The 67,488-nt window shown below is 36.0% G+C and overlaps 14 protein-coding genes across 17 annotated transcripts in view; 9 read left to right on the forward strand and 5 right to left on the reverse strand.

Moving 5' to 3' along the window:
- On the forward strand, positions 1,301–2,034 carry LOC18768278. Its single transcript, XM_007200571.2, has one exon. It carries the CDS (start codon positions 1,415–1,417, stop codon positions 1,760–1,762), a length of 348 nt encoding a protein of 115 aa, XP_007200633.1. The 5' UTR covers positions 1,301–1,414; the 3' UTR covers positions 1,763–2,034.
- Positions 4,925–7,756, forward strand: LOC18767608 (dual-specificity RNA methyltransferase RlmN). The gene is made up of 7 exons (XM_007201079.2): positions 4,925–5,303; positions 5,394–5,504; positions 5,575–5,709; positions 5,818–5,922; positions 6,727–6,896; positions 7,012–7,111; positions 7,236–7,756. The coding sequence occupies exons 1-7, from the start codon at positions 5,028–5,030 to the stop codon at positions 7,470–7,472; spliced, it is 1,134 nt and encodes a 377-aa protein (XP_007201141.2). The 5' UTR covers positions 4,925–5,027; the 3' UTR covers positions 7,473–7,756.
- Positions 9,178–12,990, reverse strand: LOC18767809. The gene is made up of 13 exons (XM_020570504.1): positions 12,232–12,990; positions 12,037–12,117; positions 11,861–11,943; positions 11,666–11,772; positions 11,465–11,575; positions 11,193–11,302; positions 10,607–10,880; positions 10,444–10,521; positions 10,276–10,326; positions 10,111–10,200; positions 9,710–9,790; positions 9,506–9,568; positions 9,178–9,357 (listed from the first exon to the last, which is right to left on the reverse strand). Exons 1-13 carry the CDS (start codon positions 12,423–12,425, stop codon positions 9,331–9,333), a joined length of 1,350 nt encoding a protein of 449 aa, XP_020426093.1. The 5' UTR covers positions 12,426–12,990; the 3' UTR covers positions 9,178–9,330.
- Positions 16,183–16,854, reverse strand: LOC18768099 (protein ELC). The gene has a single exon (XM_007200819.1). The coding sequence runs from the start codon at positions 16,852–16,854 to the stop codon at positions 16,183–16,185; it is 672 nt and encodes a 223-aa protein (XP_007200881.1).
- On the reverse strand, positions 17,539–20,743 carry LOC18766951 (rRNA biogenesis protein RRP36). 2 transcript variants are annotated; one of them, XM_020570613.1, is made up of 4 exons: positions 20,257–20,743; positions 19,455–19,725; positions 18,583–18,646; positions 17,539–18,353 (listed from the first exon to the last, which is right to left on the reverse strand). In XM_020570613.1, the coding sequence occupies exons 1-4, from the start codon at positions 20,322–20,324 to the stop codon at positions 17,773–17,775; spliced, it is 984 nt and encodes a 327-aa protein (XP_020426202.1). In that variant the 5' UTR covers positions 20,325–20,743; the 3' UTR covers positions 17,539–17,772. The 2 variants fall into 2 exon arrangements, with proteins under 2 accessions (XP_020426202.1, XP_007200402.1); XM_007200340.2 differs by having other exon boundaries at positions 18,583–18,643; positions 20,257–20,741.
- Positions 22,032–24,330, forward strand: LOC18766632 (mitochondrial outer membrane protein porin 2). Its single transcript, XM_007201081.2, has 6 exons — positions 22,032–22,241; positions 22,495–22,562; positions 22,633–22,743; positions 22,843–22,932; positions 23,411–23,619; positions 23,892–24,330. The coding sequence occupies exons 1-6, from the start codon at positions 22,157–22,159 to the stop codon at positions 24,196–24,198; spliced, it is 870 nt and encodes a 289-aa protein (XP_007201143.1). The 5' UTR covers positions 22,032–22,156; the 3' UTR covers positions 24,199–24,330.
- On the reverse strand, positions 24,347–25,901 carry LOC18767657. The gene is made up of 2 exons (XM_007199355.2): positions 25,318–25,901; positions 24,347–24,944 (listed from the first exon to the last, which is right to left on the reverse strand). The coding sequence occupies exons 1-2, from the start codon at positions 25,798–25,800 to the stop codon at positions 24,774–24,776; spliced, it is 654 nt and encodes a 217-aa protein (XP_007199417.2). The 5' UTR covers positions 25,801–25,901; the 3' UTR covers positions 24,347–24,773.
- On the reverse strand, positions 26,014–31,001 carry LOC18768146 (DNA polymerase kappa). 2 transcript variants are annotated; one of them, XM_020553836.1, is made up of 14 exons: positions 30,860–31,001; positions 30,530–30,702; positions 30,249–30,422; positions 29,996–30,119; positions 29,806–29,864; positions 29,595–29,684; positions 29,020–29,115; positions 28,740–28,860; positions 28,475–28,603; positions 27,903–27,994; positions 27,671–27,782; positions 26,901–27,229; positions 26,423–26,754; positions 26,014–26,312 (listed from the first exon to the last, which is right to left on the reverse strand). In XM_020553836.1, the coding sequence occupies exons 1-14, from the start codon at positions 30,945–30,947 to the stop codon at positions 26,192–26,194; spliced, it is 2,040 nt and encodes a 679-aa protein (XP_020409425.1). In that variant the 5' UTR covers positions 30,948–31,001; the 3' UTR covers positions 26,014–26,191. The 2 variants fall into 2 exon arrangements, with proteins under 2 accessions (XP_020409425.1, XP_020409424.1); XM_020553835.1 differs by having other exon boundaries at positions 29,806–29,906; positions 30,860–31,000.
- LOC18767164 (adenylyl-sulfate kinase 3) lies at positions 33,229–36,809 on the forward strand. 2 transcript variants are annotated; one of them, XM_020553807.1, is made up of 8 exons: positions 33,229–34,064; positions 34,183–34,323; positions 34,615–34,764; positions 34,865–34,983; positions 35,115–35,199; positions 35,759–35,805; positions 36,153–36,205; positions 36,345–36,435. In XM_020553807.1, the coding sequence occupies exons 1-7, from the start codon at positions 33,833–33,835 to the stop codon at positions 36,180–36,182; spliced, it is 804 nt and encodes a 267-aa protein (XP_020409396.1). In that variant the 5' UTR covers positions 33,229–33,832; the 3' UTR covers positions 36,183–36,205; positions 36,345–36,435. The 2 variants fall into 2 exon arrangements, with proteins under 2 accessions (XP_020409396.1, XP_007201292.2); XM_007201230.2 differs by lacking the exon at positions 36,153–36,205 and having other exon boundaries at positions 33,232–34,064; positions 36,345–36,809.
- LOC18767294 (anti-sigma-I factor RsgI6) lies at positions 41,808–44,271 on the forward strand. The gene is made up of 6 exons (XM_007199106.2): positions 41,808–41,894; positions 42,027–42,246; positions 42,337–42,500; positions 42,782–42,880; positions 42,964–43,752; positions 43,912–44,271. Exons 1-6 carry the CDS (start codon positions 41,808–41,810, stop codon positions 44,269–44,271), a joined length of 1,719 nt encoding a protein of 572 aa, XP_007199168.2.
- Positions 47,544–49,934, forward strand: LOC18766209 (anti-sigma-I factor RsgI6). Its single transcript, XM_020553557.1, has 6 exons — positions 47,544–47,760; positions 47,848–48,070; positions 48,170–48,333; positions 48,470–48,568; positions 48,661–49,446; positions 49,575–49,934. Exons 1-6 carry the CDS (start codon positions 47,662–47,664, stop codon positions 49,932–49,934), a joined length of 1,731 nt encoding a protein of 576 aa, XP_020409146.1. The 5' UTR covers positions 47,544–47,661.
- On the forward strand, positions 51,600–54,224 carry LOC18766442 (anti-sigma-I factor RsgI6). The gene is made up of 6 exons (XM_020570872.1): positions 51,600–51,638; positions 51,761–51,980; positions 52,096–52,262; positions 52,494–52,592; positions 52,793–53,578; positions 53,803–54,224. The coding sequence occupies exons 1-6, from the start codon at positions 51,600–51,602 to the stop codon at positions 54,160–54,162; spliced, it is 1,671 nt and encodes a 556-aa protein (XP_020426461.1). The 3' UTR covers positions 54,163–54,224.
- On the forward strand, positions 56,261–60,898 carry LOC18768014. Its single transcript, XM_020553558.1, has 3 exons — positions 56,261–57,486; positions 59,875–60,040; positions 60,125–60,898. Exons 1-3 carry the CDS (start codon positions 56,261–56,263, stop codon positions 60,896–60,898), a joined length of 2,166 nt encoding a protein of 721 aa, XP_020409147.1.
- The window catches only part of LOC18766455 (anti-sigma-I factor RsgI6), a 3,001-nt gene continuing 1,756 nt past the window's right edge, over positions 66,244–67,488 (forward strand). The window contains exons 1-5 of the mRNA XM_020569575.1: positions 66,244–66,475; positions 66,610–66,644; positions 66,864–67,086; positions 67,181–67,347; positions 67,479–67,488. The exon at positions 67,479–67,488 is cut by the window's right edge and continues 89 nt beyond it. Of these exons, the coding sequence (XP_020425164.1) occupies positions 66,424–66,475; positions 66,610–66,644; positions 66,864–67,086; positions 67,181–67,347; positions 67,479–67,488 (487 nt within the window). The 5' untranslated portion in view covers positions 66,244–66,423. The remainder of the gene's footprint in view (positions 66,476–66,609; positions 66,645–66,863; positions 67,087–67,180; positions 67,348–67,478) is intronic.

Here is a 67,488-nt window from a genome sequence, read left to right on the forward strand (position 1 = left end):
ACTTGATAGACAATCGTAGACGAACATGGATTGCACAGTAAGTCTCGCACTCATGAACAACTCAACATGCATGCGTGAACAATTAATGTTAGCTAAATTCCTTATAATTGTACATGTGATGTTCGCCGTTATCTAATAGATAACATATTTTAAAGTTGGATGCACTGAAAAACATCTTGATTACTTTGTTTCAAGTTTCAACTACCCTTCAACCAGCTCACTTTTTGGCCAAGCTTCTTGTTTGAGACCAATTCAGCATAATTCAATTCACATTAAGTGCTTAATAGTTATGTATATCAATCAAATTAAGCTACCTTTGACTTTAATTAAGGTCTTGGGTCCTAGATTTGGGAGTTTTGGAAAGTACAGGGAAACTCCCTCTCTACCTGTATATTTCAGGCACATTCCTGAAAGAAAACGAATGATTAGCAGAAGGGACCCCATTATGCATTACAAAACCAATAAACAAATCACACTTGTGAAAACTACAAGCATCTCTCTATGAATTGAAGCATTTAAAATACAAAAAGTTGTAAGCACTATACTTAATTGCAATAAACGGTGGGCTAAGCCCACCATTTCCATTCATTGCTATTAAATGCCAAAGAAAGATGAACCAAAATTTGTGTTCTAAAAGTCAAAGAAAATAAAAAAAAGGGACTAAGACCCCCTAAGTTGTCAAAAGAGGTCTTGGTATGCCTGGTTCAGAAATGGGATAACCTCCTTTTTTCGTAAATCTTTTTTCATAAAAAATAAAAAGTTCAAAAAAAACACAAACAAACAAACCAAATGAGTTTTGAGTTGTTTAATTTTGTTCTAACTTCGTTCAAGCACGAGTTCATGGTGCCAAAAGTTGCCAAGCCCCCAATACCAAGTCAAGAAAATAATACTAGGTCAAGCAAAGTATATTTAAATTTTCCTTCTTTAGGTAGTGGGATTTATCTGTTCAATCCTTTTCGATCCAATCCATTTGATTTTTACGCGTATAGCCGCCTAACCCTACTGGATTTATTTGGATTACGCCATTGTAGCTAAGCTAGCTATGCCAACATATGCATCTCTCAGTCAAAAAGCACAAAGCCGCCAATTGTCCCACGACACGCTATCCTTTTTTGTATTGTTAAAGTCAAAGACCCTACATTTCAGAGAAAACCCGGATTGAAATTACCCGCAAGTCCCCAACCAGAGCACAATATTTTCCCATAGTCAAAGGGCACGACCGTCATTTCACATATATTGCCTGCCTCACTTGCACCGTTTTCCTTCACGTTGTGCCTCCCAGCAAGGTAGTATATAAGTCTTTGCTTCTCCAGGACATTATATCAAGATTCAAAAGCACCAGAGCTAGATCAATTATTATCAACAACAACAAGACAAGAAGAAGAGAAAGAAGAGGCAAAACCAAGCAAACAGAATGGAAGGCTTAATTCCATTTCTTTTTCATGCCCTGAAGAAGCAAAGGCCACAACACAGGTATAGGTCCTTTTCTCAGAGCAACTCCTCCAACCGCAGTTACCATCTCCTTATGAGTGGCCAGGATTCATTAGAGGGCTCCTCTCATCGCCGGACACGATCCGAATTTCAGCCTCCTGTTAGTACTGCTGCCTTCTTTGAGCAGCGGCCCGCGAATGAATTTGTTCATTCGCGGAGCCTCAAGGAAGAAGGTGGTGTTTCTGCTGCTCCTTCAGTGCTCATTGGATCATCAAAGATGGGTTCCTATCCTTACCAGATCTCTAATGTGGGTATGGCTAAAGGGAAATGAAAGATTCAATCCGAATAATATTTCATTGATTTTTTGTTTTTCCTTTTGGTATAAGAGCAAAGTGTTCAATGCTTGTAGTTCAGTACTTGTAAAAGTTGAATGTTAATTGAGCAATGAAAATGTATTTTAATTGTTAATAATGTTGGTGAGGTTGAAAGTTTGAAAGCAAACATTGGTCAACTGTAGATTCTGAGATTGGTTGTCTTGTGTGCTTGTTTTTATTTTATACAATTGATGTAACAAAGGATTAAGAAGGAGCCACGTTATAGTCATAGAGTGTATGGAATTTTTTTTATTTTTATGAATTTAAAGATAAAATATTTTATAAAACTATTTTTAGAATAATTCACTTGTAACAAAATTACGTATGTATTTATAATGAGTTAGCCACTATTAAGATGAATACATCACAAAAATATATCATCATCGTATTTATATGAGTTAAACTTGAATCATGTTCCAAATATACCGCGGTCGTATTTACGTGAGTTGAACTTGAATCATGTTCCACCTAAATCGAGATGAAATAGACCGAAGACTAGCTAGTTATGCATGTGGCGTACTGAGTTACGCAAAGAAACCCCGGTATCTTATGATAAACAAAGGGTAAAAACGTCATTACACGTATATGAGCTGCCAGCGAAGACAAGTTGTAGAATAAGTCCTTCCTTCTTAAAGATGGGCAGAGCTCCAATAATTTTTTGTGGTCAGCAACAACAAGACAAGAAGAAAGAAGAGGCGAACTGAGCGATGGATCTAGGCAGCCACAAAATGGAAGGCTTAATTCCTTATCTTTATCACGCCATCAAGAAGCAAAGACCTCAACGCAGGCACCGGTCATCCTTTACTGAGAGCATCTCCACTCATGCTAGCTACCATCGCTTGACGAGTGGCCATGATGTCTTAGAGGCCTCATCTCTTCGTCGAACACCGCCGGAAGTTATTCGTTCGCGTAGCTTCCAGGAAGAAGGTGGTGCTTCTGCTGCTCCTCCAGGCCACATTGAATCATCAAAGAGTTCAAAATTGGACCTTACTTCATAACGACGCAGTTCACTTCTCGTAAGAGTTTTATGTTCAATATCAATGATATTGTATTTTGATTCTTAATGTTGGTGAAATTGAAACTTTGAGAGATGATTAAAGCAGTGATTTAGATTTGGGATGATTTGAGATTTGAATGTCATAATGTTTGTTTGTGTGCTCCTACAATTGCAAACCAAGCACCAAGTAACAACCATGCCCAAAATGGCGTTGGATTTTTCTGTCAAAGTTGTCAATAATGCAATGTCATTATCCCACCTAAACTAAAATGGACAGATTTGGACCAATTAGTTGCAAGACAAAAGAAAGGAAAAAACTAAAATGGGGTTGCTCGGGACTAAAAACAAACAATCCGGGGTTTAATATCCCACCTACCTATAGACAAATTAAAACCTTGTAAGAGGTTATTAGGGTTTCGAATCCAAGATTAGGTTTGAAGGGGTCTGAGGTTTGAGTTTGATCTCATGTTAATGAAACATTGCATATGTTGTATGTTTGGGGAGAGTAGCTCAACTCCTTATAAACTCAGGCTTCAAGCTTAACATGTGAACAACACATATTGGGTGGCGTGGGAGCACGTGTGGCCGTTGGGCCCAACACGTGAAGCCTTGCTCTGATACCATGAAGGAAGTTGAGGTTCCACCCCAAAACCAATTGGCAATGGGGAGAGTAGCTCAACTCCTTATAAACCCAGGCTAGGTCCCTTAACATTTCAATGTGGGACAAACACTCTCAACACGCCCCCGCACGTGTGGCGAACTTTCAAGCCTAACACGTGAACAACACATATTGGGTGGCGTGGGAGCACGTGTGGCCGTTAGGCCCAACACGTGAGTTGCTCTGATACCATGAAGGAAGTTGAGGTTCCACCCCAAAATCAATTGGCAATGGGGAGAGTAGCTCAACTCCTTATAAACCCAAGCTAGGTCCCTTAACATTTCAATGTGGGACAAACACTCTCAACAATACCTCTTTTTTGTGAGAGTTTTATTTGTATTGTTTTGGTTTGATTTCAAGTTTTATCTCTTTTTTATTTTTATGAATTTACAATGTTAGTTGGGATGCCTATGCCAGAGTTTCTTTAGTCTTGCAAGATCGTTAGTGGAGACGCACCAAATTGTCTTAATTTTGATGTTAGATTTCTCCAGACTCCATTATTGTAACGGTCCCTTATGGCTAGTTTGTATTGACCCTTTTATGGCTAGTAACTTTTTTGACTTAATTATAAATGCAATTCTAGAATTTTTCAACCAAAAAAGAAAAGAAAAAAAGAAGTAAGGATCCAATCGATCCAATCTAGCATGCCAAACAAAACATTAGCATTCATCATGATATGATTAGTAATCACTCGTTAATACATAAACTTTCAAAGGAGAATGCTAGCTGAGTTCCCGACTACCCTTATGCCTTATTCATTTTCCTTTCCATTTTACAATGTTAAACGATCGAAATAGTTTGAAGTGTAGTTTAGATGAGAGATTTTTCGAGCCTCAAAGGACATTACATGATGAGCAAATGATAAAGAACGTACAAAAGGAAAAATAGTTAGCACTTCTCATTTTTATTATTGTACACATACCTACACCCACAAATGTAGTATTATGGTCAAACACATCACTTTTATAGGCCTTGTCAAATATATACATATTTTGGAAGATAACATATCATATATAATTCTTTTCTGATTGTGAAATAAAATTCCAACAGAAATAAACCATTTTCTAAAATTCTAAGTGAATGTTATATGTAAAAAGAGTTCAAATTCTTTATTTATTATGTTTTAGGTTTTTGTGTGCTTTGATATTATCATTTTTTTAAATAATAAATATAAGAGATAATTTAAATTATTCTAAATTAATATGAGGGTGACTCCAACTTGGGTGAACTGAATAAACTCACTACCCTAACCAACTAGCCTAACATTTCTTAAAAACACGTTAATTTATTAAAAACATGTTATTTTTTGTACGATTAAAAACACGTCATTTCGATTATTTTCATTTATTATATCTTTCCAATATATTTGCACATAAATCTTAAGAACTAGAGTTCGCCACGACGGCGTTTTGAGCATCATATCACAAGGACAATATTTATAAGTAAAAGTTGTACGCACGACGTCGTTTCGGAGTTCTTCAAACGCTTTTCCATGCACGATTTCACAACAGAGCCATAAGCCACGCTTCGTCTTCGCCACTGCAACACCCAGCCAACGCTCAAAATTATGCAAAGTGGAAAAAATACGATGTCGTTTCGATCAATCTTCGACGCGGGAGAGCTGAAATCAGAACTGGAAAAGTCCGGGGTCAAACCCAGCTTCATGCCTTACATATGGAAGCAGGTGATCCAAAACCCCGACGCCCAATTGGACCAAATTCCGTCTTTACCCTCCGCCGCGTACCCTCTTCTAACCTCAAAGTTCAAAACCCTAACCTCCTGCGTCCACTCGGCCATGGATTCCTCAGACCAACTTACCACCAAGCTCCTTATAAAGCTACAGGTATGCGCTTTTCTCCTTTTGCACACAGCCCATTTGATAAAATGCTTAAATGAGAGAGACTTGCGCATTGTTGTTGTTTTTTTATATTAGAATGGGGCTCTTGTGGAGGCTGTGATTATGAGGTACGATACCCGCTTGGGAAAGTACAATGGGAAGCCCCGCCCTGGTGGAATGAGGTCCACCTTGTGCGTATCATCTCAGGTATTGAGTTTTGAAATTTTGGTTTTTGTTAAAAATGCTTGCTTTTGAATGTTTCTGTTGATGTTAATAGGTTGGTTGCAAAATGGGTTGCACATTCTGTGCCACTGGGAGTATGGGGTTTAAGAGCAATCTGACCTCGGGGGAGATTGTGGAGCAACTGGTTCATGCTTCTCGTATTTCGCCTATACGCAATGTTGTTTTCATGGTAATTTTTTTATCTTTACTTGCTTATTTGTTTGTTTCTATTGGATTGATATGTTATGTATGTGGAAGAAATAAGTGATTCTTTTCAAAACTTTGATTCTTTTGTCAGGGAATGGGGGAACCATTGAATAACTATGGTGCCTTGGTGGAAGCGATTCATGTCATGACTGGACCACCATTTCATTTGTCGCCAAAGAAAATTACTGTGTCCACGGTACGCATTGCAAACTGCTATTATGTATAAGATTCTTTATGCTTATTTTTTTTTCTCTTTCTAAACAGTATTCAAAGGGTTCATAAGAAAATTCCCCCCTCCTCTCTGGAAATGCATCAAGTTAAGGTTTCATGCAATTAAGTTATTTAGAAAGCTGCTTTATGTTTGGCTACTTGATTTTCCATTCAAGGGACTCTTTCATGAGGGAACCTTATTTTGAGAAGTGAGATTAGCTATAGACTAAAACACTGATGATAAGCACGGTTAATCTCAACTTTTGGTTAAAGTTATATCATATTTCTTTTGGTTCTGTCCATGAAAAATGTATTCCCACCATTATTACAGTTGTCTTGGAAGTCACTAACTGAACTTAGACCATTATATTGTTCCAGGCCTTTGGATATGATGGATTTAATAAATTTCTCATACCATTCTATATGCTTCTATAATCAAGGTTTTGTAATTTTTTTTTTTCTTTCTTCTTGTTAGTTCATGATATTTTGTCTACAGTGGGCCAGAATGGGTAAAGCGTTTCCCTTTAACTGAAGATATGATTACATAGTTTGTTTTTTTCTATGATGACCTGAATTGGGGACCTCCATGGATGAAACTTAAGATGCAATCCCTTCCCTGCCACTTTTCTTTTTATATGGCAGATGTAAAGTAACTACATAGTACAAAGCTCTCCTAAGTCTTCAGTTGCATGGAAATGAATCATAGTTGCAGTAGTCTTATGAAATAGTTCTCAAGTGCTAGAAACGTTTGGCTTACTGGTCTATCAGTTGTGCATCTAATCTTCTGTAGGTTGGCATTATTCATGCTATCAAAAAGCTTCATATTGACCTTCCAGGACTGAATTTAGCAGTTTCACTACATGCACCTGTACAAGAAATTCGTTGTCAGATAATGCCTGCAGCTCGAGCTTTTCCTTTAGTAAAGCTTATGGATACACTACAAGAATATCAAAAGAACACGTAAAATTTTGATATACCTCATGCTTTTAGTAAATTATTTTAGCTTTTGTGTCTTTACAACTACAGTTTGACTGTCATTATCCTAGAGAATCTCACTGTAGACCTTAATCTTCAGTCAGCAAAAAATCTTCATTGAGTACATAATGCTTGATGGAGTGAATGATGAAGAGCAAAATGCACACCAGCTCGGGAAATTGCTAGAGACATTTCAAGTGGTGTGTTTTGATCTCTGCACTGGCAGCATTTGATGAATTTCTATTTCCCTTCTTTGTGTGCGTGTATCTTTGTGTATCATATCCCAATAAATAATTGTTGCATTTGTTGTTTCCGGTCACACAGGTGGTTAATCTAATACCCTTTAATCCAATTGGTGATCTGAGTAAGTTTAGCACCAGTAACGAAGAGAAAGTATCAAGTTTCCAGAAAATCTTACGAGGTACTTATGGCATTCGAACAACAGTTCGTAAGGAAATGGGTCAGGACATAAGTGGAGCATGTGGGCAGTTGGTTGTGAACAAGAGTTCAATTGAGAACACAGTTCTCTTAACTGATATAGAAGATCTTCAGGTCAGATAGGTCCCTTCTTGCCCCCAGGAGGTGTAATGCCAGTCAAAGTAATCAACACTGCTCTGCAGGACAATTTGTCTTCTTGTAATTTTGACAACTTTGTAATTCATTCCGTTATTTTTGTGGTTGCAGAAGCAAAATTTCTTTTGTAATTTTATCCTATTAGTTTAAAATCTTCACTAGATACACCTAAAACTTTTTATTTTAACTTTTTCCTCTTATCTCCCCAAATGTGTGGGTTTTGGGTGGTTGTAGATATTGACATGAACGTTAATGATAGACAGTTTTGATCAGTGCCTAAGAATCAAACATGAACGGCTGGATTTCAAGATGAATTCCTCTCTGCTTCTCAAAAATACCAAACCAGCATGGTGTGTGTTGTCATGTGCACGTGACCACCCTGCTTCTCTCAGAACTAACACGTGCGGAGCATCTTGACTACTTCAGAAAAATGTTTCAACCACTGCAACATCACGCTCACTCACCCTACCGGACCAATTCAACAATTTCAATTTAACTAGAAGAAGAAAAAAAAAAGCTAGAAAAGAAATAAGCTTTTATAGAAACCCAGAGAGTTTTGTGCTGTTGGTTTTCAATTCACAAAAACAACAAATTGAGAAAAATGCAACAAGAAGCAAATCCCAGAACGTTAATATTTGCCCTCTCGCTCACCATGCTCATCTCCTCTTGCTTGGTTCACTCGAGTAACTTAGCCAACTCTCCGTCACCTTCACCGGTGAGTTCATACCACGCTTTGCACTGTAACTTTGCTCTTTACCCTTTTCTTTTTCTGGTGCAATGTGAAATATTATATCCATGTTTCAATTTTGTTTAGGCTGTTGTTGGGATGCCAATGCCGAGTGAGCCGCCTCGACGGATTGTTAAAAAGGGAAGGAGAGGGTCGTTTCCGGCTACTTGCTATTTAAAGTGTAACCAGTGCGAGCCTTGCATGCCAGTTCAAGTATCAGTCCGAGCGATGGCATTGGAAGAGAACGAGTACTATCCACAGGTGTGGAAATGTTCCTGTGGTGATAACATATTTTCCCCTTAGGCTAAGATTTGTTGCAGCTGTAATTAGGCCTAAGATAGGTATTCTCTAAACTAATAGAAGAAAGTTTCATGCACGCCTTGTTATGTACGAAAAATTCTTATACTCGGACATATGCATATAACATTTCTCACAATAATTGATCGGGTAACCAACATTCGACGAGTTTATTGTGAGAAACGTATTGTACATATCCGTTATATCTAAGAATCTTTCGTTATGTCTGGATAAAAGGTTAGTTTGCAGGCTTGGTACATTTAAGGTAATGAATATGTATGAATTGGGGTTAACTAATAATTACGCAGTTCATGATGTATGCCACTAGGGGAAGACAGGGAGAAGACTGATAGATCTCTCTCCCATGGTTCCCAGATGTTTGTGTAATGGGATTGAGACGGACTAAATATCTAAATTAATCTTGAAAATATGTTGAAAAAGCTAGTCCAAGTGTAACATGGACACAGACAGGCCTGTCCAAAGCAAAGGGAGAGCCTAAGGCGAAAGTTAAAATATATCTTCTACGTTTTCTCTACTTCCTTCCACGGAAGCGTCACAATGGCTTGACTTTATTGTCTCAAGCTCAACTGCCGTTTCTTCAGCATTTTAAGAATCCACTAATTCTTCTTAGGTTGAATATATAAACTTTAATGAATGAAAAGCGACAGATAAATAATAATAATAATAAGCGGAAGATATCTTTATTGTATTATTAGTAAATAAAGTATACAACAATTCTTGTACCCAAAATGAATGGTTAATTCTCCTGTAGTGTAGAAATAAGACCCATGAAACGTAACGGGCAAGTGCTCATTTCCACCGTCAATCATAGTCGCAGCAGTTCATTTCCTGCAGAAAGAAGAGTAATGTGTGAGAAGTACTCCCAACATTATAAGGTAGTATTTTGGCAAGCACTATTGGGGAATATACACGATTTTCTTTTTATAACTGCAAGATGGTTAAACTGTCAGCAAAAAGACAGTAGCGCTAGTATTACCTCTGACATGCGACGATGCTTGCTCATTAATTGTGTTCTTGCCTTCTCCAGAAGAGAATTCCTCTGCACATAATGCAAATGTTAGTGCAAATGTCCCAGTTTGGTCAAGGATTGGACTACTTTTTGGAATTATCTATTCATCCCAAAAAGTTTTTGCCCTATGGAGAAAACACTCCAAATGTAACAAAAGAAATAGAAGCATACCCAAACTCTCTCTTTCTTTTTATTTTCCTTCGTCAGTGTTTCAGCATTTCTTTCTTCGGGTAAAAAGAAACGGACGGTAATCTGTAAATTTAAGTTTAATGGGGATTAAAACAATAATGCCTCAAACTGACCACAATACATTTAAAAGATTCAAATATCAATAGACAATGAACTATGATGGTTGATATATCTTCAATAAAATTATGTGCTAAAAATATCCTGAGTTCAGCAACCACTATATAAAAAAGTAAAAAAAATCACCAATATGAAACAAAAGAAACGAAATGTGCTACCCAAATTCTACATACATTGATATATTTGACAAACTTTCAATTCAACTTTAAGATTTATCAAAGATGATGCAAAAATCAAACTAAGAGAAATACAGAGAGATTACCAACCTTATCAGTGGTAGATACATAGAGTTCTGGACCTAAATTCTTTATTCTACGTGGATTGAATTCAAACAAATGTTGAAGTTTCTCATTTCCCTGTCCCAAAAAAAAATGTTACTCCTACTTAAAATAATAAGAATGCTGAGAAAATCAGTAAGAAGGAAAACCAACCTTCATATGTATTTTGAATCCATCATTTAGAAAATTCTTCAAAAACTGCAACTGTTGATAAAATATTTTTCAAAACAGAAAAAAACAGTAAGTAGAAAACTTTGCAAATCAATCAAACGTTGAAACTAATAAACAAATAATAATAAGAAATATAAAACATGCAATTACCTGAATCATTTGATACCATGATGACAACTTTAGATCTTTTCCATTGATTGTTAAAGATGTTCCCAAACATTGAAAACTCTGATATATGAACCAATCACTCTTTAAGGTTTTTATCTTAATGTACTGGCAGAGGAAAAAAAGAAAACATAAAATTGACCATTACCTCAAAATAATTCACAACTTCGCAGACTTTTTTTGTAATATTCTCACTTCTTGGAATATTCTCACTTCTAGTGTCCACATAAAGACACTTTAATTTCTTTAAAACATTTTCTCTCAGTGATTGTTGCATATGTGAATAGCTGCCGTGATCCTTTGCTTCCTTCCAAAACTTATCAAGATTTCCAGTTTCAAATATTAAGGCCAGCGCTTCACAAGCTGCTACACGCACTAATTTATCACCGTGCTCTAATAGGTTTGAGAAGTAGCAAACAGCCCTGTATCAATTTGCTCATATTAGAACAGTGCTATAACAACATAATTCAATCTACAAGGATCATCGATGATTGATATGCATGACACATGATTCAAGTTATGGAGTAAAAGATTTCTGGAACAAAAAAGAGAGAGAAACAGATAGCATTTATCATCCATGTCCCTTATCCTAAAAAATAATAATAATTTAGAATTTCATTCAAAACTACTATTTAAATATTGCACAAATTTTTTTAGAAAATATTTTAGTTGATAAAAGGTTACAATTGGAAAAAGAAATTTTAATTTCTGATTATTTTGAGTTAACATTTTACCCATTCCAAGAGTTGTGGCTGAGTCTCCATCCCTCCATGCTTGTAAGAAGAAACAGCCAAGAATATATTGCAGCAACTAGAACCTCTGGCGAATGCTTTTTTGTGTTGACCTAAAAGTTTTAAAAAAAGAAAACCAACTTCAGCTCTTTATTCTAAAATTTGGTACCATTTGTAACAATTTATAACCTAAATGCTTGAGAAACTAAATAGGGACTGGTGAAGTGAAGTAAAAAAAAATTTGTACCAAACGAAAAATTAAAAGGTGCACATACGTCATTGACAGATTCAGGATGAATGAACTTCCAAATAATTTGCATGGCTCCTTCAGTCTCCTCTGAGTTAGTTGAACCAAAAAAACCCACAATAGCCAAACAATTCAACATCTGCATAAAATTATTTTTAGTCTGAGATTCAGACATTTTGGAGAAGTCCTATTAATAAAATTTAGGTGCGTATCAAGCGTATTAAACTACCTTTAATGTCGTGGTTCCAGATTTTAGAGACTCAGAAAGTACAGGAAGCAACACTCTGTATACTTCAGAAAGTTTATCTTCACAACAAATGATTATGGCCAGCAAACCTAAAATCATGATAAAATGAGACCCATAAGCATTACAAGGCAAATGTGAAACCCACATAAATGTGCTATTTGACAGAGCTAGACAAACCTATAACATGGAGTGATAGCTGCTTCTCTTTAGAAGAACCTATTTTTAGGGAATTTAAGCCTCTGTATAGAAAGCTAGCAAAACTGCAAGAAAACAAAGGTGCTTGTTATACTTCCAACTTTCAAGCAATAAAACAAGAATACTTATTTGTGAAAATAAAATAAAAATTTGCTTACTTCTCTTCCAGATAGTCATTCTCTAATCTGCAAGTTAACACCTCAATTATTGAAGCCAGTGCCTCCTCTCGGTTGGATCCTCTTCATTAACAAAAACAAAGAAACCCATCAAAATTTGTTGCGAAGAAAATTCAACATGACAACCCTGTGAGTTACAGAAAAAGAAAAAACAAAACAAAATTCGAAAGGAAGAACCTTTTCTCATACAACACTTCTAGGTAATGGCAAAGTCGCTTTGGTTGCGATGGCCGAGGCACTTCTTCATAGCCCTCATCGTCACCAGCAGCAAGTACAGGTTTTCTACCAGCCCATCTACGTAACAAAATATCATTACTTTTTTGGCTACGCTTCCTGGAGCTTGAAGGACGAGCCTTGTCTCTTCTCGACATGTTCGATGAATCCTGTGAGATAATTCAACTATCGGAATAAATTACAGGCAAAGTTTGGATTTTGTTTCCCTGGAACGGACGAATTCCTCAATTTAATTCGAATCAGGAAGCCCTAAATTCCCAATCCCAACTGGACCAAACCTCAATCCCTTCTTACACAAATACTAAATTCCCAAATCAGATCGAAAACGAAGCTTGTTGTTTATATGGTGAATATATATAGGTTTGGTTTGTGTTTTCTAATCCTAGTCTGAAAGGGAATAATTGCAAGCATTCCGAGTTCAACAAGAAAAGAAATCAAAATTGCCAAGTGGACCCAAACACGCCGTAAATGGTAAATCTTTTGGGCAGCTTCACTTCCTCTCTCGGTCATTTGGGCGGGAAGCAATGTCCTGCTGCGCATCGCTTCAATTTTCAGGTTTCTGATTTGGGGGCGGCTTGGTGGTGTTCTATTAAGAACAGGTTTTCATATTTCAGAAAATACGATTATAAAAGTTCTAATTTCGAGTAAAAAATTGTTTCTAAAGCCTTTTCCAGAAAGTTTTTTTAAAAAAAAAAAAACTAAAAATTGTCTCTAAATCCTTTTCCCAAAAATAAAAAATTATAATTAACTCTTTTTTTTTTTTTTTGGTTTTGTAAAATTGTTTCCCCTTTTTTTTTGTCCAGATGTTTCCTTTTCTAATGGTAAACTTTATTTCTTAAAAAAATAAACAAAAATTTGAAAGTAACCCAGAAAATAACTTCCCAAAAACTAGGAATGACAAAAATCCCAACAGAGGCGGGTCTCTGTCGAGTCCCCGACCCTAATGGGGGGAGATTTCGGGACACAAAGGGTATCAAGTACGAGGATCCCCGAACTGGAAAAATCTCCTACGGGTATGGGTAGGGGATGGTATTGGTGTCCCCATTCCCGAACCCGACCCGAAAATATATATGTTTATATTTAAATAAATACATATATAATTATAATATTTATGTTTAACCCTAAATTAACCTCCCTCTCCTAATTCTTCCTAATCTTCTTTGGAATTTCATATTGATGTGATTTTGAATAGTTGAGTTGAACTTTATAGTTAATTTGGATGTGTTGAATGATAATTTAATATGAAATTTAATGTTAAAATGTATGATAAATATTTTTTATGCAAATAAATTTGGGGATTCGGGGCGGGTATGGGGAATAGTCCCCCGAAGGGAACGGGGATGAGGACTCCCCGAAACCTATTAAACGGGGATGGGTTCGGAGACAGGGACGGGGATGGAAAGCGGGGACAGGGATGGTATTGTCATACCCTGCCCCTACTCGACCCGTTGCCATCCCTACCAAAAACCCTATATATATTCACCCTATAAACAAGAAAGAAGATTCGATTTCGATCTGATTTGGTAATTTAGTAGTTAGGTAAGAAAGGATTAAGATTTGGTCCAGTTGGGAAATTAGGTTTTCAATAGAGGCTAGTATGTTACTTATAGGACTTAGAAGCCATTACCCAATCCATTACATCAGGCCGATTATGAGATTTTTAAGGTCACACAAGAAAGATCATTTGATTTTATTTGTAAGTGTGTGTATATGGAACCTTTTATAACCATAGAAAAAAGTTTAGGACTCGACAAATTGTCATTTAATTTTTGTCTATAAGAAATGATTGAATATCATACGTATCTACAACTCCACACACAAGAAAAATCATTTGAATTTATTTGTGCTTGTGTCTAGAATATTAAAAAATATAACTTTTGTCGAGAGCAGGTACCACAGTGATGCACTCCCCCTTCAACCCAACTTGACACTCAAGGTCGAAACCCCAAGAGGTTTCTTTCCTTATATCATAGAAAAAAAATTTAGGCGTATGACAGAATGTCATTTATTTTTTATATATAAGAAATGATTGAAGATAAAAAAATAAAAATAAAAATAAAAGTACTAAAAAGAACCATGCATTCACATAAAAACTGAAATTAAAAAAGATGCACACTACCTTACCACCACTATTGGAGTCAACTTAAGATAATATTGATGTGTATATCTATCTATATAACTAGTTACCAAAATATGACCTCATAAAAAAATAAAAAAAATAAAAAAAAGGGGCCCACCCTTTAGCCGAGGCCTAAGGCAGTTGCACTGACTGCCTTGACTCAGGGGGCGGGGCTGCATTGCATAATATTCCAAATGCAGTGCCTATAATTATATAAATTCGGGGGGTTTTTTTTTTTTGGGGTACAAATGAGAAAAGAAAAAATATATTTAAAAAAAATGATATTTAAGGACTAAATGAAACACATTTTTAAGTTCGTTTCTTCACTCCCAAGCAATAAAACAATAATTTTCTTTTCTAATAAAAGGGTTGATTTTGTTTCTTTTGCAGCAGTCGTGCTCTAATTTTGTGGTTAATCCCTTAATAATTTAGGCTAGTGCTTCTCCATCTCGCAGAACCTTTCATTGAGATAAATTTAATAATAAAAATGGTCCACAAGATGGAGGAGACACTAGCATCAATTATCACGAGATGAAGCTCATAAATTTATATATATACATATATATATATTCTTTTGTAGGATCCCTCAAATAAGCTTATTTGAGGGACACTCTTATACGGCCCACTCCGCATTGTATTTCACTAATTCAAACTTTCTATTTTTTAGATAATCATTCAAAGATCATCCCTACAAAAAATCACTTCCTATAGCATTTAACCACTGAATTGAGTTATTGAAATTTTAATACTTTTTTGAAATATCATGTTCATTGATTTTATAAGACACAATTGGGTGTTGAAACGGTTTCTAATTTGTCTAATGTTTTGCAAGGATGGTCTATGAATGTAGACTTAAAACATAAATGATTTGGATTATTAAAAAATATTAATTAGAAATCCTAAATAATATCCCTCAAATAAAATTATTTGAGAAATTCCTCCACCAAAAGAAATTCATATACAGAGAACTTTTATTGACACACTTTCCTATGTATATACATGGGGTTTGGATCGAGGTCACACATAAAACCACACATTTTGACAGTCTTTCGTAACCATTGGATGATGAGTAATCCAAGGATTAAAATACTATTTTCTTTTTAAAAACATTAATGCACACCATGTACGAGGTTCATCTCTCTTCTATACATCACCTGCTTTTCTCTCTCCTTCTTTCCCTACATTGAAAGTTGAAACTACACCATCGTCTCCTCTCTCCCTCTCTCTCACCATTATTCTTCTCCTACTTTGTTATCTTCTCCGCAAAATGCAGAAAAATATCAGTGTTTTCAAAAAACTTCTGAAATGTCCAAATGAGTTGCACAACAACTGACAAACTTGATTAACCAAAATAATAATAATAATAATAAAGCATTCAAGAAAAATGAAAGTGAGGATTTGAAGCCTTAAATTTTTACTAACAACATAGTATGTTGATTTTACATGTTCTTTTTTGAATCGATGGTAGCATATTAAACTCACACACACAATACGGGTGTTAAAATTTGAACTAAAGACTTTACCTCATAAAGTAAATATTCCAAACTACTACACTAGTGGAGTCTTTTTGCGATTTTACATATTCTTAAATGAATTATTCGTGAAATTAAAAGAATTCTGGTATAATTTAATGATATTTCTATGATTTGGGTTTATGTCAAAATCAAAAGTAAAACTAAACAATTCACTACCAAAAGTAACTGAATTTACAATTATAGGAAGAAACAATTAATTCATGAACCAAAACAAAATATAAACTATTGAACAAAATACATTCAAAGAAGACCACAACCCCAACCTCGGCCTCTCTTGCCTTTGCATCTCTTGCCTTCCTCCTGCCTCTCCCTCTCTTGCATCACTTGCTCTTGCCTCTCTTCTTCATGCCTCTCTTGCATCTCTTGCTCCTGAGGCGGCTGCGGAATGGGGAACGTGGGTACCGAGGTCCGCGGCTGCTGCGGCACCCTTTGTCGAACGGGTGGGTCTACACTAAAACATTCACACATATTAATTACCAGACCTGTGAGAGTTCTCTCTGAGTGTCCTTCGATCCAAGCCTGCATGTAGGGCACATTTACTAGACCACCAGCTCCAGCGTCGACATAAGGATGAGGTAACTTGATTGACATTATCGCTTGGTCCTCGACCACCACGCGCACCTTCGGAGAGTCCGTAGGATAACCTAATGGAACCCATATTTTGATTGGGGTTTTGTAAGGATGGCCCTTATAAAAGATGGGAATGGTTCCTTTGATCACCAAAACGACGGGTTCTCCTTTCTGAAACCTACCCCTCGTCAGACCTAATGAAGGGATGTGAAAGAGCAACTGGATAATATCGGCAAATATTCTGGGCCTATGTTGTATAGGGTAATCAATGTCGCCCGCACCTATTTCAGTAAATGCACGCTTAATGAGCTTTTGTTGAATTGTCAAGTTTGGCTTCGGCATGAGAGATTGATAAAACCATAATCCTGACGATTGATCCATGGGAAGAGCTAGCCGAAGGTTGTTATGGTGATGAGAAGAATATAATGAAATAGTGAGAGATTTATGCCGTTGGAAGTTCTTGTTATGGTGATGAGTAAAATATAGTGAAAGGGTGACAAAGTCAGGTCCATTTATATAGATGTTGGGTGACTAAGATTCCTGAAGAGATTAGGGTTTTTTTTATAAATTTTTTGCCTTTCCTCTTTTGAAAGGTTTTATGCAATTAGTTAGGGTAACCTGTGGAAATTTAGGAAATTTTTTTTATTTTTTGGGTACGTTATATATCTGATTTCCCTTTTTTTCCTGAGAAAAAAACGTATCACTCGTATCATGTTGTACTTGTTTAGGTGTGAGAAGTTGCAACAATGGGATGATGCTATCAAGACCTAAATCACGAAAAAGAACCACCGATGCTATCAAGACCTAAATCACGAAAAAGAACCACCCCACCCCCCACCGATTCATATCATGTTAGTTTTATTTGAAATATCCCGTCACACATTTGGCATTTATAATGTACCCCAGGAAGGCTTCCTACTACTATTTGAGAATAGCCATAGAGTAAGAGGGAGCCAAAGCCATGCCAGTTGATAATAAAAATAAAAAGCTTCTATTTCTAAAGTAAATAAATAAATGAAAAGAACAGAGGGTGGAACAGAATACTCAGCCATTTCATGAGAACATTAACATGTTTTGGCAATCCCATCAGGTTACCCAAAAAGAAAGTTCAATTAACAAAAGAAAGCAATAAAACAGACCTTATATTGAAAGTACCTTAATTTTGTTAAACATGCAAAAGGAACACCGAAAGACACAATAGACGCATCTATGCAAATATGCAGATAAAAGACCTAGTGCCATCTGCATGCCAATTCAATCCTATGAAGCCAAAAGTGTTTCCACCTTTGCAATTTGATCCTCTTCATTTTTCGGTGTTGGGCTCCTGTTGGCCTCGTGATATAAATCATGCTTCCATTTCTCACCACGACCACCACTAGATTGAAACCCTTGTCTCCCACTGAATCTATCTCTTCCTCTATAGTTGCGGCTGGCACCATCAGTGTACCTTTCTCTCGAAGGAAAGGAACCCCGTTGTGCGTCTCCTCTGTAAGGCAACCTCTCTCCTGCAAATTGCTTCTCAGATCTATCCAAGTGGCGTGGGTTGTTGCCTCTTTCCTCCCTTTTTCTACTTCCTTCTGCATCAGGATGGTTTGACTTTGCAGTCTCTGCAGTTGTTTTGTCACCATTTTCTGACTCCAGTGAAATCTTCTTCTCCCTGAATGCAGGTCTTTTCCTTTCCGGTGGTGGATTAGCCTCCATTTCAAAGAACCCATTATGGCGCCAGGTCCTGTTTTCATCCCCCTTGGGTTTCTCATTTCTTGGCCGTGAATCATTAGTTGTTGTCTTGCTCACTGTCCTATCATCATGCCTATCCTTGGAATCCCTCCACGATCCACGTTCTAAAATAGAACAGGAAAAGTAAATTACGCTACTGATACTGCAAATGATATTTTCCAACCCAAGAAAAATAACATACATACGTTGCATAGATTATGATGAAAAATAGCATGAACCTAGAAAAGAAAGGGTTTTTCCTTTCTTTTTTCTTCAGTATGATATTTAAATTTTAACATGTGAAAAGGAATGGTGATTAATAATTGAATAAAAAATTAAGATAAGAAATCTCACCGGCAGCTGAACCACGACGAGAGCTTCGATCAACTTGCCTGGCATTACCACGCTCATCGTGCTGCTATAAGACATGCACAGGCAAGTCTAATATTGTTATATACAAGGATGAACTTGAAGGAATAGGGCCGATCAAGAATCCCGCTACACCAGCCCAGAAAAAAGGTTTTCATACACTGGATAGCAACCATATGAGTAAAAACTCAACAGAATTTCAGGTTATTAGACGAGCAATTTCCAAGTCATGGTGGAAATAAGGTTTAAGCATGTCTTCCAAAAGTGTTTCATGTCAATTCAATTGAAAGGAAACGTAATAAAATTACAGTAGTTTCTTGTCCAGTTCTGCCTACTCATCTAGTAAGAAATATCTTACTTTTGATGTAAAAGTTAATCCCTTAAACCACATAATAACAATCACTTACTACAACCTGCTAATGCCTCAGGATAAACCCACAGAAATGTAAGTGAACAACTTTAAGCCTCCTAAATTGCTCTAAACTGAGGAAAAATATGCACACAAATTTGGAAGGTAGTGGATGAGCTCCTATGCCAGTTCCTACAGCATACAGACTAAGGACACATTTAATACAGAAGACAGTTTCCCCTGTCATAGACTCTGAAGTTAGACACAGCCAAAAAAACATAAATAAACACAAGTTGCAATTCAGTAACTTACAATGTTGTACGACGGTACAATTATTATCACTAAGCTAAAATATCTTCAGCAATAAGTATTTTACAAGATGATCTAGACATAGAATCAGAATCCTAGAAACACAGGATTCTGAAGATGATATGCGTGCTAGAGATTAGCTCGTCATTATACAATAAAAGCAAAACAAGTTGACGAGATACAAAAATCTATACCCCACCTGAAAATAAGATTGCGACCGGGGTACATCAGTTGGATCAGAAGAGAGTTTGGTTCCTTCTAGATGTCCACTGGGTTTCTTATCAGACTCTTTTCTGGATGCCCCATTTTCAACCCTCGAGTCAGTTGCTAATGGGGATTCAAGTGGCAATGTATCTTGCAGCCTGGGCTGGTGCTTTTGATCCTGGTCAGACTGCTTTGCACTTTCCGAATTAATTTTGCTGGTGACTCTCTCTTTTTCGTCTTTTCCATCCCTCCTGGACCTCTTAGGACTAAGAAAACCCATGAAAATCATTAAGAATGACATTCTACTTAAAAACAAACTATTCTTATCTCATTATAACCATGTTACAGACATTTTCCAGAGACAAATCAACTTTTAAATAACCTCTTTCAAACCCAAACTTAAATGAAGACTTAAGCAGAGCCTTACCACATAAAGCTAGAATCTTTTAATCAAATACGCATAAAAATGAAAGATTTGTCTTATTTAAGGCCACATCTTTTTTCCTTCTAAAATCTAACAAAACACATAAAAATACAAGCTTAAATTCATATATTTTCAATTTTTTATTATTGAAAATCTCCAATGTTCTTCATTTATTTCATAAAATTGATAAAGCCAAAACTGAAAGAGAAAATAACGCAGAATAAATAGTTTTGTTAATACCATCATAATTCAAATTTCACTAAAACACTACAGCTTTTAGAGCAGTAACTCAGTTTTAATGCATTAAACCTTTAAACCCATTTAAGTCCCAAATTTGATTCACACACGCATGTTATGCAGAGACAAATGATACCTGGGTTCTCTGTCAAATCTGGAACGATGTCGTCTTGAGTCGGAATCCCGACTGTCTCGTCGCGACATAGGGTTGTGGGAATTGGGGAAGAGAGAGAGAGAGAGAGAGAGAGAGAGAGAGAGGACTGAGTCCCTGTAAGTGTGGGGAGAGAAGGGTAGCTTAGGGTTGCTTCGTATCAGTTGCGGGTGTTTGTATTTTGCGTGAGAGATGCGATTTTGACCGCAGGATCAGATTGTTAGTGGGGCTAGGGCCTGAAATTTGATAACAATTGAATACTCGGATTCGTGCCACGTTAAACTTTTCTTTTAATCCTTTTTTCTTTTCCGGTTAGGATTGATATTTATTTTTTTTTATTATTTTTTTTTTCCAACGTTTAAAAGGGAGGAGTGAAAACTCACATACAATACATGTACGCTTGAACCACTTGGAAGTACACCAAAGATATAAGCCAATCCAACTAACACCCTATTGGTTGAGATTGAATTCAAGATCACAATTTGTTGTATGTAGCATGGATTTAATTTGGGTTTGGTTAATTTTGCTTTTTTTTTTTTTTGGTGTTTTGTTTTGATTTGTTTTTTTTTTTTTTTAATTTTAAAAAAAAAGTTTAGGAGGAGATTGACTACTCTCACCATCGGCATCAAGGCATACCCACAACCTCGAGTCTGAATAATTTACGCGTGACACTCAACAGCCAGCTGCCATCGGTTTGGATTTATGTAGGAAATTACAGATCGAGCACCAATGAGGACTGTTGGCAGCGAAACTCAAACACTGGTAGATCTACACACAATACATGAACCTTACCAACTAAACCAACCACATTGGCTCAAGCATTAGTGAGAGGATTCAAACATGAGTGCCTCTTCTAACATTTCAAAGAAAAATACCACTATACCAATCAAACATTATCTTAGGGGCCGATCAATCAATCACTTTTTATTTATTTTTAATTTATCAACCTTTTAAATTCTTTGTAGGTTAAATGATTTAGTGGGTAGGGTTTTTCCATGTTAATAACCCCCTTATTGTAAGAAAAGTGTACATCTTTCTTAGAACATCCTTGAGGGAGATGTCAAATGCAAAATGTGAAATTTGAATTTGATGGCTTATGTGATAATTTGACACTTTGGAAAAAATTTAACTCCACCAAAAATACCAAATATTATATTTTTTAAAAGCAAATAGGGTCCATATAATGGATAAAGTTTTAAAAGAGAGTAAATGATAGTGAGGTCCATGACCAAAAAAATATTAAAATAATATTTAGCATCAGGCTTTTTGATATATTATTTTTGACATCTCTTATCGCCTTCAAATTCATGTATGATTTGACTATTCGGTTGGAGCAACTTTAACCTTCAATTTTTGTCATTTCATGTTCATGTGGCAATTTGACATATTGATTGGAGATGCTCTTAGACTACTCCAAAATGTATTTCAATGATCAATCAATACATCTATATTTTACATCGTCCTTGTGAGAAAATCATCCCCGCCTGAAGTTGTTTGGTTATCTAAAATGTGCAAAATAAAATGCATTCATTAGATAAAATTAAAACGAATATGTAGATAATCAGATGACAAAACAATTTTAAATGCAATGGGCTCAACACCCCTAACCAACTGCCATCCACGTCTGCACTGCACAATGAGAAAAATCCTTATTCGCGGAAGCCTCTGCTCCATTGAGACAGAACCAAAAGTACAAGTGAACAGAATCAGAGCTCTAACAAGACAACTGGAATAACAAGACAACTGGAAAACCCCAACTAGTCAACCAAGAATTTTATTTATTTATACAAGTCTGGTTAGGTCGATCAGGAAAATTGTGTGAGTGAAACTCTCTATTTTTGCTCTGGTCGTCTCCTAAGGTCAATTGGTGTCTCCGCCAAGAACAATGAGCAAGTCTAACCACAAAACCAAGAGCAAACCCACAAGCAAGGGACCTCCATGTTTCTCTGAGTTTGGTCAGAAAGCTAAAGGTTCTCGCTTTAATTCTTCTCTACTTTTCTAAGTCTTTCATGTTTGTTAATCTGTTAAAATCTTACTGAAAAATAATGGGTAGGATCTCTTTCCTCTTTGAGATTTGTGGATTTTCTCTGTATATCCCACCGAAAAATCTGTTTCTTTTTCTCTTGTTTTCTTTACTTCGAATACACATTTGGTCCTATTTTTCTTTTCTTGCATTGCAAGAAGCCTATTAGAGTTTTGTCGTAAACTTACCTCTTTTGGTAGACTTGCTTACCAGTGGATATTCCAGGAGCCAGAAATTTAGCTTCACAACCCACAGTGATGGTGGATTGGTATGTTCTTATCATGTCACTCCCTTCAAGCAGTTAAACAGAAACTGAGTATGTTCTGGATTGTTTTCAGAAAATTACTTCAACCGCGGCAAAGAAGGGAGGTTGCTCAACTGCAGCTGTGGCAGGAGCATACACATACAAGAATGCAAATTTTGACTGTCGAATCGATACGGATTCAAAAGTGGGTGTGGCTATATACAACTTACTGTTACCTCAAAAGTTTCAATTTTTGTGATCTTCATTTGTAATTAGCATTTTGTATTTACCCTTGTTATGACAGATTACTGGAACCCTCACTTTAAATGAGAAGTTTCTGTCAAGCACGAATACTAGCGCTTCATTCAGCTTGCCTGATTACCAATCAAGCAAGGTACTTGGTCTCATTATTGCATATTGGAAAGAAAAAAGAATATATATTCAATCATGTTGTGATTACTTCTGACCTGAAAACAGCTCTTAAAAATTTATCATGGCTCAGATGATTACCTTTTTGTACTGGCTCAGCTGATCACAAGTGAGAAAGTTCAAACAAATTGAAAATTGTCACTGCTAATTCAGAATTTCTACTGTGAGGACAATAGCTTTCTAGCTTCTGCCAACCTTTATTTGAGACATTTTTGGTTTGAAATACTACAAGAATTGGTGCTCTAGTTAGAAAATCTGTGACAGGAAAAAGAAAATTTCTGTGACAGAAATCGCTCATTTCCTCGGGACACATATTTCTACTTGCCACTTAACCTTTGAACAGATTGTTTTTGGAAGAGACAGAGACTAGTCACCCTATCTTATCCCGCACAACAATAATTACTATTCTGAACTAAAAAACAACTCACCCATCTTGATTTCAGCTCCGGGTTCGAATACACCAAGAATATGCTGCTCTGTCCACATCTGTGGCTTTGAACAAGTCCCCTGCAATAACCTTTTCAGCAGCTGTAGGGAGTTCAAGCATTGCCCTTGGTATGGAGACAGAGTACAAAACTGCTTCTAGCTCTTTCTCCAAGTGCAGTGCAGGCATTTACATGAAGAGTCTCAATTCTGATGCTTCAATAATTCTGTAGGTCTTTTCATTTTGAAGTAACATGACATTAATAAAAAGAAATTCAATAATAAGTTCAGATTACAGTTCCGATACTTATAAGTTACAACTAAAGCATTTCATGGGAGAACCTCTACAACTATAATGATAGTTATGCTCAGTTAACTAAAATTTTAACAAATATAACAAGTTTTGTGGAGGCCAAAGTGCAGATTTGAATTACAGTCATTATGTCACCATGCTAAAGGAAAAGTATGACACTAATATCCTATCGTTGTGAAATTTTTTAGGGCAAACAAAGGTGACTTGCTAACAGCATCATGTGTTCTTTATCTCAATAAACAAAAGAAGAATGCAGCAGTGGTAGAGTTCACTCAAAAGCTGTCAACAAAGAGAAACACCTTGACAGTTGGAGGATCATATGCTGTTGATCATCAAACAGTAGTGAAAGCTAGACTTGACGATCACGGAGAGTTTAAGACTGTTCTACAGTACAATGTTAGACCCAAGTCATGCCTGGCTATCTCTGGTGAATTCAACACCAAGGCACCTGACAAGATTCCTAAAATTGGGTTGGCACTTTCTCTTGTTCTTTAAATGATTTCTCAATTTTCATATGCCACTGGAGCAATTTCTTTGTCCCCAACTGATAATTTGTCGGTTGGGCAATATGACCAATAGATCTGTATGATTTTGTCAAGTTAAGAAAGTTGCTGATTCAACAGCTCTACTACTAGTGTTTAAAGCAATCTGCATATTATTTTAACGACAATTGTAAACTCTTATATAAAGAGGAAGTCACTTACAATCAAATCTAAACTACTTTTGCATCGCCAGTGGCTTGGAACTTATTGTACCCCTCATGTGAGCCTTGGCGCCATCACACAAGTACTTTAGAGCATCCAGTTTTTCTTTTTTGTCTGATTATCTAGTTCAAGCCCAGAATTGAACGGCAGGAGAAGCTCTGGGAAACACAAAAATCTTCTCATCCAGTTAGGCTACATGGAAGCCAAGGGGCTAAAACAGTGCTTCTGCTTCAGATCAATACACCAGCTCAAGAAAACTGATGTTTATTGCTCAGACAGCACTTCCATTTCAGTACAAAGTTCCAGCCATCACATTCAGCAATTTTCATGCATTAGAAACAACTCAAACAATCGATTGTGGTCGACTCACTCTCCAGATTTGAACCTGGTGCACCATTTGATCAGTAGTTCTTCAACACTGGCATCCATTCGGGTCCCAATTCCTCCCCAGACCAACATGTGGGCATAGTCTCCAAAAGTCGAACCAGTTACTTCATGCACAGCCTTGAATCCGATTCTTGAATAGAACCTGACAAGCTGAGAAGTAAATAAGCAACCAGTTCAGATTTAACATCAAATCAAGTAATCCAGTCCAGTGCATTTCTTATATCAATTCTACAACTTATTTCTGACAATGCTATTTAACCTTAATGCAACTCATCAAATATCTTCACCCCATACACCAACAAAATAGCTAGCAGAAAGTACACTTATCATCCACTTCAAAGCAAGCTTTATCACTAAGAGAACAATCTCATCCACAAAATAAAGGATACTTGGAAATTTAAGCAAATGAGAGGCTTCACCATTGATGTACAGAATATTAAAATTAAAGGCTGAAAAAAGTGCTATAGCATCCAATAACAGCATAAAACCAGAAGAAACATGATTAGGAAACCAAAGAAAGAACCTTGTGGTGGAAAATGTCAGAGTCATTGATCGCAAGCAACTCAGCTGTTCTGCAACCACAGTCGTAGCCGTATCGAATGGCAACAGCTCCAATGAACAAGCCAATGCCAAAGATTGACTTCTCCATCCCCAGTGTCTCTCTCTGTAATCTGATTGACTCCAAGTGAAGGATTTTCCCACTAAGCCAGAACCTTATCAGTCCCTCAGCCTTGCCAAGCTCCTTCTGTGTCTCCAAGCTCTTGGCAGTGATTCTGAAAAAGGGTCCTAGAGTTTGGAGCTGAAGGTCAAGGTTTTGGGCTCTTGATGAGGCCAATATCTCAGACATGGTTGGCATTGTGGCTCCAGAGCTAGCCTCTGTGTTTTTCTTGATTAGGGTAGTGGGAAATTTTACTGAAGAAGCAATCTGGGTTCTACTGCTTGGGATTCTTGGATTTAGTATGGCGAATTTGGAATCTGAAATCATTGATTTTGATGCTAGCTCCATTTCCCTTTTGTATTCTTTTTCTGTATGGGGTTTTCTTTAAAAATGTTTTTTGAAGGGGGTTGTGGCAACAGAAAACTCCATGAACTGATTCAGAAACATTAAAAACGCCAGTTATGGTTATGTATGTAGAGATAAGTTACACGTGGCAACACCACCATCCTGCAATTGAAAAAGCGACCGTTTTGGTACGGGTTTGGGCTTTGGAAAGCTCTAAGAAAATCTCCAAGATTGTTCATAAGGAACTTTATTGTTATTTATCAGGGTCCAAATTCGAACCCAAAATGCATCTTTACAAATTTTATTACACACAACTTGTTGGATATTTACCAAATAGATGAAAAACCTGGATATGTACAGATTTGTACAAGAAAATAACAAATAAAATACAATTCTAGAAGTTCTGATTGCTCTTAACAAAGAACGCATCAATAGGTATGTGTTTGCCTTCTTTTGGAGACGGCTTCTGCTTTTTGTGCTTTCTTTGGCTCGCAATGTGATCCTTGGGGACATTTCTGACGGAGTTTCAAGCCAAATCAATCAGACAAAACAAACTACCTCAAGAGGACAAAAAGAAAGGATATGAAGAGAGGCACGTTGGAAACTCAATGAAAATATAGTATACCTTTTCTTCAGAACACAAGTTTTGAAGTCAGTCCCAGATTCCTCTTTCTGAAGCTTCTCAGCAAGATGAAAATCAAAGTGCTCTTGCCTTTCCTCAACAAAGCTTGGTGGCATTTCTATCCCGCAGATCGAACACTTGTAGTCATTCACCCACAAAAGGAACTTTTTCTGACTGACTGAAGAACTTGCCACATCCCCAAGGGTTTTAGTTACACTATTCACTCTGTCTAGGCTACTGCCCTCAAACTGGTCAGGAAAAGAATAACCTGGTCCCAACAATGGTCGCACTACATCCTGTACATTGTCCTCATTCTGATTGTCATTGGCATTCATCTGGGCATATGAAAAATAGCATGAAAATCCAGTGAGTTATGCAACTTCTAGAAACTACAAATGCTTTTTCAATATTTAAGGAGCTGAGTGATGACTTTTTCAGTGTCAAGAAGAATAACCATCAGCATGCCTTTCACCACACATACCTTTTCTGCATTTGCATTGCTAGTCGATTCATAAATTTCTTCCTTTTCTTCAAAATTGCCCGAAGTAGACTTGCTGTCATCTAAATTTGATAAATGATTTTCGTCAAGAGGATCTCGATAATCACAAGATGTTTGATGTCCATCTTTAGATAAGCAAGTTTCTTCAACATGCATCATGCAGTGATCAGTAGGATCCAAGTCCAAGGAGCTTTGATCGCCCATATTTTTCCTTAAAGCATCTCCTGATAGCATATAGTCGGTGAGAGTTTTTTGTGTGGGATCAGAAGGAGCACCGACCTTTTCTTCATCAAAGTGGGACAACCGTAGGCCTGATAATTGATGAAAATAAAGCTCTGTTAACTCTAAGACATATGGGGAGCAAGATTGAGCTTTTATTTAAAATTCCCTTTCTGACATTTATACGACATATATATTATTATATGTTTGGTAAGGTCTCTTGCCAGAAAATTTGACATGTTATGTTGTCAGAGAGAATTACAACTACTGATCATGTAAAATCATGTTTAAATGATTGGTCTTGATTGACAGTCTGACATTGAGTTGTCAAACTATGGATCAGATTTACATCTCACTCATTATACTGGATATGGTTCGTTGAGACCTGAGATGCCATGGATGAGAGTGAATGAGTTGCACCTTATCCGTCCTTAAGGTCCTTAAGTTGGGTCCTCATTAGATCAACTAAGTATACGATATAACATATGCAATTCATATTTGTATAATGCTTGTATATAATGTACACACTCAACCTATCAGCCTTAAGGAAACAGGAAGTTCAGCCTTAAGCAACTTTGAAGCATGCTTCATAATATCCTCAGTTGAGCATATATTTTTTTGCGAAGTCACAGCTCTGGTGCGAACCTGTAGATTGTAAGGCATTTTAAAATTTACAGAACGAAATACTGATGGCATCTAAAACCGAAAAAAGGAGTCACAAAAACTAAGATAGTCATATAGCTACGGAGGAATGCTTTCAAGTACCTCAAAAGATGCAGTCTTTAGTTTAAGAGTCAATGTTCGCCCACGAAGACCCTCCTTTTGCAAGTCAGTAGATAGCATCTCTGCAATATCCGCTGCAAGCATAAAATATACATGAGGCACTAGATGAACAGGACTTTCAATTAATTTAACGTAAAATTTAAGATAAAATGTTATCCATATAAGCTTCAAAGTCCCTAAATAATGAAAATCTACATTTAGAAGTAACAGTTCGGTACATGCATCCAGACATATTATAGGACTCAGGCTGGGTAGACTCAACCCGAGACTTAATACTTATGCTAATTTCAAAACCGCAGATTTGAAGATATACTCTGGGGAAATGATGATAGCTTGGGATTAAATCACCTGATGACACATTCCTTGTGGAGGATAAAAATGTAGGCCTTGGATTCTTTAAGCACAAACTTTCATATAATCAATTTATTTTGATTTTCAAAATATGGGGTTCATACTTCCAACTGATCAAGTGTTCAATTGTTAATTACGTCTATGGACAACCTCCAATTATATAAGGAAACAAACCCTAATTAATATAAAATAGGACTGCATACCCAATTTACAAAAAAGAAATGCTTCATCCCCTGTAGCCGAAAATGTTCTCTCATTACTTATGCTTCTTCTTGATCTAACTTGAGGAGTATCTGTTCCCCCGATAGCAAGTCCCACAGAGAGGAAAAAATCTGAAATACATGATAGGACAAGTGGATTTAAAAGAAGCAGGTGGTGTATCTAATCACATGATCTGCCTGTAAAAGAGTTTATTTATAATGATGAAGGAAGCAAAAAACAGCATAGGGGAATGACAAGAGTGCTAACCTGCTGAAGAATTAGAAAATAGTGCACAAATATAGCTGCTCTTTTGCAGAATCTCCTCACATGTACTAATTCCAAGTGCATCCCTCAAGATATGTTCAGTGACTTTACCAATGCCCCCAATCTGTATAAGAGTTTACCATTCTTTATCTTCATCAGCATGTACCGTAATAATGACTTCATCACCACATATAAGAATATTATTTTGTAAATCACAGTTGCACCAGCAAAGACACCAGTGGTACAATCTATGCTGCAACAACTGTATAAATGTTGGACAAACCTTTCGGACAGGAAGTGAGGATATAAATGTCATGACCGCCATCCGGTCATTTGGTAAAATAAACTGTCCATTTGGTTTATTTATATCTGAGCAAACCTGAGGAATAAGATAAGAAGATGCGAGTCAACCTTATGTGTATACACAGACACACAAATGTGAGATGTTCTCAAGAAAACCATCCAAATCAAATTGTAGTGTTATTATCTAATCCTAAACATAAAAAGTTCTAAGGGTAATGTCAATGCTAAATACAATATAGGTTGAGGCAATTAATTGTTATATGCCCTTACTAAATTGCCAATTGCCAGTAGGATCTTTTTCTTTGCAAACCTAAGTTACCATTAGATACTGCCAAAACAAGAAGAAAGTTCACCTTTTTTTTTCAAGCATGCATACATACATTGGCATGTATACTAGGAATTTTTATTTATTTAGATATCTTATCGTCAAGTAGACAGCATAAGATAGCATCCACATTTATTTTATCAGTAAATGAATAAAAGCAGTATGCCGTATTGAGAACACTTAAACTCCTATCCAGGTAACATATTTATTCACAGAATCTGTAGGAACACCTTAGCAAGTAGACGGTTTGGTGCCACTCCAGCACTGCATGTAAGACCACCAGTCTCATCATGAACACCAGCTCTTAGTTCTCTGGCAATCTTTGAGAATGAAAAGGTTAGAAAACAAGAAGTTTAACAAAAAGGACAATGTCAATGCTAAACAAAGGCATAAGAAATGTGATATTCATATGTTGAGCCAACTAATATTATATACACTTACTTCTTCGCCAGTAGTGCCCCGTTCTTTGCAAACCTCAGTCACATCAAGGTATGCTTCATCTAAACTAGCAGCCACGAAGTTAGGATCATACTTCTGGAACACTAACATAAATGATAAGTCACAACTAAAGATTAGCACCTAGCATAAAGAATATACAGTAAAAATATACCCTTTGAAAACACCACCTAACCTTTTCTAGTTAAATCACTGTAATAAGTATACTTCTTGAAATCTGTGGGAACAAAAATTAACTCAGGACATAATTTCCGAGCAATGAAACCAGGCATCGCAGCACGAACCCCAAATCTCCGTGCCTACAAAGTGGCGGGATCAAATTCCCCATATACATTCATAAGACAAATGCAGGCAGGACAAACAATTTTCAAGTATGGAATTCCATTTCAACCCAGGTTAATAACAATTGTAATGTAAAGTATTTGCACCTCATAATTAGCAGTGGAGATCATAGACATGCCACCAACGGCCATGGGCTTCCCTTTCAACGAAGGGTCGCTTAAAGTCTCGACAGCTGCATAGAAAGCATCCATATCCACATGTACCCAAATCCTTGAAAGGTCACGCGTGGCTTCAAGCTCTAAGATTATCTTATCAGCGACCTAGAAGAAGACACAATTGCAATCAAGCCCACAATTTTTTAAATTAAATTTTTTTTTTTAAAACCCAGAAAAGTAGCACAAATTGAAATGGTGGGTACTAAATTTACCGTTTGATAGTGAGCCAAATCTGCTGGTTTGAGCTTCGCACATCGAGCTCGCATGTTTTCTATCTTTTCTCTAATGAAGGCCTCTTTGCGTTCCTCGTTTCTAAAGTACTGCGACCCTTTACTCATTTCATACACTATCCTCTGAACTTTCTCTTTGTCCACGCCTTCCATGCCTTAAATTTCAAAAATTTGCAATAAAACGAAATAAGGCTTACTCAATGAACATTCAGGTATGTAAATTTGATTGAAATTCATAGTTCAATATCATGAACCCTAGGATTTCTTTTTCTGTAAGAGATTCTGATTTGGGTTTTGGGTGATAATACGTACCGGCTTTAGCATTGGTGTAAGCAGTGTTGTAACACTGCCAGGGCCGAGCAGTATCGCCGGAGGATTCGGTGTTCGCCATGGCCAACATTATTTCGCTCCAAAAGCTTGCTCTGCAAGATGAAGAAGACGAGGGAAAGTATGAGAATAGAATAGGGCTAGGTGCCTAGGCCCATATATCTCAATTTAAAATTTAAAACATAAAGCCCAAGAAAAATTAGCCCTCAACTGTTAAAATATTAAAACACAAAATCCAAGAAAAAGACAGCCCAAACTGTTTATTAGTGTCTCCAGGCCGAGGTCTATTTTTATTGTGCTACTCTTAAACCTTAGAATTTTAAATGAAAAACACAATAAAAATTCTTAGAAATTAGCACTCTTAAAATTAAGTAAATGTATTTTTTTTTAAATTAAGAAGTTCAACATTAGGAATCGTGAATGCACACCGACGGTCAATATTAGGAATCGTTAATGCAATTTTTCCTACTTTTCATAATTGTTACACATGAAATTGCACAATGTTCTTTTCATAGTTTCCTTGAACTGTCACAGGAGTAAGAAGTTCAATAGAATGTCTCAAAGAGGCTAAGGCAGTGAGGGAACCAAGTGCCACTGAGCAAAGTGGCATGCCAACTTCATCTTATCCCTAAGAAGAAATTTTTTTATGGATATATCACTACTTTTTCACATTATCTTACTTGTTAATATGCAGTTTTATTATAATTCCTTATCATAATATATTAGATAGTCTTATTATAGATAATGTGTTGATATCATTGTCGTTAATAAAATGTATTGACACATTAGATATCTTGCAAAACAACATTCTTACTTCTTAAAAGGGTCATGCTAGGGAGACCAACTTTAGATACCAACTTGTGTACCAACTCTCTAATAGAGGTGGAGCCCACCCATACACTGGGTCCCAGCCTGTATAAGAGAGTTGGTACACAAGTTGGTATCTAAAGTTGGTCTCCCTAGCATTTTCCTTCTTAAAATTACTTCAAGACGTGACCGAACATTTTCACTCCATTGTGCTAGAGTCACACTTAAAATAATGATGATAGCCCATGATTCTAGCCTCTTGGTTGTTGTTGCTTTGGATGTACAACAGATCCATTATTTGCTTTCCCATCATGGATAAACATGAATGCAATGATGACTCAAGGGAGTAATGGAATGACACAGAAGTTCAATGAACCACTTTTCCTCCATTTGTGAAAATCGTGCATATATTTTGAGCCTTTCTATCTTTAAAAAGAGAGTGTGTCACTACTCACCAAGCCAAATTATTAATTGTAATCTCCCACATTTGAACCCTAAACCTAAATACATCTAGATACCCTCCTTCTCCAATAGATCTCAATTCAAATCAATGTGGGGTAGGTGGAAGCACAAGCACTTCAATTATGTGTATGCTGATGTACGTAGATGGTGCTTTTATGTTGATATACAAGGTATATTTTGAATCAACCAATTAGGTTCTGTCAAGTGTAGCCAACTAGCTGCATAGTGCTAAAGCTTCCAACGATATGTCAATGTCTGAAATGGCTTTACGAATTGGGAAGAAGGTAAATGGCCCCTCCACCTACCATCAAATCAAACCCTAATTCCAGATAAGTAGAGGGAATCATCCTATACCAACCTGCCATGTTGAAACATTGGATTGAAGAGCAAAAACTTATGTTGGTGAGGATTGAGATTTTCACTTAAAATGCAGATAAAAAGAAGACCAAATTGGCCAATCTTTTTTTTACAATGAGATATTCATACCGATTATAATTTATAAGGAGGAAAAATTGAACTCACATGAGAAAAGACGGACATATTAATTTGATCAAGTAATCTAACTCATATATGCAATTCCGTAGATTTTATTTTTCTAGCACCCTTATCTATTGCTCGAACTATCTACATTGCTCTTTTGAATAAAAAATTTAAGTTGAAGTGTGGGCTTGTAGGACCAATCAATTACTTAACTCATGCCAAAGAGAAATGGTTGCATGAAGGGGACATGAGCACATTTGACATCTTGGTTATAAAAACATGAAAAAAAGCAAGTCAATTCTTTATAGCAGAAAAAGAGATTGGGTGCATGTGAGGAATATGGGCATTTTTTTAATTGGACGGCGCAATAAACTCTGGTGAATGAAATTTGAACTGGGCCAGATGACGGTGACATATGGACACAGTAAGATGTTATTTTGTTTGCATCAATTGGTTAATTCTAGTGTAATTTTTCTTTTAGCAAGATTGAGTATGAAATGAGATGTTAATTGGATTGATCCAGGTTTTCGATATGCTCCCAAATAATTATGAGTTCAAGTCCTTATGAGGTCTGTGTGTGTGATGATGGATCGATAAATTTTTTTATTTTGTTTATTTAGATAATTGTTATAAAGTTTACGAAAAAAAAAAAGTTAAATCATAATACTTTACTGTTTCTTTTAAATGCGATTTATTAATCTAAATTTATGAATCACAGTTTAGGATTAAAATCTCATTACTGAAGATTTGTAACTTGCTTTCTAAGAAAAAAATAAACATATAATTAAATTAAAGAGTAATTAAAATAAAGCTGGAGAAAGAAGAGAAAAAAAAACCCTCCAATTTCAGCCCACCACAAGGCGCGGAATTAAGTCTAGATTCACAGGAATCATCGACAAATTATTCAAGGCGATAAGGCGTTTCTCCCTTGCCAAAACGACGTCGCTGTCACCGGCATCGTTGGAATCTACTACAGTGGTATTTAAAAAGAAAGCTAACGGTCACATTTTTATTAATAACGAAGGAGCCATCCCCGTTACCTGCCGACAACCCTGAACTCCCTCACCGCCACACACAACTTTCCATTTTCCCACGTCTCCCTCCAAATATCCCAAAATTATTTGTAAATATTCAGTATATATATTTCTGAATTTCTTCCAAACCAATTTCCCTTTTCGTTTAATTTGAAAATTTGGGAGAGTGGATTTTATGATTTTACGAGATATGCAAGCCAACCCACTGCAATGGAAGGCCTCGCCGGGACTCGGTGTCGGGCTTGAAACGACGTCTTCGTCGCCGTTACCGTCGTTTTCGCAGCTGTCGTTGGGGAACTTGTCCGGTGGCACTTCTGTAAATAGCTTGAAAACCAGGGGTTTGTTTCTAGTGAAGGCTATGGAGGGCTCCAGGACGGCGAGCTTGAATGGGCACGCTGGGAATGCAGGTACTTAGCTGTGTTCTGAATTGCCCATCACCCATTTGTAATTTTGCATGTAGCTTTGGCTCTGGGTTTTTGGAAATTTTTTTTAATTGGGTTTTTTTTTTGAATTTTTGGTAAATAGATAAAAATGCGAGCTTGCTGTCTTCGGTTGGAAATTCAACCAACATTCAGTGGCATGAGTGTTCATTGAACAAAAATGACAGGCAAAAGTTACTTAAACAAAAAGGGTGCGTGATATGGATCACTGGTCTCAGCGGCTCAGGTTGGTGTTTTTTTTTTTTTTTAAATTAATTTATTTATAAATTTTTTAATTCAAAGTTGTATCTATATATAAACTCTTCATGCTAATTTGTGGTGGTTGAAATTTTTTATGTCAGAGATATGTGACATGTTTTATCTTGTTAAACTGTGAATTCTGATATGATTTCATTTGGATCAACGGTCTGATTCATAGCCTGACAACATCCATAACCCATCAGTGATGGGTTATGGATGTTGCATCAGGCTATGTGCCAAGAGAAAATTACTGATTGATTAGTTATATATTTGTTAGGGAAGAGCACTGTGGCTTGTGCTTTGGGTGGGAGTTTGTACCGCAGGGGAAAGCTGTCATACATTCTTGATGGGGACAATGTCAGGCATGGCTTGAACCGTGACCTTAGTTTTAAAGCAGAAGATCGTGCAGAGAACATTCGGAGGATTGGTACGTGTTTGCCTTAGATTAATCACTTTCGGTAATTAATAACGGTGTTCTGCTTCATTATATATATTCATGAAAGCATTGGCTTTGTTTTTGTATTCAGGGGAGGTGGCGAAATTGTTTGCAGATGCTGGAGTTATCTGTATTGCTAGCCTGATTTCTCCTTACAGAAGGGATCGCGATGCCTGTCGTGCAATGCTACCTGCTGGAGATTTTATTGAGGTTGGTACTTCATTGCTTCTCAATTTTTATGACTGCTTGCTTTTCAAGTTTCAATTCTGAGCTTCGTGTAAATATTTAAAATACTGCTGAAAAAAAGAGATTAGCTATAAAGAGAACTTGTATTGTGAAAGGTGTTCATGGACGTTCCACTCCAAGTTTGTGAGGCTAGAGACTCGAAGGGCCTATATAAGCTTGCACGTGCAGGCAAGATCAAAGGTATCTGCAAACTACTATTTTGGTTTTTGGTTACTGAATTTACTTTGTATTTTGACTTTCAACAGCCTGTTTAATGGTACTTTTGCTCCTAAAATCTTTATAGTTTTTTTTTTTAATACGATCTGATCATGTTTGTTTTAAATTTTGTCTAAATAATCACGTGCAAAATTCTTAATTTTCGATCTTCTGTTGTATGCAAAACCTGTGGATGTGGGTGTGTCTGTGTGGATCTTCTTCCTCAGTTCTTTGACATGCATATTTGTTGAAGTTGGTATATTTTGGCATATCGTATATGGACCCTTAATTGCAACTCTGATAACTAATTAAATCCTGGAAAGTTTTTATGTTGCCAATTTTGGAATGTATATATGCCAATCCCACTCCATATTCAAAAGCGCTGAATATTTTCCTTCAGCATTGCAACCAGGATTTATTGTTGAAATATTGTCTTTTGCTTTGTTAGTTTCTAGTCTGGACGCCTCTGCCTCTCTCTCTCTCTCTCTCTCTCTCTGTGTAGAATGCTGGTTGTTACTTATACTATGTGAATCTGAAATTGCAGGTTTTACTGGGATTGATGATCCATATGAGCCACCATTAAATTGTGAGGTATGTATACTATCTAGAGAAAATCAGAATACATCTTTTAGTTACTGCAGATATCATATATACATAGATGCTTCTCTTGATAAAGAGGAATATACATTGTGTCATGAAGCTAGGGCATAGAAACTTAAAAATAAAGCAGTTAATCCTGCTAGCTACCAATAAATTTGAACCAATTTACTCTTGCACTAGACAACAACCCTGTAAAAGGCCAGTGCCCTGTATTGGTCTTGTGATGTCACTGTAGGGGTTGGGAGAATTGGTCTGTCTTATTGATCAAGAACATGATGTAGGATTTTTTGAACTGCACCACACACCATTTCATTTACATTTGTTTGATTTACTTATAGGAATATAGTGCAGAATGGAATGAAAGATGATCTGATGTGTACCGGGGTCACATGTAAGAGTAGCTGCAGTTGTGTGTAGTCGTAACTCACCCATTGTTACATATTACTTTTGCCTGTTGTTGCTTGATGTTACTGTTCTATTCAGTGAAAAGTAAAGGTCTCATTGTTTCGTCATCCTTTATCTGCCTTCAGATAGTATTAACACATGAAGGAGAAGTGTGTGCTTCCCCATGTGAGATGGCCGAAGAAGTGATTTCTTACTTGGAAGATAAGGGGTTCCTCGAGGCATAGGAAGTCGGAACCCTTGCCGGAACCATCAAAACTTTGAGCTGTACCACAAATGCAGTGCAGATAGCTTTTGGTGCCCGAAGTGGATACTATGCATGCTTTACCAGATAAGAGACAACAGATGCAAAAGTCACCTGCTCTGATAACAAGCTGTGATTTTGCCTTGTCCAACAGGAGAGAACTGAGGCAATATTCACCTACTGAAAAGCATTAGTTAATTGATTGATTAATTTATGCCACATATTTCTATTTCGTCTTCATTCTTCTTCTTCTAGCAAGTAGCTCTGTACTTATTTGATGTTGTTTTGAACTGTGCTCTCATTGTAAATAGAGAAGTGGAGAATTGGTAGGTCAGATTCTTTCATGGCTTCTCTTTGTGCTTGCATTTGCTAATTATTCTATGCCCAAATTTGGGGTCTGCAAACCAACAAGCTGGAAAGAGACTTACATATATAATGATATAGAATCAATAAAATAACGATATCAGTAAAATTTTGAAAGAAATAATGAAAGTTAAATGAAAAACATGAAAGTTTTGAACGAATCAAGTTTCTACTATATTGATTAAGGGCTGGTTTGGGAGTGATTCTAGATAGGCCAGAATCATTTTTTGGGGAGAAGCACCTCCCATGTGCTAGGTGCTTCTTCATATAATTAGTGATTTTAAGTGATTATGGGGAGAATCACATGGGAGGTGCTTCTCCATAAAATCAATTAAAAATCCAAAAACTCAATAATTAATCAATAAAGGAATTGATCTCTAGCGATATCTAAAAATGATTAGGCAAAACGAGAGGTATTTTAAAATACCTCATTTATTTTTTCTGGTAATACGTGAATTCAATCAGTACTCGAACATTAGACATGCTGACTTTTAGTTATATCACAAGGCCAACAAATTTAGGAATCCGGCAATAAACCTTGTCAAGTTATTATATTTATAGTTTGCACATGATTTTCGCCCAAGAGGACTCTAGCTCAGTTAATATTGGTTGGCTCTTCCTAGATTTGTTGGTAAAACCGTAAAAGTATATTTGATTGGTTAAAGAAAAGCTATAAAAATACTATATATAAGATAAATGTAATTTGAATACTTTACTAATTGACCTAAAAATGCCTAGATAGATACTTACACAATCAATCATGCCTTTAAAATATTGTTAATAAGTTCAATCAAGCAATGATTTAATTACATAATATCATACAAATGTTGCAATGAACTTTGTTTATGGATCTTGGCATCAATTATCTTTCATTGCATAAAAGGAAAAGAATGGATGGGGCATTGGTTGGATTAGCTTAGGCTGTTAGTTTGGTGTGCTCTCAAGTGGTCTTGAGTTCAAACCTCTACAGTACCGCATGTGTAAAATTTTCCCCTTCTTATTTTTGAACCAAAAAAAAAAATTGAAGAAAAAAAAAAAGGATGTTTGGCTTCTTCCTGCCTGTGAATGGTTCAAGATTTTTGGGCATTTGGGATGCAATTCAATTCAATTAGTTAACAAATAAAAACAGAGGTCACGCCAATTTTTTATTTAAATAAATAAAAACAGAGGTATTTTTAAATACCTCATTTTATTCAGAATTGGATGGAGGGTTTGGATTCGAGGTGTGCTAGTTACGAACTGATGACCTATTGGATATGAATATATCACAAATCCACTAGGCCACCAGAGACCAGCGTTGAAAGTTTTTATGTTATTTTATTTATACAATGTCATATACTGTAACATTTCTGCTACTTTTACTTAGATTCGTTCCCAATAGGGCTCGTCAATGGGCCGGGCCGAGCTTAATGGGCTTGGGTTGGGTTGGGCCGGGCTTTAAAGAGGAGAGATAAAATATCGGGTCGGGATGGGCCGGATTTTTTTAGAAAATTCAAAGCCCAAGCCCAATTCATGAGCCGGGCTTGAGAAAGCCCATCAGACCGAGCCAGGCTAAGCCCAATGGGCCGGGCCTAAACGGGCCCTACTTTATTAAAAAACAAAATCATAAACTTAATCATAAGGACATTTTCGTCTAAATTTGAGATTAAACTCACTTAATTCCAATATTTTCATATCAAACCAAATTCATGAAACACCCTATAAAGTCACACAATTTATAAGATTTTCCACAAAAATAATAAAATCAAGTATTATTTTTGAGATTATTACATAATTAGATCGTAATACATTTGAAGAAATAATTTTAAAAAATAATAAGTATCAAAAAAATATTTTTTTAAAGCATGGTATGAATAAATATGCAAATATTTGGTGATGTGTTCAAGAAAAGCATGATTATATTTGGTGTTACGATTATGTTTCGTGAAATGATTAGATTTGGTGATGTGATATGTTGTTCATCTTATTTGTTTATATATGTATAATTGTTGAATTAATAATTAACACAAATTAATGTGCTAATCATCCAATTATAAACTAGGAATGAGTAAAGAAAAGTAAATGAAACGAAACAAATTATATATGTGATTTAAGTGATATAATCATAAATCTAAACTCTTATTTATATATAATTATATATGTATGCGGGCCTAACGGACCGGATTTTTATGGACGGGCCAAGTCGGGCTTTCTTGGGCTTAATCGGGCCGAGCCGGGTCGGGCTATAGACACCCAAACCCAAGCCTAGCTAGACCCAAGGCTGGTCGGACCATCTCAAAGCCCATAACGGGTTGAGTCGGGCTTTTTTTCAATGGGCCAGGTGGCCCCCATTGGCCCATGGGCCAACGGGCCAAATGATGAGGCCTAGTTCCCAATCAAATCCAGAAAAGGGTAAAACTCCAATAAATTAGAAAAAAAAATAGAGGTATTTTAGAATACCTCATTTATTGTAACCTTTCTGGTAGTTTGATATTAATTCGATACCAGTCGAACCCAAGACCTATTGAGCTTTGAATGTAATTTAAAGCCAACAAGTTACAAGGGGTACTGGTGATAGAACCTTTTAAATTAATATATTAAGTCTTTAGAACGTCTCATTCATGACATCAATAAAAGCATTTGACGAGTCTTTTGAAATTGCTCTTATGTGGTCTAGTCGTTTTGGGGGCATAACATGACAGGACTCGGTTCACCTATTAAGTAGAAGCCCGCACTATCAAGAAAAAAGAGGGGGAGAAAATTGGAAAACTCTCTACTCACCCTTCGCCTAGCCTCCCCAAGCTTTAGATGTAACACAAAATCAACAAGGTACAAGGAGTACTGGTGGTAGAACCCATGAAGTTAATGTAACATTTTGGATTCAAGAATAATAATTATACAATAAATCACTTAAAATTTCTGTATTGTTAATTGTCCAATCAGGAAATTATTTAAGTACATGATAATATATAAATATTGTCTTAAGTTATTTCTGGATCTCACTCATTAATCGTATTTCTTTCATTGTGTAAAGGAAAATAATGAATATTCATTTTTAAAAGATTATTTTCATAAATGTGAGATCTTGAGCTCACAACCTTGTGAATTTTGACCATATATAATTTTTTTTTTTTAAAACATGAATTTTCACCAAATATTTTTCTTGTTAGAAAAAGGACTCTTACTGCAAAAGCTAACCAAAGAATATAATCTAATAGATTTTTCTTGAACTATTTATTTCTGGATTCTTGCCAAAAGAGGGGCTATTTTAAATATTAAAAAAAAGTGAAATAAAAACAGAGGTATTTTAGAATACCTCATAATTTTTTGTAACCTCTCTCTTCTTCTCTCTCTCTGCCAGTCTCGAACCAGGGACCTGATGGGTTTTTGACTTGGACCACAAATCCAACAGGCTACTTGAGACCAGCGGTTGATCTTCGTTAATATTCATTTTTATCCGCTCAATCAATGAGGGCAATCTGGTACGGGCAAATCGGCTGTTGGGTATTTACTATTCGTTTTAGAGCTTGTATTTTCTTTTGATAATTAATTAAAAACACATTAAAAAAGTGACTGTGCATGATGGAGATAAATTGGGAAAGCAACCAGCTTTGCTTGTTAACTAATCTATTGGATTTGTAATCCCTTTTTCTAAAAGGAAATTTGCATGCAAAAGACCTAGTAGTGTAGTGGTTTGGAATAATTACTCCTCTAGGAAAGATTCTGGGTTCGAGTCATAGCATCTGTATAGTATGTTTGAGTTTAATATTAAAAAAAGGAACCTTGCATTAATATTTAATTAATGATTATTTGAGTTATAATTTTTGTTAACTATATGTAATATTCGTTTATTGAAGTAATATATATTTATATTCACAAAGCTATTTTTGTTAGAAAATACAAGTATATAAATCACCTAAGTATTCAATAATTACATGTTTAGGCTAAATATTTCTAATTGAGTCATGTCTAATTTGTTTTAAAGAAAATTTTAACTTAAATTATAAGTTGTTTATTACAAAATCTAGAGATAAAAATCTAGAAGGGCCCGACTAAGGCCACTCCAGGCCTTAGAGTGGCTCCGCCACTGTGTTGAAGTATCATATTTTGATGGAGAGCTTCTTTCTTTCCTTTTTTTGGGTGGACATATAAAAAGTTGTTTCATAAACCTTCCATCATAATTTGGGTAACATGTAGATCATATACGTACATCAAATCTTCTTTTATTGACTAAATCCAATCTTATTTATTTTTGTGTACTAGGAGATCCATATAAAGATGGTCGTCAAATCTCATCATAACTTACCCAAATAAAGATAGTTTAGAAACGGGAAGAAAATCCTATACTTACTCAAAACGATGGATGGTTTATTTTTCAATCTTTTAGCAGGAATCCTGTTCTGACTATATAATCTTGCCATGTACGTATAAATACATACAATGCATCATCTGCTTTAAGCTCATGTCAATGCTTGGGTATAGCAATCAACGCACAATGAAGTTTTGGGGCAAAAGTAATCTGCTTGTGCTGTTTTGCACTGTTCTTTTTGCAGGTTTGCTTTTCATTGCTATCATCCTTTTATGAAAAACAACAAAATTGAGTTTTAGCATTATGATTGTTGTAAGACGTAGAGCAATAAGGTGAAACTACTTTGTTTCTTTAAAATTTGTGTCAATAGTGAGTGACAATCATCTTGTCAATCAATTTTAGAGGTGTCAAATAAGTATGGTCGACATGATCACAATACATATCCAATATGATAAAAAGGAAAAAACATGTTATGATCTGGCAAGCTATGTCATGCCACACCAAGGCACGCATACAAATCGTGTTGCCCTAAGTAAGGCATCGATACCTATAATGACCGTGTTGGGCCATCATATGTGGTGACTCAAGACACGGTATAACGACCGTATTGATAATATTACCATGTGTTTCAGTTTTATTTCTCAATTCCTCAAACAAAATAATCCAATTATAGTTAAAAACTTATTATCAAAGCATATGCATGTTGTAGAACACAAACTAAACATTTGCCTTGCAGGGTTTCAAGTAAATGCCTTGTCCTATGATTACACCGCCAGTATTGAGGTAATAAGCTTTCCTGCAATTAATTATAATCGTATAATTTGCAAATTGTTAAACTTAGTTATGTTTTTACAGAGAAAACTCCATTAAATCTAAAATTGCTTTAATCTTTTTCCCTTTGTTTTTTTTTTCCAGTGTTTGGCAAAACCTCACAAACCACAATATAATGGAGGGATCATTGTAAACCCTGAACTAAATCATGGCTTGAACGGATGGTCTAGTTTTGGCAATGCAAAAATACAACACAGAGAATCTGAAGGCAACAGATTCATTGTGGCTCATGGCAGACAACAATCATATGACAGTATTTCTCAGAAGACCTACCTGCAAAGCAACAAGTTCTATACATTCTCTGGTACATAATTTCATCACTTTTCTTCCCCATTCTAATTAATCAGTAATTGATTAATAATTGTAACTGTGTATTTTGTTTGTGTTGATGCAGCTTGGATACAAGTGAGCAGTGGTAGTGTTCCAGTAACAGCTATTTTCAAGACTAGTAGTGGATTCATACACGCTGGTGCAATTGTGGCTGAATCCAATTGCTGGTCTATGCTCAAGGGTGGCCTAACTGTTGATGCCTCGGGCCCCGCCGAGCTCTATTTCGAGGTATTTGTTTTTAATTATTGCATGAACAGTCATAAAACTATTTGGACCACATTTACTCGTATTTCTTTTGTTAATCATACATTAGACTTGCGATCAACCGGGCTAATCCAGTTTGAATCACCCGAATGAGGAACATGGCCTTATATTTCTTTTTCTCTTTTGTTGTTACAACACATGCATCACTTTCAAATAAAGTGATTTCCCCCTAAATAATCAATACGAAACGGATACTTAGTATGTTCAATCTTTTATAATTAACAATTGTTAAACTCTTAATTCAGAGCAAGAACACATCTGTTGAGATCTGGGTTGATAGCATCTCGTTGCAACCATTCACTGAAAAGCAATGGAAGTCTCATCAACATCAAAGCATCACAAAGGTGAGTTTGATCAGGCCATATAATTTATCCAAAACTAATTTGGCTAAAGTTAAAAAAAGCTAACCATACACTTTTTTTTGCAGACTCGAAAGAGCAATGTGAAGATTCAAGCAGTTGATGAACAAGGCAAACCACTAGCCAACGCAACAATCATCATCCAACAAAAGGCCCCAGGCTTCCCTTTTGGTGTTGCCATCAACAAGAACATCCTCACCAACACAGCCTACCAACACTGGTTCACTTCAAGGCCCTTCACCGTCACGACATTCGAAGATGAAATGAAATGGTACAGCACAGAGTCATCTCAGGGCCATGAAGACTACTCTGCCGCTGATGCCCTGCTTCAGTTTGCAAAGCAGCACAACATTGGAGTCAGAGGACACAACGTGTTCTGGGACGACCCCCGCTACCAACCCGGTTGGCTTAAGTCACTCTCCGGCCAACAGCTCTCTGATGCAGCCTCCAAGAGGCTGAATTCTGTCATGGGGAGATACAAGGGGCAAGTTATAGCTTGGGATGTTTGCAATGAAAACTTGCACTTTAACTTCTTTGAGAGTAAGATTGGTGCATCTGCTTCAGCCATGTTCTATAATTGGGCTCTTAAAGCTGATGGAGCAACCACATTGTTCATGAATGAGTATAACACCATTGAGGAGAGTGGAGATAGAGATTCGATCCCAGCTAAGTACCTTCAAAAGCTGAGAGACATTCAAGCCTTTCCGGGTAACAATAATGCGAAGATGGCGATTGGACTCGAGTCACATTTCACCACTCCAAACATTCCCTACATAAGATCTTCTATTGATACTCTTGCTGCTGCAAAAGTGCCTATTTGGATTACAGAATTGGACGTGACAAGCGGCCCCAATCAGGTAAGATAATGCGCCTCTCCACCTATTGCCAATTATTGGTTTTGTGTCGGATACCTTAAATTTTTGATATGGTCACGTCACACGTGAAGGGGCATGTTTGATTATGATAAAAATCCCACTTCTTATAATTTGCTAATATTTTTTGGGTTATATGGGCAGGCATCATACTTGGAGCAAATTCTAAGGGAGGTCCATGCACACCCTCAGATTCAAGGCATTGTTATTTGGTCTGCTTGGAACCCTCAGGGATGTTACAGAATGTGTTTGACAGACAACAACTTCAAAAACCTGCCTACTGGTGATGTTGTTGACAAGCTCATACATGAATTTGGTTTGACTTCCGGCCTGGCTTCTGGCATGACGGACCCTAATGGTTTTTTCGAGGCCTCCCTTTTCCAGGGCGACTACGAAGTGAAAATCACTAACCCTTCTGTGGCAAACTCCTCCTCAGTTCAGGGTTTGAATGTGGGACCAACTACAGAGTCCCAGCAACAATTGCTGCTCCAAGTTTCTGCTTGAGTTTTTGTTCACTTAGGTGTTTTGTTCTCGTTTTGATGGAAGACCAATTTTAAATGTAGGAAGATTGGGTGGTGTATTCAATTAAGATTTTAATAAATTGTAATTACAAGATTATAATGTACTGGATTACAAGATTTTAATAGATTGAAATTACAGGATTTTACCTATGATTTTAATAGATTGTAATTTCACTTAGGACTCTTTTGTATTCTCCAAAATAGATTTGCTCAGTGCAGATTGGATTCGGGTTAGCCACTGCCAGTTTTTGTCAAGACTTGGACCAAAATTTGTGGGGGAAAAAAACACACTTTTTTGTAGCTGCTTGTGGCATAATCTCATATTTGGTTTGCTTGTAGTTTTTTGGGCAACTGATACTTTCAGACTCCTCCTTTACACTTCACCTTTATCTCTTCTCACCACCACCCTAATCTTCTCATCCTCTACCCACTTCACTTGAAATTCCACACCAACTCTCACTGCAATCTTTAGAATATGTTCAACAAGTTTCTCATTCATAACTTGGGGATCTGACTCCATGCCCCCCCAAGGAATTAGTTTTCTGGGCTAGGTGATTTGACGTTCCAGTCTGAAGATGTATGTGTTTATTTTTTTATGCCTAGTCTGGTGTAGTTTTTTCAGTTAGTTATCTGCTCTGGTGTGTTGGTGGTTCTTTTTAGATTGGTTCTTGCTGGGGACAATGCGTGGCGTGGGTTATTATGGTATTTCATGAATGAAGTATTCACAGTTCAAAATAATAATAAAAAATTGGTCCCCAAACGGTGTCTATTCATCTTCTCCCAAAGGAAAAATAGAAAGAACTTAAGAATTAGGAGGGTAAGATTTGTTATGAGATTTGGTATTTATATTACTCACTTAAAAGTCTTATACAATACATCATTTAATGGAATATTTTAAAATCGATAAGTTTTTGAATACCATAGTATACTTTTATTGGCTACTTAAAACTCATAATTGAATACCAATGTACTTTTATTGATGACTTAAAAATTCTAATTAAATATCACTGAACTTTTAAGCTTCAAAACAATCTATTAAAATCCCAATTGAATATACTCTAAAAAGTTTTGCTTGAGAGTGGCTTTAGACTTTTGTTATGAATAACTCTTTACACGTTATATTGAGATTAACTGGGGATGTAATCTGTGCTTATTGTTGCCATATGAAATAATGTCTCCAAGTCCAAATGGCCTTCCAATAGTATGCTCAATTCTTTTGTGGCATCTTTTTTTTTTTTCTTGATACATAGGGAGGAGAATTCAAACTCGAGTGCAGAGTGGCGAGCACTTTACACTAACCAACTTGGCTAAGCCCATGTCTGCGACATCTTTTTTATTAAGCTGCAAAATATCAACTAAACTTTTGATAAAAATAAAAATAAATTAAACATTAGAAGACAACAACCCTTGCCTTTTGCCATAGCAAATGGGTGGAAATGCTCTTACACATGGAACGGAATTCTTCATGTGCGAAATACTTTAAAATAAGGATTTAGGCTGAAAACAAACAAACCAAACTGTGGTGATTTTACAAATTGATATTCAAAAAAAAAAAAAGTATAATGGGTGTGAAGATATATGAATTGGGTGTAAACATAATTCACTTTGTTTTTTTTTTTTTGTTATAATTTTTTATGCAAGTGATAAATTACTATAAAAAATTTATTATTTAATGTGGTGGCAAGCCCACAATAAAAGTAAAACAGATCAAAGCAAAGAAAAACCAAGATGATCTGGATCTAATTCAAAATTAGGTGCAATGGGGCAAGCTCATTGCCCTAGCCACCTAATCTAACCCACACTTCCTAGATTAATATGCTATAAATTAGTTTCACTTAACTTTGTTGATATTGACACTCTAAAATAATCATATAAAATCCTTAAATAAATAATAATAATAATAATAAACGAAGGAGTACATGATATTTTTTGCATAATTTTGCAATTGGCACTAATTGTATTTTAAGCTGCAAAATATTAAGTAAACTAAAAATCCAAATAAATAAACATATTAGACAAAAACAGAGGTTATTTTAGAATACCTCATATTGTTTCATATTTTTCTTCTTCATTTTCCTCTTCATGTTTGTGCCAATCGAACCCAGGACCCGTTGGAGACTGTGTGGATCACAAAACCACGGGGCCGGGAAGATCGGCTGTCTATTTCCTTTAAGTTAACGTATTTAACTCTTGCATCTAAACTAAATTCATTATGCGCGAAATAATATAAAATAGGGGTCAGGCTGAAAACTAAATGGAGCAAAAGGGCTCTCTGGCTCCTGTTTCTGTTTATTTATGGACATTGACCAATAAAATTTAAAGTCTAAATCCACATCATAGGCCCGAATTTACTCACTGGTAATTTTACAAATAGATTTAATGGTATTAAAAAAAAAGATAGTGGGTGTTGAGAGAGAGACATGAATTGGGTGTAAACATTCACCTTTCTTCATTTTTATAGAAACGATCATCTATCTTAAATTAATCTAATTTAAAGTGGGGGATTCGAATTTGGATGTAAGGAGGCGAGAATTAGCTTACTGTCTTGATCAACTGACTTAACTAACCAACGTCTATTGCCTTCCTTGATTAATATGCTTTAAAATAGTTTCATTTAAGGGAGATTTTGACACTACAAACTACTCATATGCACTCCCTTAAAAAAAATAATAATAATAAAGGAAGAATAGCAGAATGCTTATTTATGAGTGTTAATAACAATTTCTTTATTTAAAAATACCAGAACGATCCAATTTCCATAAATATATAGGTTTGGATCCTTCATAATTATCTCGAGATTCAGATGAGTATTTCATAGGATAACTTACGGAATCACTTCATACGCAGTCCAGAAGTCATTGGCAGTTATATTAGGAATTTAGGACAGTCCAAATTCAACTACAATAAAATTGGTTTAATTATAAATACAAATTTTAGTCCAATGAATATGCGATAGAACAATGCATAAAAATAGCTTTTTTTTTTCAATGGATCATTTATTCTGGGTATCCGTTTCATATCCTTTATTTACTGCCAATCTAGCCATGCATGTAGATTGCCTTTTAAATCTCTCTCTAAAAAGAAAATTCAATGCCTATATATAATCTCCTTTCTCTACCAACTCTCTCTCTCTCTCTCTCTCTCTCTCTCTGGGTTCATAGCAAACAACACACAATGAAGATTTTGAGACAAAGCAATCTGCTTCTGGTGTTATGTACTTTTCTTTTTGCAGGTTTGTTCCTGTGTTTTTTTTTTTTTTTTGGTTTTGTTTTTGGTTGCACTCGAAATAAGCATGTAATATGCATGCTTAATGTGAAAAGCTTGTGAGAGATTTGACTGGTTGGGCCCACTGGTTGACTAATGACTGGTTTACATGTTTGTATTATTTTCTTTTGATTTTCTTCGCCTTCCAAAATGGTGTGCAGGGTTTGAAGTGAGGGCATTAACCTACGATTACTCAGCCAGTATTGAGGCAAGCTACACTGCATTTCTTTCCTTTGTTATGTTTAAAGAGATGGAAAAAATTGTTTCCATATTTTTCCTTTTTTTTGTTCTTCAGTGTTTGGCAACTCCTCTCAAACCTCAATACGACGGAGGCATAATTGTAAATCCAGAACTAAACCATAGCTTAGAAGGATGGTCTTCTTTCGGTGAAGCAAAAATGCAACACAGAGAATCATCAGAAGGCAACAAGTTTGTTGTGGCTCATAGCCGAAATCAATCGCATGACAGTATTTCTCAGAAGATTATCTTGGAGAGTGACAAGCTCTATACATTTTCCGGTACATAATTCATTTCCGTTTTCCTGAAATTAATTTATATTTATAACAACTAGTTAGATGATTATTGCCTAATGCAACTATAATTTGTGTTTGATGCAGCTTGGATACAGGTGAGTAATGGTAGTGCTCCAGTAACAGCTATTTTCAAGACTAGTAGCGAATTCATACATGCTGGTGCAGTTGTTGCGGAACCCAAATGCTGGTCCTTGCTCAAGGGTGGCCTCACTGTCAATGCCTCGGGTCCTGCTGAGTTATATTTTGAGGTAATATTAACATCAACAAAAGTTGAGTGTAATGTCTCTTGTCAGACTGTATGAACTTACGTTGTGCAGAACTATAAAACAAGGTTCATAGGTATGTGAAATATATATATTTCCTAATTTACGTGAAACTTTGCAGAGCAATGACACATCTGTTGAGATTTGGGTTGATAGCATCTCATTACAACCATTCACCGAAGAGGAATGGAAGTCTCATCAAGACCAAAGCATTGCAAAGGTGAGTCTGATCATTGAAGGTTTGTCGATGATGATATATATAGTTTTGATAGGGTTTCTTCTTAAGGAGACAAACTACATATTTGTTTGCAGATTCGTATGGGAAATGTGAGAATTCAAGCAGTTGATGCACAAGGAAACCCTCTAAAAAATGCAACAATCTCCATCCAACAAAAGGCTTCGAGTTTCCCTTTTGGGTGTGCTATCAACAAGAACATCCTCACCAACAATGCGTACCAAAATTGGTTCACATCAAGGTTCAGAGTAACAACATTTGAAGATGAAATGAAATGGTACAGCAATGAGCCTTCTCCGGGCCGTGAAGACTACTCAGCAGCTGATGCCATGCTTCAGTTTGCAAGAAGTCACGGCATTGCAGTTCGAGGCCACAACGTGTTCTGGGACGATCCCCATTTCCAACCCGGTTGGGTCAACTCACTCACGAAACGGCAACTTTTCTCAGCCACTTTCAAAAGGCTAAATTCTATCATGCACAGATACAAGGGTCAAGTTATAGGGTGGGATGTTGTCAATGAAAACTTACATTGGAATTTCTTCGAAAGCAAGCTGGGTTCAAAGGCCTCAGCCCTTATGTATAATTGGGCTGTTAAAGCTGATGGAGCAAACACCTTGTTCATGAATGAATTTAATACCATTGAGGAGAGCAGAGATGGAGCATCCACGCCAGCTAGGTATCTCCAAAAGCTGAGAGAGATACAAACCTTTCCCGGTAACAGAAATGCACGGATGGCGATTGGGCTCGAGTCTCATTTCGTCACTCCTAACCTTCCTTACATAAGATCGTCCATTGACATCCTTGCTGCTACAAGATTGCCTATTTGGATTACGGAATTGGACGTGCAAAGCGGTCCCAATCAGGTAAAAGTTGATCTAGGGTTTAGACTAGATAGGCTTTTACCACTATCTTCAAAGTTGAAGCTCTTAGGCAAGAAGTTCTAAGTACAGTTACTACTTATTTATGACTACTTTTCTGTTTATATGGGCAGGCGTGGTACTTGGAGCAGGTTCTAAGGGAGGTACATGCTCACCCTCAGATTCAAGGAATTGTGATTTGGGCTGCTTGGAATCCTCAGGGATGTTATAGAATGTGTTTGACAGATAACAATTTCCGCAACTTGGCCACTGGTAATGTTGTTGACAAGCTACTTTATGAATGGGGTTTGAAGGCCTCTACTTCTTCTGGCGCAACAGACTCTAATGGTTCCTTTAAGGCCAATCTATCCCATGGAGATTACGAATTGGAAATTAGTCACCCCTCCGCGACGAACTCCTCCCTGGTTTTTAAGTTCAATGTGTCATCAACTACTGCATCCCTGCAACCATTGCGGCTCCAACTTTCTGCTTGAATTTTTTTTTTTCTCTTTGCCTACTTTGTTTCCATTTTAATTTTTGAAAGAAATTCCCAGTGTTTATGTTTGGCCTATGAATAGTCTTCCAGGAGACCTATATTTTTATGGAATATAACATAAAGAAATAAAATCAAAATCGTTTCACCAATTGATAATTAACATGCACTAAATTTTTCCTTTGCCAAATTTTTTTGTTGTTGACAAAATGGGTATAGTTGTTCCATGTTCTCATATTGTTTTTTATTTGATTTTTTTATATAAAATAATATGTGTAAAACTTTTAATTTATGGCATCTTTACTAATTCCTAATTGGATTAGGATTAGATTTCAGATTCCTATTAAAGTTGTTTACTAAATCATATGGATTGAGGAGAGTTAGATTTTGTATTCCTATTGAAGTTGTTTACTAAACCATATGGAATTGGGGTAGGAGTAGTATTAATTACTAAAATGTTCTCCTTGTTGGGTTAAGGTAGATATCAAATATGAAAATTTTAAATTTCTGTGAGGATATAATGAGTAAAAAAAACAAATTCATAATAGGTTAGTTCTCCAATTCAGGAAAAAAAAAAAAAGAAAAAAAAGAAGGTTAGTTCTCGAAAACATTAGAATACCACACATCACCCAATAATTGAATTCCTCCAAAATCAGGAATTCAATTCTTAATTTTGTGTGGGCCCAACTTACTTTTTAATTCCTTGTGGAATTTAATTCCTGATTAGTAAATGCAATGTTTATTTCTTATTATTTTCATTAATGAAGAGGTTGGTAATGACAAGTTTGCTATATAGAATGAAGCCCAGCATCGTTCAATTGGTCATGAAAAGTTGCTATATAGAAGGAAGCCCGCCATTCTTCAGTTGGTCATGAAAAGTTGCGATATAGAAGGAAGCGCGCCATCGTTCTTTATCATCATCGTGGTTAAAAAAAGCAATTGAAAGTATCATAATATCTGCTAATTGAGGGATGGTTATGTACTCTTACTATATATATATTTTACAGATACGATATTGCATTAATATAAGCAGCTTTCGTCTCCCTGGATACATTGCACCATATCTCTCAATATTTATCTCTGGCTAGTCTCTGCTTCTGCATCCAGCACTCTCTCTCTCCCTACTGGTTTAGTCTGCCTTCGTGATGAAGAATATAGGGGGAAGGCACAATCTGCTGCTGCTATTAAGCACTTTCTTTTTTGGAGGTATGTTATGTAGAAAATGTGTATTATTAGCTGTTAAAACTTTTAGGGATGAGGTTTTTTGCCACGGCAGGTTTTCGTCACGAATTACGCCATTTAATCATGAAATTGAAACCCTTTAGAGAACATCAAATTTCTGTAATGGTGGAACCAATAAGCAACTAATTTGAATTTGTTGCTCAACGCATTAATTCCAGTTATCAGCTCGTGACTAGTAAAATTGTCATGGTTGACTCCTGTAGCTATCTGCAACGATAAAGTTAGTTTCGTTTGAATTACATTTAAGAGTCACAATCAAACCAAAGTCCATTTAGTGAAGATTCAATAAAACCTGCCTCAATCCAAGTCAGGGCCTTCAAATTCTGTATATAACGGCTGACGACGTGTGGTCACAAAAGAACCATTTGCTAGCTTGAGTAAGATCATTAACAAAATAAATGTCTTGCAGGGTTTGAAGTATTAAATGCTGTACCCTATGATTACACGGCCAGTGCTGAGGCAAGTTTATTTAGTTTTACTTCAATTAATTTTTATCCTGCATTGTTCGTCACTTTAATTACTTTGGTTAAATTATTTGCTCAGAAATATCTATTAAAATTTGTCCATCTGTATGTCTTTTTTCAGTGTTTGGCAAATCCTCACAAACCCCAGTATGGTGGAGGGGTCATTGTAAACCCGGAACTAAATGAGGGTTTGAAAGGATGGTCTTCTTTTGGCGATGCCAAAATACAACACAGAGAATCAAAAGGCAACAAATTCATTGTGGCTCTTGGCAGAAACCAACAACATGCCAGTGTTTCTCAGAAGGTTTCCTTGCAAAGTGGCAAGCTCTACACATTTTCTGGTACATGCACACGTAATTAGAACTTTCTCTCACCGGTTAATTTTGTAATCGGTGATTGGTAATTACTTAATGCAAGAGTAATATTCCTAAATATATGTGGTTTGTGTTGATGCAGCTTGGATACAAGCAAGTAAGGGTGGTGTTCCAGTGACAGCAATGTTCAAGACAGGTAGTGGAACATATATGCGCGCTGGTTCAATTGTTGCAGAATCCAACTGCTGGTCCATGCTCAAGGGTGGCTTCCCTGCCAGTGCCTCAGGCCCAGCTGAGCTCTATTTTGAGGTACTTGTTACCAATTATCACATGAATCGGGCAACAGAAGTATTTGTATACCTCTTTAAATCTTACTTCTTTTGTCAAAACATTCGTAGCATTAGACTTGTGATCGAATGTTCTAAAGCCTGTTTGAATTACAGGAATGAAGAACTGACCCATTCATATCATTCTTTGTTACAAGTATATGCTCAATCTTCTATAACAGCTCTTACAATAATATAACCTTTAATATTTCAGAGCAAGGACACATCTGTTGAGATCTGGGTTGATAGCATCTCATTGCAACCGTTCACCGAAGAGGAGTGGAAATCTCATCAAGATCAAAGCATCGCCAAGGTTAGTTTGGGGACATTATACTTAGTAAATTAATGAATTTTCATCCTGTAGAAATAAAACATGTATCAATCTCAAGCATCAGAATCTGTTACGTTTTTTCGAACACACCCAATGTACTAAAAAAATGTACCCTAGAAGGAATCAAATTGTTATGCTTGGATTTAATAAGGTTTCGTTACAGACACGTAGTTTTTTTGCAGATTCGTAAGAGCAATGTGAAAATCCAAGCAGTGGATAAACAAGGAAAACCGCTGGCAAATGCAAAAATCTCCATCCAACAGAAGTCTCCAACTTTTCCTTTTGGTTGTTCCCTCACCAAGTACGTCCTCAAAAACACTGCCTACCAAAACTGGTTCTTATCGAGGTTCACTGTCGCAACTTTTGGAGATGAAATGAAATGGTACAGCACAGAGAATACTCAGGGGCATGAAGACTACTCCATGGCTGATGCCATGCTTCAGTTTACCAAACAACACAACATTGCAGTCCGAGGCCACAACGTCTTCTGGGACGATCCATTCTACCAACTAGGTTGGGTCAAATCACTCTCTCCACAACAACTTGCTTCGGCTACTCAAAAGAGGCTAAATTCTGTCATGAACAAGTACAAAGGGCAACTAATCGGGTGGGATGTCGTTAACGAAAACTTACACTTTAATTTCTTTGAAAGTAAAATGGGTGCAAATGCTTCAGCCCTCTTCTATAACTGGGCTATTAGAGCTGATGCAGCAACCACTTTGTTTTTGAATGAGTACAATACCATTGAGGAGAGCGCAGATGAAGCGACCACACCGGCTAAGTACCTTCGAAAGCTCAAAGAGATGCGAACATTTCCAGGAAATGAGAGAGGACGATTTGCCATTGGGCTTGAGTCTCATTTTACAACTCCTAACATTCCTTACATAAGATCTTCTATTGATACTCTTGCAGCTGCCGGAGTGCCAATTTGGATTACAGAATTGGACGTGGCAAACGGTCCGAAACAGGTAAGAAATAAAGGAGATCACATTGTGTGCTTGAAAACATTTTCTAGATAAATATACTGGCCTCTGAGGTATATGATATGTCCCAAGTTCGAATTCTCCTTCTCTTTTGATTAAAAAAAAATGTAACGCTATAGTATTTGACTGAATACTTTAAATCTCGTGCATTATTTTATCAGGATCCTAGCTTGCCACTAACAAGCTCAACTTTCTGTTTACATGGGCAGACATTATACTTGGAGCAGATTCTGAGGGAGACATACGCTCACCCTCACATTCAAGGAATTGTTCTGTGGGCTGGACCGACCGAAAAGGGATGTTACAGAATGTGTTTGACAGACAACATTAATTTCAAAAACCTGCCTAATGGTGATGTTGTGGACAAATTAATACATGAATGGGGTTTGAAGGGCTTGGTTTCTGGCACAACAGACGCTAAAGGTTTCTTTGAGGCCTCCCTTTCCCATGGAGATTACGAAGTGAGCATCACTCACCCAACTTCAAAATCCTCCTCCTTGGTTCAGAGATTGAATGTCAAACCAACTGCTTCGTCCCAGAAGCCATTGTTTCTCAAATTCTCTTCTTGAGATTTTGATTTCTCTTGGGCTTTTTTGTTGTCCTGTTTTCATGGAACATTTATTTTAGAATTACCCAGAACATACCAAAATTTCTATATTTTAAAGAAAACTCTCGGTATATATGCTATTTTTCGTAGAACCTGTACATATGTAATTATATACCCTTTTGGCATTGAATAAATTTAATAATGATCTTCGAAATTCAGGGCTATACAGTAATTAAACTCAAGTTTTACTAGGAAAACGTGTGACAATTGGTTTTCTTTTGTTTTTATTTTTTTTAATAATTAAAAAAGATAATGGGTAGTTGTGTTCCATAAAAATAGGATTCATTATCTGATTTTTCTTTTAATTTTAATTTTTTAAATATGAAAAAGTGTGAATTTACCATATTATCCTCCCGTGCTTATGCATTTGCCATATACTTTTTTTTTAATTTAAAAAAATTAAAATTTATTTTAGAATTAAAAAAGATAATGGGTAGTTGTGTTCCATAAAAATATGATCCATTATCTGATTTTTCTTTTAATTAAAATTTTTTATATATGAAAAAGTGTGAATTTACCATATTATCATCATTTAATTAATAATTTCAATTCTCAATGTTTGCATTAACAAAGGGCATTTTTTGGTATTTTGAATGTTTCACCATGCTTTGCGTTTTGCTTTATATATACTAGCCTCTTCGCACGCGCTTCCGCGCCTTTGAGATGCATTTTTTTTAATTTAAATTTATTTAAGAATTCAAAAAGATAATGGGTAGTTGTGTTCCATAAAAATAGGATCCATTATCTGATTTTTTTTTTAATTTTAATTTTTTTAAATATGAAAAAGTGTGAATTTACCATATTATCCTCATTTAATTAATAATTTTAATTTTTAGAATTTGTATTAACCAAATGGTATTTTTTGGTATTTTGAATGTTTCACCATTCTCTGCCTTTTGCTTTATATATATAGATACTAGCCTCTCAGCACGCGCTTCCGCACTTGCTAGAGGCTTTTTTTTTAATAAAAAATTAAAATTTATTTTAGAATTAAAAAAGATAATAGGTAATTGTGTTCCATAAAAATAGGATTCATTATCTGATTTTTCTTTTAATTTTAAAATTTTTTAATATGAAAAATTGTGAATTTACCATATTATCCTCATTTAAGTAATAATTTTATTTCTTAATGTTTGGATTAACTAAGGACATTTTCTGGTATTTTGAATGTTTCACCATTCTTTACCTTTTGCTTTATATATATAGACTAGCCTCTCCGCATGCGCTTATGCGCCTGTGAGAGGTTTTTTTTATATAAAAAATTAAATTTATTTTAGAATAAAAAAAGATAATAGGTAGTTGTGTTCCATAAAAATAGGGTCTATTATCTGATTTTTTTTTTATAAAAAAAATTTAATATAAAAAAGGGTGAATTCACCATATTATCTTTATTTAATTAATAATTTCAATTTTCAATGTTTGCATTAATCAAGGGCATTTTTTGGTATTTTGAATGTTTCACCATTATCTGCCTTTTACTTTATATATATAGATATATATATATTTATTAATTAATAATTTCAATTCTTAATGTTTGTATTAACCAATGACATTTTCTGGTATTTTGAATGTTTTACCATTCTCTGCCTTTTGCTTTTATATATATAAATAGATATATCCCTATAGTAGAGATAAATGAAGGTCTAGGAAAAGTAGTTTAAAATTTTAATAATGATCTTGGAAATTCAGGGCAATACAGTAATTAAACTCAAGTTTTACTCCCCAGTGAGGAGAACTTGTTTACTTTTTGTATTTTGATTAACTTACTTTCCGGAAACCTTAATTAATTATTATTAATTTTCCAAATCCATAAAGGAATAGAACAAAATAAAGTAAATAGAAGACGTGCACGTTACGTTGAGTTTGATTAGGAAATGTTAAAGTCCTAGTTATGATTGGTATTCTTCCAATTGAATATTTATATATATGTTCGTATCATCGGGGAGAAAGTAGAATTAACATAGAAAAAAACAAAAGCAGAGTTGTTTATTCGATTGGAGAGAGAGAGAGAGAGAGAGAGAGAGAGAATGGCAAGAATGTTCTGGCGAAAAAGAGTGAGAATGGCAAGAATATCCTCGCCAAGTGGAGATTCGGATGAAGAAGTACCTTTGAGGGCCAGGCTCCAGAGATCTGGTGCTCGAAGGCCTTTTTCATGGTTACGTGAAGATTCAGATGAACAAGTTAACATGACGCCAAGGCATAAGAGAACTCGTGTCAGACGTTTTTATGAGGAAGAAACGGAAGAGGAAGAAGAGGAAAGTGATGAATATGGAGGAGAAGAGGTTGGAGAGGGAAGTGTTGAATATGGAGGAGAAGAGGTTGGAGAAGAGGAAAGAGATGAATATGGAGGAGAAGAGGTTGGAGAAGAGGAAAGATATGAATATGGAGGAGAAGAGGTTGGAGAAGAGGAAAGTAATGACTATGGAGAAGAGGTTGGCAGAGAAAGGGAAGAAGACAGAGATTTCCTTAATAATATCGAAGGGGCATGGGAAGAGGAAGAGCCAAATAATGAAGCACAAGTACATGAACAGCAGCAGGATGGGTCTCAATCTCATGTTTCCATAACCCTAACCGACCCAGAATTGTTTGATTGCCCTATTTGCTGTGAGCCCTTGACCATCCCTGTCTACCAATGCGACCAAAACGGGCACATAGCTTGCTCCTCCTGCCGTACAAAGATTAACAACAAATGTCCCTCTTGTTCCGGGTTCATTGGATTCAGTCGTTGCCGCGCAATGGAGAAGGCTCTTGAATCAATCAAAACATCATGCCAAAATATCAAGTATGGATGCAAACAATCTTTCCCTTTCCATAAAAAAGGTGAACATATAAACGCATGTGTTTATTCACCTTGCTTTTGCCCCCATTGCAACTTTGTCTCTCCAGATATTGAGTTATACAACCACTTCAGAAGCAGCCATGCGACTTTCGCAACGCAATTCAAGTACAACTGTTTTTTTTCTGTTTCGTTAAATGCCGAAGCAAGCTTTCTTGTTCTTCAAGAAAAGAATGATGATACATTATTTATCCTCAAGAAAAATTATGTTGAAGATGTGGGAAATTCAGTGAAAGTTACTTGTATACAACCCGGCTTCAGGGAGGGCTTCTTATATCAGCTTCGTGCGAGAGCCAAGAAAATGTCTCTCAAATTGGAGGCCCTCACAGAGAGCACTCCAAGCCGGCAGGCAATTGATAATCCTAAAACAGGGTTTCTTTTAATTCCATGTGATTTTATCAGTCCTGGTGGCCAGCTCAAGATGGAAATCCGCATAGAGAGTTTTGAGATGTATTAATTCGGCTATATTACATATGTTCTAGCTAGAACTGAACTCAAAATTTGTTTACAAAACTTTTTAGTATATATATATCCTGCATTTTGGAGTTAATTAACGAATCAATGATCTGAATATTTATGGTTTTCATCTTCTTAACTAATAATTTACCCCTAAACAAAATTAAAGATAAAGGTTTTGTTGCCCTTCATCATCTTCTTAACTAATTTACTCCTTAATATAAATCTTTACTGAATCCTGGCTTAATTATTTCAAATTATTCTTTAAGAAATATTAGTAAATACGAGGGAAAACAATTTACAAGTTCGATTGATAGTCTGAAGCTACTTGGCTTAATCAAGATTGTAAACACAAGTTCATCGTATACACATATCCTATTTCCTATTTACACAACCACTTTACTAAATAAATACATATAAAATTGTCATTAGCACTCTAAAATAGTCATCGTGCACTTTTCCTCTTTTATTTTCTTCGTTGTTGGGAGAAGGTGTATATGTGACTTCACAAGTGCTTCATGAAGCTCAGCTTTGGAGATATAGCTAGTGTCATGCAGAGGCTAAGCGTGTGACGGCATTGCCCATTAAATTTGAATTTGATGTTTGGCATTTAGATTTGAAATCTCCCTTGAACTGTCCATTTACCAAAATATTGATTCTTGTCTTCCCAAAACAAGTCTTATTACACATTACGATTATGATTGAAAAGGGAATGGCAAGAGTCTCTATATTATGAGTGATATCCTTCCAAATGAGGCCTATGTATTATTCATTGTTTATTAGTATCAACTCCATCGAGAGAAAATATTTTAGAAAGAAAAAAAGGTTGGAGAGAGTGAGGGAAATGGCAAATTCCTCGGCCAATGGGGATTCTGATGAACTAGTTAACATCAGGCCAAGGCATTAGACCTTGTCAAACTAACAATTCTAGACACTTCTTGCACAGTGATCAAGTTTATTTCTCACCATGGATCAAGAGATGGCTACTTCTCTCATTTTATTTCTTCCCTCGATATAGTTTTCCAGATTTTAATTTGATACCTTGAAGCTCTCATTAAGCAACTTTGGATATATGTATAGCTATTAGCTGTAGTGTCATGCGCAGAGGTTCGGAGATTGAATGTGACACCAACTATATCCCAGAAAGAAACCATTGTTTCTCCAGCTTTCTTCTTCTTGAAATAGGGGGATTTAATTTTAGAAATATTAATCGTAATCATGAGATAATATCATATTATCTTCTCTTTTGTTTTTAAATACTAAATCATTATCTATCTATCTATCTCGAGAATTCCGATTATAATAAATTGAATAATGCTCTTTGAAATGGAGGGCAATATAATAATTATATGACAAGTTTAATTGAAAAAGAATTCACATATTCTAGGACTTTCGGTATCAACAAGTCTTTGATTATTATTGTCATTCCCCTAAAATAAATCATGCACTTTATCTTCTTCCAATGGAGGCCTATATATATAACGCTATTATCAGCTTCTTCGAGAGAAAGTAATAAATCATGCATATATATAACGCTAAAATAAATCATGCATTTTATCATTTCTGATGGACAGCTCAAGATGGATATCTGCATATGGCCTAAACTTTCCAGTATTCTACGAAATTAGCCATGTTTCTTAACATAAGTTGCAGGATATGCACGGGACAGGATTGTTTGGTACCGGATACAAGGCATAGCCTTGTAGACCAAGTTGAAACTTTGAGACTGATCTACAAGAATCTCCAACCCCTCACACACACATTCACCACTTTAGCGGCTGCATACTGCAAATTTGGAAAACATTGAATTTCATAACATTGCTTGGAATTAAGAGAATCAACATATACAAGTTTCTTTCTATAAATATTTTTTATATATACGTTAATTAGATGTTCATAATGAAGGATGCGTATTTACTAGCTTGATGTCCTGCAAAAATGGCATTGACATGCCCTAGCCAAAATGTGACATGAGCCATTAAATTTGAATCTGATGGTTTGCATTTGAAATCTCCCTTGGAGAAAGGGATTTAAATATTGTCTAGGACTTTTCGTATTCTTGAAAATAGTTTATATATTCCAGGACGTTTCGTTTATCGAAATCTTGATTCTTGGCTTCCCAAAAAAACAGAAAAAAAAGGATCTTGCACATGAGGCCTAGTGTATGATTGAAAAAGGAATGCCAAGAGTCTCTGTGTTATGAATCATGATTGATATTCTTCCAATTGAGGCTTGTATATAACCCTATATAGCTTTGCATTATTCTTGTTTAGTATCAACTCAATTGAGAGAAAATTTCCATCTGAAAACGACAAAACAAGAGAGAGGAATGGCAAGGTCCCCGTCCAGTGATGATGATTATGACATGGCCCGTTGCTTTAGGATCCGGCCTGCATTGTTAGGTGGAGATTCATATGAACAAGTTAACACCAGGCCCATGCATAAGAGAGCTCGACTGAATCCTCGACCTCAGGCATCCATCTTAATGGATGAGGAAGAGGTGGAACAAGAAGAGGAAAGTGGTCAATCTGAAGAAGAAGAAGAAGAAGTTGGTGGAGAAAGTGAAGAAGAAGTTGGCGGAGAAAGTGAAGAAGAAAGAGACGACAATGATCATATCAAAGAAGAAGAGCAGGATGGGTCTCACTCTCATGTGGTCATAACCCTAACCGACCCAGAAGTATTTGATTGCCCTATTTGCTTTGAACCCTTGACAATCCCTGTCTACCAATGTGACCAAAATGGGCACATAGCTTGCTCCTCCTGCTGCACAAAAATCAACAACAAATGTCCCTCCTGTTCTGGGTCTGTTGGATTCAATCGTTGCCGTGCCATCGAGAAAGCTCTTGAATCTATCACAATATCGTGCCAAAACATTCATTATGGGTGCAAAGCATCTGTGGCTTTCCATAAAAAAGGTGAACATCAAAAGGCATGTGTGTATTCACCTTGCTCTTGCCCCCATTTATCTTGCAACTTTGTCTCTTCAGCTGAGCAGCTATACCAACACTTCAGCAGTAGCCATGTGAATTCTGCAACACAATTCAGGTACTACGACAGTATTGCTGTATCATTAAATGCCAGTGACAAATTTCTTGTTCTTCAAGAGAAAAATAATGGTACATTATTTATCCTCAAGAACCATCGTGTTGAAAATCTAGGAAGTGCAATGACAATTACTTGTGTACAACCTGGCTTCATGGAGGGCTTCTTCTTTGAGCTTTATGCGAAAACTGAGAAAAATTATCTCATATTACAGAGTTTCACAATGAACACTCCAAGCCTGCATCTTATTGATGATAGCCCTCCTAGAACCGGGTTTCTTTTAATTCCTTGTGGGTTTATCAGTCCTGGTGGCCACCTTAAGATGGAACTTTGCATATGGCCGAAAGGTATCCTTCCTATGTAGGGTATGGTGTTTTGGCATGGGACAAGATTGTTCGGTACTCAATTTCAATTTTTCGCATCTCGCCTTGTTCTTCTTCTTCTCGTTATTAGTTTCCTGCCAACTTGAAGAACTTAGAATTTTGATTCGGGTTGAAATTTGTAATGAATGATGCGTATTTGTTTACCTAACTTTTTTGTGTATGCATGTATCTTGCATTTTGGAGTTAATTTCCCGAGGGTTTCTTTCCTCCCAATGTAAGCGAAAAAAAGAAGAAGGTTTTGTTGCACCTTCATATTCCAAGACCATTGCCTTAAAGTGTATCCCCCTTGCTTACAGTTCTAATCTTAGAAGCTATGTTTTAAAACATTTCATGAAGAAATTTTGATTTAATCCAAGGTAGTAAGCATCCTTGATGATGTAAATCTTTACTGAATCTTGGCTTAATTATCTCAATTTATTCTTTCAAAATATTAATCAAAAAATATAGGTTGCATAGTGCTAGTATTTGTAGAAATTAAGGGGGGAAAACAATTTCGATTGATTTTGAAGCGAATTGGCTGTATCAAAATGGTTGTAAACATGAGTTCATCAAATACATATTGAACAGTGATACTACATGAATGGGGTTTGAATTCCTTGGCTTCTGGCACAACAGACGCTAATGGTTTCTTCTTGAGAGTTTTATTTCTCATGGGCTACCTTCTTTTCTGGTTTAATTTTTATATAAGCATTATAATAAAATCATTATTTTTCTTTGATTAATAAATCATTTTCTATGTATACACTATTATTTAAAAAAGGTCATCGAGCATGGAATTCCGTTCACACCCTTTTGACATTAAATAAAGCAAAATACTATGTAAGTAGGAGCTCCTACATTCCTGTCAATAACAGTGTGATATGTGTGCATAAGTTTTTCTTTTTGTGTTTTTGATGAATTATTTTTGCATATGTGCGAAACTGTGCAAGGACCGGTTTGGGGAGACCGGAGGCTTGGAAGAAAGTGACGGCTTCGTTGCCACTAGTCCAGTCATCGCGGTCCAAATCGGCTCGACGGAAATGCATCGAAGAGATCCACATTCGCCTATTGGTTTTGCACCGACGCCATCATCATCGTCGAATTATGATCCGTCAAGATCATACTTTTTAAATATTCAAATATATTTAAAGAGTATAGCCACTTGACTATAATTTTTAAATATAATATTTGTATATATTAAAAAAGTATAGCAACATTGCTATACGTTTTAAATTATAATATTCATATATATATATATATATAGTATAGCCGCGCGGTTGCTCTGTTTAAATATAATATTCGAATATATTTAAAGAGTATCACCGTGCGGCTATACTCTTTAAATATCATTTTTTTGGGAATGCGTGACAATTTTGCCAGCTTATTTTAGTGTTTAGGACTAAAATACCACTTTAGCCCATTGGACTATAGTTATTTCTTTAATTATTTTATTTATACAAGCGATATTGGAAAATAAGTATTTAAATTCTTTATAATACCTCCCATTCTAATGATTTCCAGCTATATTAGCCCATTTGGCTAGAGTTATTTCTTCAACTTTTTAAATATATTCGGCTATACTATTTAAATATATTCGAATTCATGTGAGTCAAAATTTCTGAAGTATTAAAAAATCTAAGTGTTACCAGCAGTTTCTAATCACAGAGACTATCTTGGACCTACGTTATCATTTATGGCATACCTTCATCTTCAAACTTATCCCAAACTTCATCCCAATCAGCAGCTCCTTCTTGGATGCCCCGTTGCCAACCTTATATAAAAGCAAAGAAAAGTTTCAAACGGCCAAATTTAATATAACTACAAATATTGCAGCAGTGAAACTATAAAGACCCCCCAAAAAAAAAAAAAAACACTCATGAAACCCTACAGACTTTGAATAAATTCAATCCATCCTGTTACATGTTTTCTTTTTGACAAACAAATCAGAGATTTGCAAGACTACATAAGATTTCCAATCATTTCAGCAGTGAACTGAAATACAACCTTTCGTTCCAAATACCTCTTTTTGAAGTACCAATGGCTAATAAAAGGGTCCTTATTGCCCAAATTTCTAGTAGTGAGGAATCGGTATTAGCACTCCAAAAAAATTATCATGCACTCTTTTTTTATTTTTATCATGATTTCTGAACACGCACAATGAGACACTAGTATACGCCCTTATATTTCAAACCTCGATTAATATTCTCTAAGAATATGCAAACTAATAGTTATAGACATTTCTTGACAAATCAAGTTTCCTCCTTCTATTTCATCCCTCTATAATGTTGTTGAGATTTTAATTCGATCCCTTGAATTCCCACCACCTATAAAGAAGGGGTAGATGTCACAAGTGCTTAATGAAGCTCATTAATTATAAGCAGCTTTGGAGATATAGCTTTCCTAAACGTGTCATGCAGAGGCTAAGCGTGACTGCATTGTCCACTTTGACTTGAGATCATGGGAAGGCACTACTGGACTCAAATCTTAATAGTGGTGCTGTACCAAACTTGGACTTCGATTAAAATGAACCCCGAACGTGCAATTGATCCACTAAGAAAACTATTTGAGAACATGATAGTTCAGTCCACTGTGAGAGAAGTGCCCTGACAATGAGATTTGTTTATTTGAAATCCACCATATGCCTTGCAATGCAAAAGACCCATTTGCAGGTTTTAGATGCATACCCATGAAATCCCAAATGAACTAACTTTACTTTAAAATAAAGGGGCATCTAGATTTTCATCCTTAGATAAGATGCTTTTTATTATTATTATTAAATCAAGTTTTAGGTACATATATTAGTTTGATTGCTTTCATATTCATCTATATATTACGATCAAGAACCGTCTTTATCAACCAGAGCGTATGAAAAAAAAAAAAATCGTACACTATGTATGAATAATATTATGTTTTTATTATTGTCTTACCCTGCCGTGGTGTGACTTAACTTTCTAAGATTTACAATATATTTAAGTATTTTGTTGTCTATTTGAGCAAAATTTTCATGGGAGAATATTCGTAAGAGATTCCTCGTCCTTTGAGCTTCCTTCCCTCTTTTCTTCATCAATCCTAAGTTGCCGAAGTCAATTAAATAGAGAACCGGGTAGCTGAAGCCGTGAGGGATAGAGAGCCTAGAGTGGCGAGAGAGAGAGAGAGAGAGAGAGAGAGAGAGAGAGAGAGAGAGAGAGAGAGAGAGAGAGAGAGAGAGAGAGAGAGGGAATTCAGCTAGGGTTTTTGAGTTGGAGTTTATGATTACCTCATGTGTGCTGTGTAGCCATGTATTTATAGTCTCTTTGCTTGGCTAAGGTTTGAACAATAATCCTTATTTAATTAGGATTATTCTTAGGGAGATATTCTTATCTTAAATTAAGGATAATTCCCTAATTAAATAAGTGGTTGACCTAAAGAATATCTCTTTTTTCACATGTCATCTTCTTATTGGCTGCTGAAATATGTGTTCCCACATTGCTCACAGTGGTGTCACTTTCATGTGGTCTATTGGCAATTTGGTATATATAGTAGAAAATGCTACATATTTCCTCTACTAGTACTCTATTCTGAGTTGTGACTATCGTTGGAAGTTGGAACTAAAGCAAACATTTTCTTATTTAACCGCAGGCATCATGTGATCCCAATGAGACTTTCAAGCTGGCCACAGCCATCTACTTACCATTTGAAGGGTTGCCAGTTGTTCTTAATACTATATATTAACAAACATCACATGCTCACACAAGATCATCTTGAATTCGATCGTATACGAATTCTTCGCCATTCGTCTCTCTTTTAAGCCGACATTTTGTAAGGACAAGCTCTATGATTTGGTATAGTGGGAAATTAGGTATAGTAGGAGCTATAACTTTTTGTTAGATGAGAGAGAGAGAGAGAGAGAAAGAGAGAGGGAGAGAGAGAGAAGAAGAAGAAGAAACAAACAAACAAACATTGAAGAAATGGACATGGCGTCCTTCAATAAGACATATCAAAATTTGGATATATATATCTCCATTCTAGTGCAGCCACCACTAGCTCCAAATCAATGTACTTTAAGCATATCAAAGTTTGTTCCCTTGTTGATTTTCTTGTTAATTTTCTATTCTTGAAACTCACAGGTTCATAGCACTTTAAACTCTCTAGTGAAAACACATCACGGGTCACCATGAAAATCTGCAAATTAAACAGTGATCCAACATTGTTTGCTGGGCTATTGTCTTTATTTGGGTCCAATGTCGAATATAAACTATGTTCATCAACATTCCAAAGGCACAAAAACAAATTTTTTAAAGAAAACGCCAAAAAGAAAAAAGGAACATAGAACATCTTGTCTTCTTTTTTTAACTTGAAAACTGAAATCAAGGGGCCCGTTTGATAATCATTTTAATTTTTATATTTATTTTTAATTTTTTGTTTTATAGTATAGAGGAAAAAGATGGAGAATGTAAGTAAGAATGAAAGTGTACATGAGATTGACAAGGAAGATGAGAGGGGAGGATGGGAGGGAGGAGTTACAAAAGTAAAAATTGAAATCTATTTGAAATTGTTTTCACTTTTGTTACTACCCCCTCCCATCCTCCCCTCTCATTATCACTCTCATTTCCCTCTATACTCTAGTAAAATAAATAAATGAAAACTAAAAACTAAAATTGATTTGATCATCAAATGGCCCTTCAATTTTAGTTTTTAGTTTTCAATTTTTGTGCTAGAGAATAGAGGAAAAAGAGAAAGAATGAAAGTAAGAATAAGAGTGAAGATGGGATTGAGAGTGAACATGAGAGGGGAGGATGGGAGGGAGGAGTATCAAAAGTGAAAACAAAAACTAAAAACTGAAATCTATTTAAATTGTTTTCACTTTCAAGTTTTTGTTTTCACTTTTATTAGTCCTCCCTTCCATCCTCCTCTCTCATCCTCTCTTTCAATCTCATCCTAACTCGCATTCTCACTTCATTTGCTTCTAAACTCTAGCACAAAAAATGAAAACTAAAAACTAAAATTGAAATGTTTATCAAACGGGAATAAATACTTACAATGAACTAGAAGGTAATGACAAAAAATTTATGCTCTATTTTCCTCTCTCTCTTTTTTACTCAATTACCAAAGCACAAAAATAAAAAGAAACAGTGCAAACGAACAAAATTTGAGTTTGAAAATCGTGAAAATCGCCACCAATTATTTCTTATTAACTAATTATGAGAATGTTAATTTTGAATTATCATTATCATAGAAGGGGGAGGTAAGTCACTTGGCACACCATGATAATTTGTATTGGGAGCATAACTTTGGACGCAACGTACCGCATTATTCAATTCTATTGTACATTATAAATAGCACATCCAACAGGGCCAGCGCCACAACCACAAGTCTCTGTAGACTGTAGAGTGGTTCCTTCCTCCTTTGCATTGTGCTTAATTTCTGTGTTTGTTCCAGTTTCCATTAGCTTCACATATGACATTATCATCTATGTTCCAGTTTCCATTTGCTTAATCTCTGTGTTTTACTTCTGGCAAGGCAAGGTTTGTGTTTGGAAGTGATCAAGATGTTAACAGAAGCTTGCACCTTATTGCTGTCATGGATCTTTCTGTATTTTGGTCTCTCTCTCTCTCTCTCTCTCTCTCTCTCTCTCATGTTTGTCTAAAGCATGGTGTGAAAACATATTATTTTCTTTTACACCAATGTTTTCTGTCATTTACATTCTGGCTAATAACCTTTTCAACTGTTACAGGGCATGGCACCAATGCTTCGTCGACAACAAGGCAGGCAAGAATGACCTCCTATGCTCTCAATAATGAATATTTCTTTTGTTTCTATATGTTTGTCACTTAATGATTAAATTAAGAAACGTATTTGGATATGGAGTTTTTAATGACTTGTGTATTGTGAATGCCAGCTTTAACAAGTTTGTGAAACATTGTTGAAAATGCATATAGCCAAAAGCTGACTTCAATTGTACATTTTTCTTTAATTTTGATCAAGCAGTGCTTGGGAGATCCCTTGGAAGCTCTATATGGAGGAGGGATTGTAGTAAATCCAGAATTTAACTATAACATTGAAGGTTGGAAAGCTTTTGGAGAAGGTAAAATAGAAGAACGAATATCGAAGGAAGGAAACAGGTTCATTGTGGCACGTAGTAGAAAGCATCCATCAGACAGTTTATCGCAGAAGGTTCAAGTCGAGGAAGGGAAAATCTATAGCTTTTCTGGTAAGAGTGTGGTACTTGTCTCAGCCAAAATTATGTGTTTTATGTGTGTGTTTGTTACATGATTCTGAAAGAGCAAAATTTTGAAAATGTTCAGCTTCTGTTCAAGTCAGTCAAGGAAGGGAGATTGTAGCTGTTGTCTTTAAGTTTCCGAACGGTGATGGTGTACGTGGTGGTGATGTTGTAGCTGAGGAGGGGTGCTGGACCTTGCTAAGAGGTGGCATAGTAGCAAATTTCACAAGCCCAGTTGAGATTCTTTTTGAGGTAAGGTAAAATATGAGTTTGAATTTGGATCCTCTTGTTGTTTTGGCAAATCCTTTAAGGGTGTAATTTACTGATATAGTCAAGATTAAATGAGTTTCTTGACTGTATATGCCTTTTTTATGCATCTGTAGAGCAAAACCA

Source organism: Prunus persica, chromosome G8 (assembly GCF_000346465.2).
Source record: "Prunus persica cultivar Lovell chromosome G8, Prunus_persica_NCBIv2, whole genome shotgun sequence".
NCBI classification, from domain to species: domain Eukaryota; kingdom Viridiplantae; phylum Streptophyta; class Magnoliopsida; order Rosales; family Rosaceae; genus Prunus; species Prunus persica.

Coding starts and splice junctions, on each gene's coding strand:
- LOC18767809 (XM_020570504.1), bottom strand. CDS start 12,425: ATGTCGAGAAGAGACAAGGCTCGTCCTTCAAGCTCCAGGAAGCGTAGC. Junction 9,791..10,110: donor ATGTATCTACCACTGATAAG/GTTGGTAATCTC, acceptor TTAAATTTACAG/ATTACCGTCCGTTTCTTTTT. Junction 9,569..9,709: donor AAAAGAAAGAGAGAGTTTGG/GTATGCTTCTAT, acceptor CATTATGTGCAG/AGGAATTCTCTTCTGGAGAA.
- LOC18766951 (XM_020570613.1), bottom strand. CDS start 20,324: ATGTCGCGACGAGACAGTCGGGATTCCGACTCAAGACGACATCGTTCC. Junction 19,726..20,256: donor AGATTTGACAGAGAACCCAG/GTATCATTTGTC, acceptor GGGTTTTCTTAG/TCCTAAGAGGTCCAGGAGGG. Junction 18,354..18,582: donor TCGTCGTGGTTCAGCTGCCG/GTGAGATTTCTT, acceptor GTTCTATTTTAG/AACGTGGATCGTGGAGGGAT.
- LOC18768146 (XM_020553835.1), bottom strand. CDS start 30,947: ATGTTGGCCATGGCGAACACCGAATCCTCCGGCGATACTGCTCGGCCC. Junction 30,423..30,529: donor ATTTGGCTCACTATCAAACG/GTAAATTTAGTA, acceptor GTCTTCTTCTAG/GTCGCTGATAAGATAATCTT. Junction 28,861..29,019: donor CCTCACTTCCTGTCCGAAAG/GTTTGTCCAACA, acceptor ACTCTTATACAG/ATTGGGGGCATTGGTAAAGT.
- LOC18767294 (XM_007199106.2), top strand. CDS start 41,808: ATGCATGTTGTAGAACACAAACTAAACATTTGCCTTGCAGGGTTTCAA. Junction 42,247..42,336: donor CAAGTTCTATACATTCTCTG/GTACATAATTTC, acceptor GTGTTGATGCAG/CTTGGATACAAGTGAGCAGT. Junction 42,501..42,781: donor CCGCCGAGCTCTATTTCGAG/GTATTTGTTTTT, acceptor CTCTTAATTCAG/AGCAAGAACACATCTGTTGA.
- LOC18767608 (XM_007201079.2), top strand. CDS start 5,028: ATGCAAAGTGGAAAAAATACGATGTCGTTTCGATCAATCTTCGACGCG. Junction 5,505..5,574: donor CCTTGTGCGTATCATCTCAG/GTATTGAGTTTT, acceptor TGATGTTAATAG/GTTGGTTGCAAAATGGGTTG. Junction 5,710..5,817: donor TACGCAATGTTGTTTTCATG/GTAATTTTTTTA, acceptor TTCTTTTGTCAG/GGAATGGGGGAACCATTGAA.
- LOC18768278 (XM_007200571.2), top strand. CDS start 1,415: ATGGAAGGCTTAATTCCATTTCTTTTTCATGCCCTGAAGAAGCAAAGG.
- LOC18767164 (XM_007201230.2), top strand. CDS start 33,833: ATGATTTTACGAGATATGCAAGCCAACCCACTGCAATGGAAGGCCTCG. Junction 34,765..34,864: donor AGAGAACATTCGGAGGATTG/GTACGTGTTTGC, acceptor TTTTGTATTCAG/GGGAGGTGGCGAAATTGTTT. Junction 35,200..35,758: donor ACGTGCAGGCAAGATCAAAG/GTATCTGCAAAC, acceptor CTGAAATTGCAG/GTTTTACTGGGATTGATGAT.
- LOC18767657 (XM_007199355.2), bottom strand. CDS start 25,800: ATGGAGCTAGCATCAAAATCAATGATTTCAGATTCCAAATTCGCCATA. Junction 24,945..25,317: donor CTGACATTTTCCACCACAAG/GTTCTTTCTTTG, acceptor TTTACTTCTCAG/CTTGTCAGGTTCTATTCAAG.
- LOC18766209 (XM_020553557.1), top strand. CDS start 47,662: ATGTTTGTATTATTTTCTTTTGATTTTCTTCGCCTTCCAAAATGGTGT. Junction 48,071..48,169: donor CAAGCTCTATACATTTTCCG/GTACATAATTCA, acceptor TGTTTGATGCAG/CTTGGATACAGGTGAGTAAT. Junction 48,334..48,469: donor CTGCTGAGTTATATTTTGAG/GTAATATTAACA, acceptor GAAACTTTGCAG/AGCAATGACACATCTGTTGA.
- LOC18768014 (XM_020553558.1), top strand. CDS start 56,261: ATGGCAAGAATATCCTCGCCAAGTGGAGATTCGGATGAAGAAGTACCT. Junction 57,487..59,874: donor CGCATAGAGAGTTTTGAGAT/GTATTAATTCGG, acceptor CCGTTGCTTTAG/GATCCGGCCTGCATTGTTAG. Junction 60,041..60,124: donor CTGAAGAAGAAGAAGAAGAA/GTTGGTGGAGAA, acceptor GAAGAAGAGCAG/GATGGGTCTCACTCTCATGT.
- LOC18768099 (XM_007200819.1), bottom strand. CDS start 16,854: ATGCCGAAGCCAAACTTGACAATTCAACAAAAGCTCATTAAGCGTGCA.
- LOC18766632 (XM_007201081.2), top strand. CDS start 22,157: ATGAGCAAGTCTAACCACAAAACCAAGAGCAAACCCACAAGCAAGGGA. Junction 22,933..23,410: donor CTGATTACCAATCAAGCAAG/GTACTTGGTCTC, acceptor TCTTGATTTCAG/CTCCGGGTTCGAATACACCA. Junction 23,620..23,891: donor TCTGATGCTTCAATAATTCT/GTAGGTCTTTTC, acceptor GAAATTTTTTAG/GGCAAACAAAGGTGACTTGC.
- LOC18766442 (XM_020570872.1), top strand. CDS start 51,600: ATGCTGTACCCTATGATTACACGGCCAGTGCTGAGGCAA. Junction 51,639..51,760: donor CACGGCCAGTGCTGAGGCAA/GTTTATTTAGTT, acceptor GTCTTTTTTCAG/TGTTTGGCAAATCCTCACAA. Junction 53,579..53,802: donor TGGCAAACGGTCCGAAACAG/GTAAGAAATAAA, acceptor TTACATGGGCAG/ACATTATACTTGGAGCAGAT.